Consider the following 72,089-nt stretch of genomic DNA (forward strand, 5'->3'; position numbering starts at 1 on the left):
TTTATAAATTAAAAAAATATATACATTAAGATTTTACAGATTTTAATACAGTCCTAATTTTAATTCAGGTTGTCTTTCATGTGTCAACATACAGAAGTATCATGGTAGACATCTGAGGTTTATCAAATGGGGTTACTAGACATAATCTGTATCCCAAAATTTTGGTTTATGGTCATCTGAGATCACAAATTATCACATAAAGTTACTAGAGAGCAACATTATCCCAAAATTTCAGCTTGTGGTCATCTGAGACCAACCAGTCACCGGCTCTTTGTTTGGGATATCTGCTGAGGTCACCAAATTAGCAGTTCATTTATAACAACAAGAATCTGTGCTGAGTATTGTACAAAGACATAAAGCAGAGTTACTGCTGAGGACTGTGTCAAACACATGATTATAAATCCACAATTTTTTTTTTATGCCATGGTTATTAATTTCAAAAATCACAGACATGTTCACTATCACTCCAGCTGCTCCCATCTATCATTTCCATTAGGCCATCCCTTCCAGTTATCCAGCACTATTTTAACACTGTATTTTCAACTGCAATATGATGTGAAATCAAATGCCTGATTTTTTTCCTAAAAAAAATGAGAGAAAGGGCAGGAAAAACAGAGAGGAATTAATACTTAGAATCTTAAGAAGAATTTGTTTTCCCAACCATCTACCTCCTTAGTTATGCTCTGTGTAACAAAATGTGCTTCCTAACCTACATTGTCTACTTTGCACTAAGAACACAAGACACTATGCAGGTGTCATAGGTGGTTGTATTCTAAGCAGGTGAAAACATGGCAGATATTTGCAATCTATGCAATACTATATACAGAGATTTTCTCCGTAGCACAGAATTCAAACCACATTTTTTCAACCATAAAAAAAGAAAGCCAAACCTTGTTGCGTTCAGACCTTCTTGTCTTTAGTGAGAGTTCAGCAGATACATTGGAGATTACTCAACTGCAATGAAACTGCACATGGATGCAGAGCAAACAGGAGTCCACTGCCTCAAGGCAGAAATGGATGCAGCAATGAGAATAAAGGTCTGTTCGGAAGGATAAAATTGTTTGATCAGATCAAAAATATTTTTCAGGAGAAAACTCAGAAACCAGGGAACAAAAATTAAAATTCCTTTTTAATCATCCAAAATGAACTGAGTGTGGCTTGGATTTTAAAAGAAATAAGTTAGTTGTCAACATTGCAACCAAGACACTAGGTATGATTCTTCCCACTTCAGTTAACTACAGCATGTTCATTTGTGTCAGTGTAAGAGATGGTCTGAAGTTTCCCTCATCTGCCTCATGACCATCACAAGAATACAGACTAAGACCCTGAAGACCCCAGGGGACTTTGTGCAGGGGTTCTGGCCTGGTGGAGGTGGATGCCTGCTAAGTGATTGTTTGAAGGTGTGCTCGACCTGACACCTTCTTCCCAAAGCAACGGGTCTCACCACAATAGTGATTGTTTGCAGGTGTGTTTGCTGTGCTGCCATGGTACATTGCCTTAATTCCTGCTGTTGAGCAGGGACTTGTGAAGAGTGGCGTGCTCTGTACCTTGCACCTGCTTCTCAGAGCAACAGATCACACCACAGTAGTCGATAAATCTCATCACCTTTTGGCCAACTGCCCCTCTCTCTGAAACAGACCATAAAAGTGACTTTTCTAAGTCACTTTCAGAGAGAGATCTCCCCATGGAAGATGACACCGCCGACCCTGTCTCGTCCATTGGTAGCTATAACTCCCCTTTTCTCACTCTTTACTTTGCGTCTCTCTCTCGCTCCCAGCCACCCCCCCCCTTTCTCTCCCTCTCATCTATTGCATAACCCATGATGCTGGCACTAAAATAAAGATACATTATTGCTGTTGTGATTTAAACTGAAATCCCTTGGCATCCTTTTTGCACTCTGAGATCAAACAAACCTCTCATGACTCCCACTTGTGTTAGTGGATCATGACACCCAGCTGAGACACAGATGGGCCTCCAGCCTAGAAACTACAAACCCAAATGGAACTGCTGCTTAAGCTAGTTTAGTGCTGAATTAATTAATTGCAGATGGTAAATAACTAATGAAATAATGTGATTATTTATATCACATTTAAAGTCACACCTGCAATCATATTGGGCAGATTGGAGTATACACCAATTCAGTGGTTCTGGATTTGTATCTTTGACATCCTCAGTCATTAGGATAACTGGACTCTTTAGATGATGATATACTCTACTTTCCAACCCACAGCCCTTCCAGTAAAATCTTGCTGCAGAGTGGCAAAATCTGACATCCCAGTGAGAACACAGCTGCTCACAGAAACAAGCTTTAACACTCATCCAATAAATAGATTCTACCTTCCACTTGCTCTGTTTCATTCACAAATTCCTTCTTTCTGCACTGTTCTCCAGCTTCTTTCCTTGGAAACCAAGCTCCTCCACTTCCTCTTCTACTTTGGGCCAGCACATTCCTGCAGTGGAGCAAGGAGTTATCTGCTGATGCTGTGCTAATTAAGGGCTATGGCTGATATAATTGTAATGCTTAAATAAAAGCAGAAAAGGCATGAAACCATGTACCATGGGGAACTGGGTTACTTTATAGAAATAAAGGAAGGGAGGAGATGAATAGCTGAGACATTCTCTCATCACCAGACATGACTTTACCTATAAGCCTTCTTCTTGCCTCATAGCAATGACACTGGCTTTCTTTCATATCAATTCATGCATTTCAAAGGGCCAATAGCATAAAAAGATTCTAAAAATAGGTTGAAGCCTGAAACCAGAAAGCAGCTGTTTCATTAGCAACAAGAGAAGCAGAAGGGGAAAAAATTGTAGGACAGAACTCCCTAAGTGTGCCAAATGATTTGCATTTCATATATTTTAAGCTATCTAGCAGACATTCTTCTAGAATCAGGACACATTTCAGATGTACAGTAACTGATACAGCTAGAACCTGCTGTGTGTGCTCTTTTCTCTTTACAGCAAATAGGATTATTGAGAATCAGAGTCCTGGAACATGACACCTATCAGCACTCCATATTATAGGACATCCTACAGGATCATCTTGCACTGGAACAGGAAACTTTCATCATTGCTATATTCTGCTATAACAGCTGGACACATATTCTGAACTTGTGCTTATAAAGTATCAGTGTCACAAGGTGGATTCTCTGCATCCCACACATCCTTGAACATCTTCACTTCTCCCCTAGAGAAGAAATCCTATCCATGAAGATCAATATTCACCCTTTATCCAAAGCCTCTGCAATTCATCACAGGCCAAGTTCATCATCTGTCTTGGAATGACAGCCTGGAAACAAAATGCAAATGGTGAGAAGAATGAAGAGTGATTCAGTGTCCTCAGTCCATCCAGGATTCACTGTGTTAGCTGGCAAGAGAGAATATGGAAACCCATACCATGTGCGTGAGTACACAGATATTCAATATTAGAACAGGTGCTGGATTCAGACTGAGTTTAGGGATGGCAGATTTTCAGAGCTCATGACATCATTAGATTGCTGGTATGCACGCTCGGAACTGAGATTAAAATAAATATCCAGGATTTGTACACCACTGACAACTAAATGGTGTGAAAAGGGACGAAACAAGTTGAAGATAAACCCTTCAGGTTGAAAAGCAAGGGCAGGAAGAGATGCATCAATATTCAAGCTACAAGTAAGGCTTGGAAATGAGAAATTCAATCCTAGTTCTATTAGACAGCTGAATTGATCACAAATGCCTCATTCCTCAGTCTCCATGTAACCCACCCCTAGGGAATACTCACTCTGAGACCGTCATAGCAGGCATCCCTCCTGTAAGAGCCTTCAGTGGTGGGACAGTTGATCTTGTGAGAATTTTTCCAGGCAGGGTGTGGGCAGCCATCAGACACTGATGGTTCATGGCCTCTGGTGTCCTCAAGGAGTGCAGCTCCTCGAGTACTAGAGGCTCAGAGTTGTACTACACATGAGATCTGTTCCCATGGAAAACATCATGAGCCCATGTCAGCTGTGGGAAAATGCTGTGGGAGATAAAACAGTCCCTCATCATTCTTGTACTTCATCCCTACTGACATGCTTTGCTACCTACACCTGGTCCCTGCACATGGACCGTGACTGGGGAATTCCCGCTCCTTTCATCAGCTTAGAAATGCTTGGTAGGACCCAGCCTTCCCTATTGCTGCCTGTTCCAATCCACAACAAGTTCTGGGTCCAATGTGGGAGGCAGAGGTGTATGGGTCACATGCAGGGATCTGTTATTCTAGGTTCCACAGTAGTGACTATTGATGTATAGCTTATATTCCTGCCTCGGTGTCAGGGAGCTTAGTTTCAGCAAAAGGTAAAGAAGTTGAGCAGCCTCAGCGGAGGTACAGCGAATTGCTAGGTCTGGCTGCATCAAGAAGGGGTCCAGACAGAAAGCCATATGGAAAAAGAGGGTAGGGACAGGGCAAGGGAGGGGAAGGAATTTGTCAATAAAACAGCAGATACTTGAGAGGGAAGGGAGCTAAAACTTCTTTTTCTGGCTAGATGGAGACCATACTGCTCCTAGACAAGGACCAATGATACTTTTGACAGTACAAAACAACCACAGCCAATTCAAGTGTTCAGGTGCAAGTCACACCTGAAAATATGGTGCTATCTGGGCAAAGAAAGGAAAAGTGCTTTCTGCACTGCCTCTCTCACTGTTTGACTCAGTTTTAGCCTTGGGAGATACTCAGTGCTTTAATGACCTAGGCAGATGGGGTAGAAATCATCCAAATAAATCAATTAAGAGGACCACATCTGAGCTACTTGGATTAGACTTTCTCCTGAATTGTTAATGGACATCATACAATTCATCATGCACTAAAATAGAGATCTAAAATAAGACAGGTGACTCATGCCTAAAAATAGATAATCACTTCCATTAACTAATAAGGGAAGCCTGGAGTGCTCAGTTCAGCTGCAAATGTAAATACATCACAGGTGTCTGAGGTAGAGAGAAGTGAATTCCATCCCAAGTTATTGTCAGTATCAGGAATGACTTCTTTTCCAACAATGCCTGCAGATCTACTGGGACAAACCCTTGTGCTGCGTTTTGCTGCCTTTCTCTGGCTGCCTCCCCCTGCTTGAGCGCAAAGGCCAGGAATATGACAGTCAAGGCTGAGATACACAGGACAACTCCTTTCTCTTTTAAGGTATGTTTGAGCTGTATGCCTCTTCTTGAGACCAGAGCTACTAAAACCGAGACTTTCAGCCTTTGCTCCACACTTACAACACTGCAGAAGAGCTAAGTGCCATGTGTCAGATGATGTGGCTGTGGAACACAGTGCTCCTGTTGCTCCTGTCAGTCCCCTCCTGCCCTAATTAAGGGTCAGTCCCTCAGTCAGCTCCCAAGGCTAACACTTCATTGTGGTCCTGTGAAGCAGGGGAGAGGAGCTGTGGGAATAGAGATGGTTGCCTTGTGATTGTCTTCAAGGTAGGATGCTATTTATTATAAATGTTCCCCGGCCTCTCTGTAGCCATGGTCCTCCCTGCTGCAGCTCAGAAAGTGGGAAAGATATTATAGCATGAACTAAAGGGACTAAAACGAGGTATTCCAGCTTTATTCTGGGGATTGAGTGGAGAAAGAGAAAGAAAATTGATAATGCGCTCTTTTTTGAAGTCAGGGAGAGGGGTGAGGGTTACAACCTTACAGCCAATAAGGAAAACTGGGAAGGAAGAGATAAGGGGGAGAAGCTAACATTCTGTATTTCAGGGGTACATTCTTGGGTCATACTGATAGTAAAAGGTTTTAAAATCATAGAAAATTCGGGGACTTAGAAAGAAAGTTAAGCTTGGAATGCCCTGGGAAAAGTAGGCCCTTGTGCTAAATGTTAGGCCTTGTGCTTGCTAAAGATCAAGTGAAACTGCACCTGTGTAATCAGTATATGATAAATAATACAATTGTTAGATGTGACTAGATGTAATTATTGTTTAAAGAACATGAGGAACAATGTTAGGGGTTTGAGGAGGGATCATGAGAAACCCATGCTTGGGTAAAAACAATGCATACAATAGAACAATGTAAGTTTAATAATTAATATGTAAGTTATATAACGATAGAGTATAAAAACATGTTCAACTCAAAACCAAGATGGGTCAGATTTGGGTATGGGTACCCCTGACACCCAGAGCTCTTCAATAAAGTACCTTCATATAATCATTCAATGATTATGTGTGTTCCTGAACATTAACAATACCATTTTTCTAAATGCATTACAACAGTAGGAGGGGAAGAAGAGAGAGAGTCTCAGCGTGCCAGGCCAGGTGGTTTAAGGACAAAACAGCCTGGTGACCAGGAGGGATCTTTACGGGCAGGAAAGTCACCTTTGGGGTTGAGAAGCAAATTGTGCTCTTGGAAAGAAATTCTCGTATAACAGACAAGACTTAACCTTGCAGGGCTTGAAAAAATCATTGGGAAGACTTGCATAAATTTGAAAGCTTCACTTATCCATGTCACCATGTCACCTCCAGAGAGGCTGTGGTGGGGGAACCAAGCTGCCAGAAAAGAATGGGAAAATGGTTTGGACTGCACAGCCTAATCCAAAAACTATTCCTGACTTCTGTGTCAATTCCAAAATTAGCAGGATTTCTACATCAAATCTTCCTACATCCCTCTAATATCACAGCATTTTTCTCATGATCACTCTTTCTCCATGACCACGTTGGTTCCTAAGATTTATTTTCACCATGGCAGACAAGGATTCCCCTGGTGAAGACAGTGAGTGCTATTGAAAAAGCCCTTGCTTCACTTCTGGGTTTGGCCAGCCAAAATCCAGGGAGGAGATACATTATATTCTCATTGTGTATCAAGATTTTTATCTGGAGCTACTATGAAGAATTAGCTTTCCTCCTCAGAATGCCTTAACAACAATTGTCAGAAAACATGTATGGCTACTGTGTGTCCTCTTTGCCCATGTGTCATTACCTTTAAGGTAGTTTTGGGAGCTAAGAAAGTTGAAACTGCTGGTGACTGATGGGAGTCTTTTCTCCTGACCAATTATTGGTCATTACTGGGAATTGACAGCAGTTTTGACCATTAAAAAGTTAAGTCAACCTGTGAACATCTCCTTAAGATGTAAAGTCAGAGCACTCTTGTTCTCTTGGTTTCCTGGCTGTGAAAGGCAACAGAGCTTTAGCTGACTTCTCGTCCACTGCCCAGCCCATGCGGCCCGGGCAGGGGCTGGGCTGGGCCTGCCGTGGCTCCTGGCTGGGAGATGGGGCCTGCGGGACTTGCCCTGGGCTCTGGCTGGGTCAGGCCGGTCTCTGGCTCGGCTGCAATTTTTGCTGTGACTGAATTCACCAGAGACTTCCGAGTAAAGAAAGGAAAAAAAGCTCTTGACCTGCGGCATGCTGAGACAGTGACCACACTCTCCAGAGCAGACATGAAGAATCTTCCATTGCAGACAACTCCAGCCGCTGCTCCGTCAGAGATCACAGAACCATCTACAAAGCCTGGGCAAGATTTTAACCTTTTCCTTACCCAGATGAGACTTGCAGATTAATCCATTTATCCAGCAAGAGAAAAAGAGAGTAATCAACATGTAAAGAGACTTTATAAACTATTAGAGATAGTAAAGAAAAGAACTAAGCTTCAGAAGAAGTAGAGAATAAGGAGATGCTTTAATTAAGCTGAAATATTTTTCTGTTAAAGCTATGGAGATGGACAATAGTGTTCTGGAAAAAACTCCTTTAATTCATGACAGAGTATATTTGGAGGAATGGAGTGTTCAAAGTGTGGATTTTGAGTAAAAAGTAGAGTAATTGTGATACAGTGAAGTGCTGGAACAGAGTGAAGCGAAGATTTGAAGCCTTGGGGGGCAATGAGAAAACTGTTTTCCAGCGAAGCTCACAGAGACAGATGAAGAGGACTTTTGCCTTTGAATAAATCATCCTTAAAATGACATCCCTAGATTCATGACCCATACACACCTCAGAGTGATGTGAAATGGGAGGAGTGAATTCTGATGACCGGATTTCCGGGCAACTGGCATCAGAAAAATAGAAAGCTATAATAGAAATAGTTTTCTTGTGAGAAACTCCATAGATTAGCAGAAAGAGACTTCTGTTTCTCTACTGATGAAGAAAGACTGATGAAAAGACTGTAGAAGGAATTGGGACTGTTTTAAACACCAAAGTTCCAAAGTTTTTGTCTCTATGTAGTCACATGTACAAGAGAATGGTTAAGTAGTGAGAGATAAAAGGGTTTTCTGGAAGTTTATTCTGGTGGGGGTTTTTTTTTGTTCTTGTAGTCTTGTTAATAAACTTTCTTTATTCCTTTTAAGTTTTAAGCCTGTTTTGCTCTTGTTCTAATCCATATCTCACAGCAAGAAATAAGTGATTTTTTAGTTACTGCTTTAAAACCACGACACCATGTTTCCCAGCTCCCAGCCAGTGGACCCTCCTATCACCCAAGATAACCAGTCCTTCACTGACAATGTCCCAGAGCAGTGCTGCACTCATCCTAGTAAATTCTGATGCTGGTCAGCAATCCTCTGCTACCATGCAGGAATGAGGGAACAACTGTTTAAAGTCACTGTTAATGTATCCAAAGGACCTGTGGGCATGATCACAGGTCCACTTTTAAGTACCTGCTTGTACAGCTACAGAATATAAAGAATTTAGTCAAAGATACTTTGGAGTCATCGATAACTTAACATTGCAAAAATGTAAGACTTTTGGGTGACTATCCCAATAAGTGCTGTGCAATTTCTTGGTAATTAGTCCTACAAACACCATCATTAAACTTTAAACTAATATAAAGAAAATGTGCAACTGAGCATGCTAATAATAACACAAAGCCAGTTTGTTATACTGAATGTCTCCATAAAGATATTCTTTATAACACCTTTGGCACAGCTGGGACCTTGCACAATTAAATTTGATTTCACTTTCTTACAACTCTAAGCATAACTGGAAACTTCTAATTAGTTACAATTATTCTTTTAGAAATGTGTTTCTATTTAGGATAATCTTGTATTCTTCTAGCCAAATGCCATATGTATTTATTATTATTGTCTCCTACTGATGGCTTTTTAACTGAGACACTTTGACCAAGATAAATAACTACATGCCTCCCAACTACAGTTCTTTGTGTGGCATTTTCTTTGGGCAGTAAAATAATTTACTAAGTAAAAAATAGCAGTTTATGGAGATAAGATAATTTTCCATTCTACTATTTTAGGTAGAGATAAAAATGCATGCTGATTATCTTCTAAATCTAACATTTCCACACCCCACCCCACCAACAGCTGCTAATAAAGTAGCCTCATTAATGAGACTTCCTCACCTAATTGTGTTTCCCTTCTGCCTAAAACAGCAGACAAGTAAGCTACAGTTTCCTCTCAATGTCTACAATGCCTGCCTAGCTGGCATGCCCAGGAGCACTCCTCATGTCGCTCAGTGGGAGATGCAGGACCAGGAACATCCATGCCCAAGAAACCCACCCCAGAACCAGTAAAATATGGTCTTGAAAAAGGACAGTCCCTACTGGTCTCTGTCAGTGCAATACAACCCATGATTGTGTGCTACCTGTGCTCTGAAGCCATGAGGTGCCAACTACAAGAGCAATTAAGCAAAAAATGCCTGTTTACTGCACAGTTGTGCCCCAAACTGAAAAAGCTCATATGTGTTCACTCACAGATTTCATTCAAGCAAGAGGGTGAGGTTGAATTATCAGCTAAAATGGAAACAGACAAAAAGTGATAAACTGGAGAACAAACCACTGGAACTTATTTACTTCTTGAGAAATTAATGAACCCCATGAGCTCAAACGTTGCAAAGCAAATTAAATACATGTCTTTCCCTTTTAAAATCTGGAGAATTACAGCAAGTGGAATTGACTTTATGCTTGTCTTCCTACTAATTCACTACAGGTAGCAATCTGGTGAAACCCAGAAGGGAAATGGCAAGACAAATCTATATCAAAATGAAAAGAACATTAAATGAAGGAGCTAGAGCAGGTGAAGGAATAATACATAACTTTAAACATTATATAAGTTATTTTGTCATACTTACCATTTCCTTACTTTAAAATCACAGATGTAGGCCACAGTGCACCTTAGGAGCTGATTCTATCATACAAGATTTTGAAAAGATCGACCAGCAAGTAAAAAGTAAGTAAAGTTAAAAGATTTGTACTTATACTGCAGGGTCTGAATGCTTTCTAGGTCAGTGCTCTATCTGACTTTATTTTCAGTTTTCTCATCACCAAGCATTCAGAAATTATATATATAATACATACATCATGTTACTAGAGTAAGTCATGAGTTCATTTTATTTACTTGTCTATTTTGATGCACACAGGTTGTCGCCTTTTTCTGGACAGGAGCCTTAGAAATTTACCTTGGGGGTAGGGGAGAAAGAAGCTAAAGTTTTGAGACTACAGTGTTTCAAGAAGCATACCAAGCTCTTTCTCCCAGCATTTTTAGGTTAATGATACAATTGTCACAACCAGCAAAAATTTGAATATTAACAATAAATGGGTTTTTGTAGACATAGTCTCTGACTCAATCTCTTTTCTCCAGAAACACACCTGACAACATTGTTTAAATAATTCAATTAGTGATAATTAGTGACTCTGGATGACCATGAGCCAAAATTATAAAGGTGATCTCTAGTAACTCCATCTATTAATTGGTGATCTCAAGTAACTCCCTGTGCTAATTAGCAACCACAGATGATGGCCATGTTCAAACTGTTGACTTCTGTGCCCAGACATGCATGCAGTGCATGTGATTTTGGGGTCACCACATTAACTCCTAGAGGTCAGTTCCAGATGCCCATGCACCAAATCTAACTCTGCAGATCAGTTCAGGCCCATCCTGTCCTGTATTTCTTTCTCAGAAGTCCCCTGAGATGTCCCTATGAGCCCACAGTGTCCCTTAAAGTTACCTGGGGACTAAATCTGCATCAGGACATCAATTGAGATCATCCTGACACCCAAAAATACATTTGGGCTCCCCTAGGGCTCAAGTATTAGGCCCCACCATCATTTGTCATCCCTCACTTGGCTTCTTGGGATCATTTGAGGTTACAGAAGTATCAGTTATATCCCTTGGGGTGACTCAAGGTCAGTTTCTGCTGAACTGTAACATCCTGGCTGCTTTCAGAGTCTCTCCAAATCCAGTGTCAGTTGGAAGGAGTTAGAGTGGAATGAACCCACTAGAAGATTTGCATTACATACTTGCCCTGAGTGCAGCTTTTAGGCAGTATCCTCTGAGAGGAGCACATGAAGTCACTAATAATGGTGACCCCAGTGCATCTCCCCCTCTACTTCCCCCAGCAGACAGCACTGTTTAACAAAAACATAATGTCAAAAATGGAGAATGAGGAGCAGCCCTGTTTTATCTCAAGAAGGAAGGGGAAGAGGCAGTTGCTTTTCCTTAGTAAACTGTTACAAAATTAATAGAAATTGTCTTCCATCTCTTTACATCATAGGGAGTTTTAGCAGAGTCTCGGCCCCAACAGGACTCTGCCATCATCCATCACCTCTCACCACAGTGCCCTCATTCTCTGGGCCTCTTGGAACTCATTGCCTGAGATCCTTTAGCTCCCCATTGTTCACTTCATGATTTTGGCTACTAAAACCAGTTAAAGGCATCTTACTTAGCAGTTGTCTTTTACGAAGAAACTACAAAGAGAATACACTTGATATTCATGCACATTTCTGGAGCAGCAGCAATATCTGCTTGGAGACTTTCTGCCCTGTGCAAACACATCAGCCCACAGTGGCAGACCCCTGCGAGCTCTTAAAAACTGGCTTCAGCTTTGCTTCAAGTATTTTGAGATAAATTGTCTCAGCTTTCATAAGGGGAAAAAAAATCAATTAAAAATCCCTACCAAAACAACGAAACAATCAAAATGCATGAAAAACAAAAACCAAACCAGTGTGGGGATTGGATGGGGAAAAAAGACCATAATCCAAATTATTCCAAGAATCACGATGCTATTGGCCTCACTGGAGCTCCAGGCTAGCTCTATGGTGCCACTCCAGCACGGGCAGTCACCAGGAGTGGGGAACTGCAGGGGAAAGGCAATCCCACTGCAGAACCTTCAGAGCGCCAATTCACACCAAGCTCTGCCAACTCAGTTGTCATGGGTGGTGGTAAAAGGATGGAGGAGACTCTCTTGGTAGGAGTTCCCAGGAACAGGTTTATTAAGGAGAGGGGAGGAACATGAGGGTCTGGGCTGCGAGAGTTCAGGACCAAAGAGAGCCCTGAGCCCCTCTGTACACTGGGTTTTATCCAAGAGGAGGGTACAGTCCAGGGTCCAATGGGAGCTCGCAGTAGGAGGGGTGAGGGGAGGAGGTTACAATCTCAGTGACCAATGAGAATACAAAGAAAGCGGGAATGTAACATATCAACAAATAAAGTACAGAAGAAGGGATGATATACATGGAAGGATCTGGAAGGAGCGGTGGGGTTTACAATGATGGATGGTGAGTTGGGGCAGGGTTAAGGTGATTGATGAGGAACAATCAAGAAAACTAGGTAGGGTTTATGTGATGGACAACTGGAACCTACCAAAGTAATCAATGGGGGAAAACCAGGAACATACCAACAGACAAAATACCAACAATTTCAACAGAATTAAATAAACATATTACAACACAAGAGAAGAGGGAGATTAGTTTATAGGGAGAAAATCAGACAATACAAAGTCCAAATGTGCAGTTCCAAATTCCCAGCACTAGCTGAAGCCAAAAAAGCTCTCTTTACATCTTTTCCCTCGTTTCCCTTTTGTAACCTACATCCTGATGGAGTTACTCAGAACATGGAGACAACAAAATGCAGAAGCCCAAGATGACCCAGTTTCTGTCCAGGTACCGATACATGTATAAAGATGCTTTCACTTGGCTTTAACCTGTTGAAAAACCTGAAGGAGACCATAAGCACCAGCAAACCCCCAGGAATTCCTAGGGGTTGTCTCACATGGCAAAGAACTGCGGCAGCACAGGACAGGAATGAGGCAAGGCACTATCCCACACCAACCATGCGGTAGAAGAGGCACAACCATGCTAAAGACAACAAATAGTGGTGCTGCATTTCTTTGAAGTCTCTTAGAGGATGAGTAAACTCATACTTCGTGCTGCCCTGAAACAGAATCCAGGGCAAAAGACCAGATCCTGCTTCCTTCAAATCAGTGCTAAAACAAATACCAAACCTACTGCAGTCAGTACAGACCATTTTATAAAACACCGTCAGCTCCCAGTTTCAGTCCCCACTCTGTGTTTAATGGATTTTTTTTTGTTCTGGTGTGACTGTCAAAATCAATGGTCAGAGCAGAGCTTCAGATGGTGTCCATGAAGTTTGAGTCTGCCAGAATGCCAGAAGGCAAAATACCAGGTCTTCAGGTAAACTCTGGGCAAGTTAGGTAATAGCAGTGGTGTTAGTCTGATTTAAAATGTTATTTGGGCCTTTATTTAATTGTTTTCTTTCAGAGCAGACTGATTTTCATTACCATTTTAAATAGATATTGCCACCATATATAATAACTTTCATGGTTTTTTTACCCTCCAACAACTTTATTATGTACTGGCATGACTTTTTTTTTTTTTTTTTTCCCCCCTTCTAGAACTCAGTAATAAAATACCCAAGAGAACCACGCACTTGCATTCACAGCAAAGCCTCCAGACAGATAAAATTCAAATGTGTAAGGAGTTTGCACTAGGTGGAAATACCCAAAATACTGCAGTTTCCTATTGGTTGAAGAACAAGCATCCATGAATAAATGCAATTTAGAATTGTCCCATTGACTCAGCAACACCACACAATAAAACAGTCCCTTTCCTTATGGGACTTAGGAGTGCTACCGTCTCCATGTTTGCAGAGATACCATATAAGCTGCAAATTAAATGAGACAAGAAATCACCTTAAACATACAATGTTCCCTACTGGTTTGTATTTATGCAATAGATAGAGCCAAGGAGAAGATGTGACCTATATACTCTGGTATGGATGCTAAATGCAAAAAGTAAGCAGGGAACAGAGCCTGTGCAAAACTAAGTCACACTAAGTCCCAGGCTTCTCAGTCTGGCCTGGGAAAGCATAAGAAAGAATCCAAACAGTCCTTGGTAAAGGACAACAATCTGCAAGTGTTGTTTAGTCAAAGGGTGGTGTTTCATTTATGGTGATATGTTGTTTTAATGGCCAATGAGAGTTTTACCTCTCAGACATTCTTGAACATGTGTATAAAAGATTAAGAATAATAAACTTTGCTCTTTTGGACAATGAAGCTAAGGGAGTTAGTGTCATGCTTATCACTGTTCCTAATATAGTGCGACACTCTGGTTATAGAACTATCATCTTTTAGAAATTTAATGTTTTGGTAATCCTAGGTACTCCTTTGGAACTCTGGCCTATGTCTGTGTTGATATCTCAGCCTGCAGGAGCTGAAGCCTAAAACAAGTTCCTCAAAGGAAAAGCCATAACATTGCCAAGCCAAAAGAAATAGCAGTGGTGGAAGATACATGGAAAAGCAAATTCAGTGGGTTACTTGTAGGGAAGTTGTAGCTACTCATCCATGTGAAAGAATATTCACTGAAGAAGTGGAGTGGAACTCTCTTCCATTTAAATGTATTGGTTGACTGAAGTGGGAATATTCAAAGCATCTTTTTCTCCTTTTACACAAGTACCAGCTACTTGAACAGAATGATTTGCAGAAGAGTGCATCCAACTGGTTCCTCCCCTTGCCATGCTCTCAGAGCACCTCAAAGGCTGCCCTAGGCTCTAATGTCTGGTAAAAGATCCCAGAGGATGAGAATTGGTGATTAAAACTCTAGCAACACAAACACCTATCTCCTCTCCTGCCTGGATATGACTTCAGAGGAATTTTCTTACGGGTGTGGGATGCCTTTCAGATATAACATTTCAATATATGGAAAATTCAGTCAAACCATGGTATCTTCAACATAAAAATAGCTGGTAGTTCTTCTCTTCCACTCCTGCATCAATAAAGATACTTTGGTGTTTATTCAAAGATCAGCCAAACTTATGGGGAACTAGGAATTACTTAATAATAACAGAATGAGTGTCTAAGTAAAAGGCATAAAAGAGAGCTCAGACACCTGAAAATACAATCAAAGAAAGAAGACTTGAAGCCACTCAATGATATAAAAAAACAGCGAAGGATTGGTTTTGGTGCAGAAAACCTTTCTGACAAAAATACCAGCGTAAGTTTACAAAAGCTGTTGTCTACACAAAATGCTGGAAGCATTGATGGATGTTGTTCCGATTGGGAACGGCTTTAAAGAACGACACTGACTCTCAGGGGAGTCACAACAGGAGAATTCCTTAGTTTATTGCTTCAGCTCTGTCTTATAGACAGATACGTGAAAAGTACAGAAAGGAAACTCTTATTGGTTAACAAAGTGCTACATCACCATCATTGGTCAGGGGGGCCCATCACCCCCCCGGCCTTCTCCTGCAAGAGAAAACAAGACTGCAAAACAACACCTGCAAGGCTGTTTAGTATCTCTGAGAATTGTTTTAGTTCCTTCTCATGAATTTCTCAGGCTAGCTCTCAGTCAGGCCTGAGAGCTATGTGGCCTGTAATAACTACAGGCACTCTGGTTCAGATTTAGCATCCATAATTCACCTTTTTCGCTTAGGAAAAAAAAAAAAAAAAATGTACCGTGTTTGTAATTTCCTGTTGGGCCCCTGCAGGAAAAGGAACAAACACAGCACAAGAGGTTTCTTTTACTAGAAATTAGAATGGATGCTGATTTAGAATTAATTTAGAATTTTGGTTTATGTTTTGGTATTTAGGATTTGTTCTCCTTGCAAGGACTTGATGGTTGAGTCTAATATTTCTAATTCAGTGAATTAATACACACACTATACAAAACACTATATACAACATTGTTAGTCTGTTCGAATTGACAGTCTAACTTGTCAATAGAGTAGTTTGAAAGAACACCAAAGTGATAAAAACAATGCACAATGCAATTTATGTTGCTTTGATCCCCTCTTCTTATCCCGCTTTTTTTTTTTTTTTTTTCTTTTTCAAATACAATTGAGGGATTTTTGAGGGATTTATAAAGTTTACATGGTTGCTGTTATTGTTCATTGGGTTTGAACAGTAGTTCATGAATCTCAGGAAGGTTCAAGGAACTCGAAGTTACCATCTCTTCGTGGCTGGTTGTCAGTTCTGTAAACATAAGATTAAAAAAGGTACAAGTGAGTTAGTTTGGGTCCCGCAGGGACTGCAGGACGCTGGCACGGCTCAGGCCGCTGGAGTTGACGGACTGGTTGAGGTATTTCTTTGGGTTGGTGCAGAAGGACCCGGCAGAGGGTCTGCCGCTGTCTTTCTTTCCCCCCGCCACCTTTATGGGTGCGGGGGGGCCGCTGCTAGAGTTCAGATCGGGAGCGCAGCACGACAAGCGCTCTCTCTCTCCCGCGCCTCCCCGCTGGAGCGCGGGGGGAGCGCAAGGGCAAGCCATCTCGCGCACGCGCGGGGCGAGCGAGGTTCGCCCCCCCCACCCTGCGCTTTCCCGCCGGTGCTTCGGACGCGTGGGGGGGGCGATGCCTGCCACGGGCCTGGCTCCGGCCCCAGATCCGGGCTTGAGCTCGGGTTTTTCGGGGTTCTCGCGGCCGGCGGCGGCGGGCAGGCGCAGGGGGAAGGCGAGGTTGCTGTTTCCCCTCCCCCCGCTGCTTCTCTGCCGGGGGCAGCCGCGCGCCCCGCCGCGTTGGTACACGGGGGGGTCTGCTTGGGCGGTTCCCCCCCCCTCCTCGGCGGTGGCAGCCCGCCGTGTTCTGGATTTGCGCTCGGACTCTTCGGCGGCAGCGGCCCGCACGCCAGGCGCGGGGGAGTTGAGCGCTGATTCTCTCCCCCTCCCCCGCCGCGCTGACGGGCCGCAGCGGGGATGTCTGCGTTTCTGTTCGTGGCACAGAAGGAAGAAGCTCAGACAGCGCGGAGGCGCTGGAGAAAGGAGGCTCTGCGGCGGCCGGCGGTGGCGCTTTTGGCGCCGGCGGAGGCTTTGCGGGTGGCACAGGCGGAGGCGGGCAGTCTCTGCTTGCCTGCCGCTTTCCCGTTGGCAAAGCCCGCGCGCCCAGCTCCACGGATGGCGGCTGCTCAAACCTCTCTGGAGAGGGAGATCTCTGGGCTGCAGATTGCTCTCGCTCGCCGCCAAAGTCCTCTGAGGGTCTGGGCAGAGCTAAAAGAGCACTATGCAGCTCATCCACGGTTTCATCTCCCGGTTCCTTATCTTGTACAACGGAGGAACTTTCGGCATCAAAGTTCTCATCCCGGTTTCACTGTCCTCAGACTGGCTCCGTTTCAGCACTTTAAAAAGCACTCCCCAGGTGGCTGCCAGGCTACAGACGCTGAAATCTCCGTTAATGAATTCTGACCATAAATGGTTCTCTATCGACAGCCAAAGTTCGAGATCAAAGGCATTGTCCATAGTTATATCAAAACCTTGCTCTTTCACCCACTGAAATAAAGCACGCATGGCATCTTCAGAAACACTGAGTCCCATGCGGGGCAGGGCATCCTGCCATGCAAGGTAGGCAAGCTGTTCATCAGCTGAAGTACAGTCCTTCATTATGAGGACTTTATCTTGGCGGCTCCGCGAATGCAATTATGCACATGCTAATGGCTCGGACCCGGGAATTTTGAGCTCTGCTTCGCCAAGATAGGCCGTTCCAAACCCACTCACAGGCAGGTTCCACTATCCCGTTGGTTTCCAGAACCAGATTCCTCTTGGAAAGCCCGGGAGAATTCCACTTACCCCTTTAGGGGGAAGGGCTGGCTTTTTCCCGCTCGCTGCTTACCCTCAGGGGATTAGCAGATCACGTCGGTTGCTTTCTGACCTCAGGGGTCGGCTGCACTTTATGTCGGGTTACCGGACCTCAGGGGTCAGCTGCACATCACGTCGGGCGGTCACCAGATGTCGTTCCGATTGGGAATGTCTTTAAAGAACGACACTGACTCTCAGGGGAGTCACAACAGGAGAATTCCTTAGTTTATTGCTTCAGCTCTGTCTTATAGACAGATACGTGGAAAGTAAGGAAACTCTTATTGGTTAACAAAGTGCTACATCACCATCATTGGTCAGGGGGGCCCATCACCCCCCCTGACCTTCTCCTGCAAGAGAAAACAAGACTGCAAAACAACACCTGCAAGGCTGTTTAGTATCTCTGAGAATTGTTTTAATTCCTTCTCATGAATTTCTCAGGCTAGCTCTCAGTCAGGCCTGAGAGCTATGTGGCCTGTAATAACTACAGGCACTCTGGTTCAGATTTAGCATCCATAGATGGAATAATCAAATTTATGGAATCACTAGAAATTCAGTGCAAGCCAGAAAAATTGTTCAGCCAAAGTCCTCTAAGAAGTGCATGCCATTTCTAATTTCTGTTAGTGCTGGGTGTTGGGGGACCTGGAGTTCTGAGCAAGATATAATTTAAAAGCTACACAAGCCTCAGAAGTTGTTCCTATTTCAGCTATTTCTAAGGGCATTTTTAATTGGCAATATTCAAATACAAACTCCTCCAGACATGAGTAATGACACAGTCTTCAACTCTCTCCTAAATTATTCCAAGTTTCTCAGTGAAAGATAATTTTAGAATGAGCTAGTTTTCTCCATTTAGAATAATAAGAGAGCAACTTGGGTAGATTCTGAGCTAAACCTTCTTGAGACTGTCTTATAATGAAAGAGAGAGAAAAGTAGCTCAATGAAAAAATCAGCAACAGAAAGACTTTCGTAAAGCTTCAATATGTTCAGAAGTCTCTAAACACTGTAAAATATGTATAAATACATATATTTATATCTTTATAAACACCTCAGAAGTTAATGAAGAACTTCTTGGGTTAATGGTCTGGCTGCAGTAACGCATTGCAGCCATGAGCAGAGAGCTGTTGTTTGTATTCCTCTCACATTTAAAACAGCACATTGTCCTGACTAGACATAATTTTTCAAGGATGTCTGACTCTATCACCAGTATCTATACTTAACCAAAATATACCATTATTTGATTAGTCACTAGCATCAAAAGGATAAGAAAACTTACAACAAATTCCTTATTTTCCAGAGACCATTTTTTAGGTAGTTCTTATTACTACTCAGGATGCACTGACTTTGAACAATGACTTTATCTTACTGTATATTTATGAAACATATTAATTACCTGATGTAAGTTAATAGATGTGGCTTGTAGGAAACACAAAACCTGTATCTGTATGTTACTATGTAACATGCCAGCAAAGCATTTATTTGATGCAGCTACAAAACATCCTGCAAGACATTTAATGTAAGATAAGGTAAGGAGGAGGGAAAAGAAGCCTGTCCCTAATCAGCTCAGGAAGTTTAACAACACTGAAATGTTGCAGACTCATGCCATGTACCATCTCACAGAGAGCTGCTCCAGAGGAAACAGTGTAAGGCTGGGTCATACTCTGCTAGAATTTAATTAACAAACTGCTTGATGTTTTCTAATTATCATAGAATCATAGACTATTTTGGAAGTTGAAGGCACCTTAAAGCTTATCTGTTTCCAATTCCACAGCCATGGGCAGAGACATATTCCACCAGAACAAATCACTCCAAGCCCCATCCCGCTTGGCCTTAAACAGTTCCAGCAATAAAACATCCACAGCTTCTCTTGGCAACCCATGCCTCACCACCCTCACTCACCCTAATGATCTCCGAAACAATCTCAACAGCATGCACTACTGAAGCTATTTGTGTTTTCTGCAGAAATCCAAATCTCTAACAGTTTGAAATAAAGGTGCCTCTTGTGGATTTATTGACAGCAAAAGAAGTTTTTGCACTTTCAAAGCAGGCTGTGAAATTTCTGACAGAGGAACGGGAGCTGGCAATGTTGCTGGAGCCATCTGGGAAAGCTGAGGGCCACACTTCTGCTGTGTTGTCCATCTTTCACCACAATAGGGTCACAGGGACCAAAATACAGTTAATTTCCCATAACTTGTTTTCCCTTTTACCGTGGGATAACACATCTTTCAAATGCCATTCGTTAAAAAAAAAAACTCAAACAAGCTGAAACTATCAACTGTGGAAATTTCATGCTATCCTAGTATAGTATTTATAATATAGTATTTGTGGAATTGGTGATATATCCTTCAAAAGGTAAAACAACCCAAGTATTATATGAAAATACAATCCTTGCTTTAGGTTTTGGCAGCATTTTAAGGAAGTCTCTGAAAATCTAAAGAACAATAATAAAAAAGAAATATTTTGAACAGTTTATTTCATATAGACTTTCAATTGTATGAGCTCCAGAGTAGTTCAGAAAGCATCTCTATGTATGGGCACGTGGAAGGTCACATCATCCCATGACTGACATGACTCTGCCTCCTTTTTCAGAGGAAGGCTTCAGAACTCGAGGAAACCCAGGCTGTCTTCCTAGTCTCTCCCAGTTTTCCCTTCCCCAAAGACTTCACTCTGCTCTTTGTTAACTGCCATAAATGGCTCCTACAAAAAGAATGAGAATTTGATTTGGATGGCAGAATTTGATGTGATGACACACCATCATTTGATGATTTGATGTGATTAGAATTTGATGTGATGACACAGGCTGTCGCTCTATTAGGAACGGCGAAAGAACGACACAGACTCTCTTGGGAGTTGATCAGAATATTCTCCTCAGTTTATTACCTCAGGTCTTTTTTATAGACTGATACGTGAAAAGTACAGAAATGAAAACTCTTATTGGTTAGTAAACTAACACATCACCATCACTGGTCAGTGGGGTTCACCACCCCTCGACTTTCTCTTGCAAGAAAACAAGGAACAGATAAACAGCACCTGCAAGGCTGTTCTCTATCTCTGAGGATTGTTTTAATTCCTCCTTATGAATTCCCAGGCCACTTTCCCAGGTAAGACTGAGAAAGCTATGTGGCCTGCAATTTCCACAGGCACTGTGCTCTCTATTTCAGAGTTAGCATCCATAACAGGCTAAGGAACATGAACCAGCATCATTCATCCTGTTGCAGCACAGCACCTCAAAATGAAAACACCACATGGGAAATCCGAAAAGTGACAGTCTAGATTAAATGGACTCGTGAAATTTCAAGGAAAATAAGGCCTTAAGTTCAGGTTTAAATAATTAGTCAATTATTACATGCAAATACTGTTTTCAGCTCTAGGCCTCAGTATCTCCAAAATATCCAAAGCTGTTATTTTGGCTAAGGTATGCTTCTAATAGCAATTTATACATTTTAAAGATTACAAAATAGCACGAGAAATAAGAACTTATAAAATAGGTGTCCATTCTCAGCATCCCTCTCAGTGTAATGAGGTATAATACTATATCAAGGTCAGTTCTTTAATTCAGTGGTGTCAAGTGCCTTCAAAGTGTTGCTAGTTAGACACATTTATCAATAAAAATAAGCCATTTGTTTTGAATCCTTTTTATAATGAGTAGCTCTGGTTGCCTGCAAAATAAGGTCAAAGTGAACAGAGGGACAATGATGTCAATGATTCCTGGCCTCCACTCATTTAAAAGCTGATCACATTTCTACTTCATTGTGTTTAAAATAGAAATGAATTTCACAAATTAGATTGAAATCCATGAGCAATTTAAAAAAAAAAAAATAAACCGTGAATCAAACGTTGTTTGACTCTGTTAGATAACTGGACTATCATTGCTTCTGTAATGCAGAAAAAATGGTCCCATAATTGACAGTGGACAGATAACTGGAAAGCAAAATAATGAAGTTGCCTGGGGTGAGTTTGAAGAAGTGAAGTCTTTTTAATAAAGGCAAAATAATTGGGAAGTTTTAGCTAAGAAATAATGGAGAAATGAACAAAACACTACCATAAAAAACACTTGTGTAAGCTTAGATAAAAAATAAAGCAATTGAGACAAAGACAGCATTGGCAGTGATTAGAAAAGACAGAAAATTAGAGAAAATGACAAAATGTTATGTATAGATATTGCCTTCTTTAAAGTCAGAGTTTTCTGCAAAGTTGTATGAAAAGTAGAAGTTGGTGTGAAGAAATGAGACCACATCATTGCAGAGGCAATCATCCTCTAATGAAGAGCAAATCACCTGTGGATTAATGGTTTCCTCTGGGGCAGGGATGCACAATGCACTCTGCACTGTTTCTCACCGATTTTTCTGCTGCATTAAAGGTATGGAAATTTGGCAGGAAATAAACCCTCTTGTGTCCCAGCTGGTCCTTAGTAATCTGAGGGGCTAGGTGTGGCTGCACTTAATTTCTGATTGTAGTCAGGCTGGTGGAATTCAATAAGAATTTGAGTGATTACAGATTAACAAATAGTGCATTATACCAGTCCAGTACTCTAGGTCTGGCTGAGTAAATGAGAGCTTTCACAAATCCAATGGTTTATTCAGGCAATGGGAAAGGAGATTTAGGATTACACAATTCAGATTCAGGTGAAAAATGCACTAACTTGCAGAGTGTTACTGTGTATTGAGACAGAAGTGACAGAGATATTAGTGATGCGTATATGTACATATATATAAATATAAATATTCAAAGGTCTGCTCCAATATGGGTGGAGGTGGAAAGTCCACCTAAAGGCATTCTGTCAGGACAGAAGGTGACACAGTCCCTCAGCAGACCCTGAGAAAGCAGAGGAGTTACTCCCTCTCTTTTTTTCTAATTCTCCTTTTTGTTTTCTTTATCTGTCAGAACTTGGATGGCATTGCAGGCACACACCACGGTGTGCCCAAGAGCTGTGCATGTGCATCACCAGTGTTAACAGGTCCCAGGCACTGGAATTAGCACCAAGGCAGAGACAGGCAGTTGGCCACAAATGTGCCAGTGAACACTTCAGTGTGCATATATTACAGCCAAAATCTGATGTTTTAGAGGTGCAGCTCACTGTCGTGTTGCACTAAAATGTTTACCCTAAATACTTCTTCCCTGTGCTCCCCTCTCAGTTTTGTGATGTTGGTTCCTTCCCCTCACCCCACCCCATCAGTCTTATCCCATTGGTCATAATTCTACTCTCCCCCACCCCTTGCCCCTCAGTATAAAAGTCCCCATCACTTCCAGCTCAGTCTCTTTTTTCCCTGGAGTCATTGTGGAATAAACTGGAGACACTGTCCCGGGAAGAGAGAGCCTCCTTGGTCTTTTACCTTTGTCCCTGCTGAACCCCCTCCCACCCCTGGTGGACTGCAGATAGTCGGAAGATTTTCTGGGGCTGGGAGGAAAGGGATTTTGGCAGTTTGGCATCCAACATGGGAGCTTGTCTTAAGGACAGAGACCCCATGAGCAGATGGAAATCCACATGTGGATTGTACAAGCTTTGGATTGTCAACTACCTTGGGACTGTGAGGTTTTTTTGCACAGCTGAGCATACAAGGGTGGAATCAGCAGCCCTCCTAAGCGCAGGAGGGTTGATTCCTAGGACATAAGGGACTTTCTACACAGCCCTGAGCCAGCTGAGAACCCAGGAAGGGGTGAGTGTATTCGCCGTGTGAGTTCAGCTGCGGAGGCGTGCAGGCGGACGCAGAGTGTGTTCGCCACAAAGTCGTGAGGTGCAGCAGCCGCGTGTTTTCCGGCTCTGCTGCTTTTTTTGGTATGCAGCTCAGCAGGCAGCACGGTTGCGGGTGGACCCATGGTTTTCTCAGGTGGCCATGTGGCATGCCCAGTGGCATGCAGTTTCTCGGCAGCGTCGCAAGAGCGGCGCGGGTGGACCCCAGCGCAAATGGGTTCAGGCAGCCAAGTGCACTCAGCTAGGTGCTGGGAACAGGAACGCCACTCCCACGTGGTTCTGGCCATATGGTTTTTGGCAGCTCGGCTCCGCGCAGAATGGGAGGGGCAGTGGTGGTCCCACGTGGCACTGGCCATGTGGCTTTTAGTGGCTCAGCTTGGGGGGGGTGGCACCTCAGCTACTGTGCAGCTGCCAGATGAGTTTAAAGAAACCATGGTTCTCTGCAAAGCAGTTTTGTCTCTTACTCCAGTGTGTGGAGGGAGAGTATCTGAGAAAAAGCTTTCCCAGGCTGGCTGTGTTGTTTTTGCTGTGAAGGAAGTTATACTGAAGTGTGCAAGTAACTTTTAACATCAAGGTGGGCTCACAGCTATCTGCACACCAAAGGAGTTTGTTTTCCTAAGTTTGGGTAATTTTAGAACATTGGGAATGTAAAGATTTCTAGAACTCAGTTGAAAAAATTTGTGTGTTGGCTTTCTGTCCCCTTTCCCCAGCTCACCCTGCTAGATGTGGATTCTGTCTCTTCCCGGTACAGAACTGGAAACTTGTTAAATCTTAAAGTAGAACAGGGAGAGAGAGTTGCTTCAAAATTTCTCCCGTTGTTCCTTTTAATTTGGAAAAAGCTGGTTAAAAGGGAAGTGAAGGGACAGTTACAGCAGATTCCCCCAGTTTCCCCTACCCCTCCTCCCAAACTGATTAGAACAGGGCTAGGAGACCTACTTCTCCTGTTTTAAAGCCTTTATTAGAATCAGCTTGGGATGGGGGCCCGACAGGTTGCACGCACACCGCCGTTGCTTCCCAGGAGCGACTCAGAGGAGGAGGAACGCGGCTCTACCTACTGGGGTGCAATGTAGGCAGAGCCGGGATCTCTGTCCTCACAGGTAAACCCAGAGTCCCTTTTTGTCTCGAAAGTCCAGGGATGTCATTCTTAGCAAGTCTCTTATCGGTCATGGCGAGGAGAGCAGAGTTGGTGGGTAGTGCCTCTCGATTCCGACTCTAGGGCGTTGCTCTTGGTTCTTCTATTTCGTGTTCCGACACTCCGTGGATCGGGTTTCTTGTCCGGGATGGTGTTTTTTGGTGTCTAATTTACATAAACCCCAGTTGCCATGTTGGGAAGTCTCTGGTCGCCATGTTGGGAAGTCTCCAGTCGCCATGTTGGGAAGTCTCTAACTCCGGCAGTGATAGGGCAGGGGTAACAAGGAACACTTTGACATGTAACTCAGAACCGGAACACTTCTAACTCAGAACCTGGAACAGAGGCTGTAAAGAACACTTTGCAAAAACCCCAATTTTAGGTAAGGCCTACTCATATCAAAACCCTCTGCCCCTGAGCTAAAGGGGATGAATGGAGCAGCCCAAGAAATGTAGGATCCCCGGTTCAGCCATTGCTGCCCTGGCTCCCTTTCAGCCCCCTGTCTCTCGTGGCTGTGCACAGACTAGCAGAGATCTCTCCCTGCACCCTTTTACCCCAGTTGTTACTCCTCAGTTACAGTGTTCTGTTAGTTCTAAAAGTGATGACCCCCCCCATCCCCACATGGCCAAGGTCCAAGATGGCACTGGCCATATGCTGGCTGGCCACATGGTGGAACCTCCATTTTACCTTCCTTCTCCTTCCCATAATCCCTTTCACCCACCTGTTCCCACCCACAACTCCTACCTACCCCCCCCCCCGCCCCACAACCCCTTCCTTCCCTCAGACATCCCTCCCCCCTCCACCATGTTCCCACCCTGCCTGACATCACCTTGCAAGCCTGCCCCCAGTGTTGTGATCCTGGTTCCCACAGTGACCCTACCCCTTTCCAGTCCCTGGTTTCCACACCCCCTCACCCTGTTCCTAGGATGGGGGCAGTGGGGTGGGTGGCTCCACACCCAGTTCCCACAGGGTGGGGGACGGGTCCTCACCCTGTTCCCACAGTGGGGAGGGTGGGTCAGCCCCCTGTTCCCAGGATGGAGGGGGGTGAACCCCTGCCTGGCTCTCATGGGGGTAGGCCTGGGTCCCTCTACAGAACCGGAGCGGGGGCTGGACCTCTGAGCCCCTGCAGGGGCAGGGGTGGGTGGGGGGACCCAGGCGATGGGACCCTGGGGATGATGAAGAAGCTATACCCTCAGCCACTCCTGTCATACATATTGGTAAAAGGATAAATAGACACTATCAGCCCTTCTCTTAACTAAATATAAAAGAAATCTTTAAAGCCAAAGAGAGTTTGGTAGAAACAGTGAAATCCTTTAGGGAATGGTGAGAGCTACTTTAATATCTAATGAGTTAGTTCCAGCTAATCTCAGAGACTTCTTCTGGTATTTCCATCCCCCTCAGAGTTCAATCTTTAGGAAAGCACATCCTTAAAAAGTCTCTTAGTTGAACTCAAGCAAAGCACCCAGGATGCAAAAGATGCAGATGATAATGATATAACATTTGAACATCTATGCGGCAGGGGGGATGTGGGCTAAACCTGAGGACCAGGCTCAGGTGCTAACAAAATCTATTTTAGGTAAGATCTGTGCTGTGGCAGAAAAGGTTTTTAACCAGTTGCCAGCAAGTTGAAACCCAAGGTGGCTATGTTAATATTAGGCAGTTTCCCTCAGAATTTTTTTTTTGCAGTTTGGCGACTGGCTATGAGCACAAATAGAGGCAAGTGGAAGGACCAGTGGCGCAGGCAGAGCTGATTAAGGAGATGGCTCAGAAGAATGCCAACAGGGCCTGCCGCAGGGTGATCCTGGGACTGCCCATTTATCCTCCACCTACCACAGAACAGATGATCGAGGCGTGTACCAAGAAAGCAGAGCTGTTTGGTGCACAAAACAGGAGGCTAGGACTGACAAAATGTAGCAGTGGTAACACCAGGAATGAAGAAGCCACAGATACCATCAGAGCAGCTCCAGCATATCATCTGCTTCCAGTGCAAAAGGCCAGGACACTTCACCAGAGGGTGTCCTCAAAGCCAGCACCAAAAGAAATACCAAAAGGAGACAGTAGCCAACCAACAAAAAAAATGAAATTAGAATGCAGCCCCGCCTATCGCAATGATATAAATGTAGCGGGCTCCAGAGTGGGGAAAGCCTCTCTCTTAATTGATAAGGGGGTGGAAGGGAAGCAGGGTGTGGGACTGCAGAAAAATAATTTTGGGGAACCTCTGCCTAACAAAATCTGGCAGCCTCACAAGTGATCCAGACCTGTAACTGCCAAAGCTTTTCTTTTCAAGTCTACTCTTTGGACAGTCATTGGAGTGAACCTGCTGGACAATTCACGTGATGTGACAGGACTGGATAGTGAGTATTTTGTTACTGGGGACACAGCACACACCCCCATGGAGATTAAGGTGGCTCCCATGACAATCAAGGGAGGCTTAACACACCTCACTCTCCTGGTGTGTTGACCTCATCCACCATTCTATTTGGCCAAGCTCTAAATCATCACCCAGGCCACTTCTGTTCCAGCAAAGGTCCCAGTAGATGACAAAAACACCTGGCATCTACTGGGCAGAAGTGGCTGGCGAGAATAAATCCATCATGGGATGCAACCTAACCCTTGGATCAGATCATCTCCATGTGGAAGGGTTGATTGACACAGGGGCAGATGTGACAATCATACCTGAAAGGGTGTGGCTGTCACATTGGGATTTGCAACCTGTGGCTGGCAAAATCCAAGGTGTTGGAGGAGTGAAATTGGAAAAAGTTTCTAAGAGCTTTGTTCAAATGGAGGGGCCGGAGGGAAAATTGGCCAGTGTTAGTCCATTTGTCAATGACTACAAGTGTCCCCTGTGGGGGAGAAACACCATGTCCCAGTAGGGAGTCAAACTAATTATCCCTGAGACTCCCTAGGATTTTTAGAAGTGGCCACTGTGGAGCACCCTACCCAAAAGTTAACAAGGCTGGATGATAATCCAGTCTCGGTAGGTCAGCGGCCACTCAGTAAGAAAAAGCTCGAGGCGCTCAAAGAGCTCGTGGAGGAACAATTAGCCAAAGGCCACATAGAAGAAACACCCAGCCCTTGGAATTCCCTGGTCTTTGTAATAAAGAAGCCAGGGACAGATAAGTGGTGCCTCCTTCAGGATCTCAGGAAAATAAAGTAATTGAGGACATGAGGTCACTCCAATCTGGGATTCCCTCCCTGACAATGCTCCCACAAAACTGGCAATTGGCGGTCCTAGACATCAAAGACTGTTTCTTCCAAATTCCCCTATACGCAGCAGATGCACCATGGTTTGCTTTCTTGGTTCCTATGATCAACCAGGAGGCCCCAGTGAAACGGTACCACTGGAGGGTTCTGCCTCAGGGAATGAAATGTAGTCCTTCAATCTGCCAGTGGTACTTGGCTTCTTTGCTGTCCCCAGTGCATGCCGACAAAAGAGAAGCCATCATCTTACACTACATGGATGATTATGGATGCTAACTCTGAAGCAGGGAGCAACGTGCCTGTGGAAATTGCAGGCCACATAGCTTTCTCAGTCTTGCCTGAGAAAGTGGCCTGGGAAATCATGGGGAGGAATTAAAACAATCCTCAGAGACAGAAAACAGCCTTGCAGGTGCTGTTTGTCTGTTCCTTGTTTTCTGGCAAGAGAAGGTCGAAGGGTGGTAAGCCCCACTGACCAATGATGGTGATGGTAACCAATAAAAGTTTCTTTTCTGTACTTTCATGTATCAGTCTATAAAAAAGACCTGAGGTAATAAACCAAGAGAAATTCTCCTGATCGACTCCCTAGAGAGTCTGTGTAATTCTCTTCGCCATTCCTAATAGAGCGACAGATGATATGCTTGTGTGCCGCCGCCAATGACACTATACTGCAACACACACTTGACCTAGTGGTTAAAGTTTTAACCTCTGCTGGATTCCAACTACAGGAAGATAAAGTTCAGAGGATGCCACCTTGAAAGTACCTGGGCTTAGAGATCACTGCAAGGACCGTTGTTCCGCAGAAATTGAAAGTTCTTAGTGATCCCAAAACCCTAGTGGATCTCCATTCCTTGTGCAGGTCCTTTAACTGGGTCAGACCCTGGCTAGATCTCACTAATGAGGACCTGGATCTTCCATTCAATTTATTGAAAGGGGAGAGAGAGCTGCTTTCTCCCAGGGAACTCACCCCAGAGGTGAAAACTGCTATTGAAAAAGCACAAAGGTCTCTGACAGAGAGAGAGGCTCATCACTATAAGTTTGAGCTGCCTTTCAAATTTATTGACCCGGGAAAACTACCACACTTACATGGGTTGATATTCCAATGGGCTGAAGGGCAGAGAGATTCACTCTTAATCATAGAGTGGGTCTTCCTCTCCGATCAATGACCCAAAACCATCACCATGCCATAAGAGCTGGTGGCTCAGCTGATCCAAAAGGCCAGGGTGAGGCTGCGGGAACTGGATGGTGGGGACTTTGTGTGTATTCACCTTCTGGTCAGACTTTCTGGGGAGGGAAAACACTCTCCAGAGAAATTGACCAAGATGTTTGAGCACCTGCTTCAGAGCTGTGCTAACCTCCAGTTAGCTCTGGACAGCTACAGTAGGCAAATATTGGTCCATGCACCATCGCACAAATTGTTTCATGAGGAATTCCACCTCATTCCTCGTGAGAAAAGGAGCCAGAGGCCACTCAAAGCTCTTAAAATGTTCACTGATGCATCTGGGAATGTCCCACAAGTCGATGATGACTTGGAGAGATCCCCAGACACAGCACTGGGAAGCTGATATTGAGTTTGTGGAGGGGTCACCCCAGATAGCTGAACTGGCTATGGCCATGAGAGCCTTTGAGAAGTTTTCATAGCCAATCAGTTTGGTTACTGACTCAGCCTACGTGGCGGGGGTAGTGTCCAAGGCACAGCAGGCAGTTCTCAAAGACATCAAGAACGAACATCTCCTTAGGTTGTTCTCAAAACTAATTTATTTAGTTTCAACTCGAGTGTATCCGTTCCATGTGATTCATGTGAGGTCACATACTGATTTGCCAGGCGAGATCACAGAACGGGACCATAAAGCAGATTCTCTTGCTTCCCCAGTCAAAAGGGTATGTCTTCCAGGTGTATTCCAGCAGGCCAAACCGAGCCACCAGCAATACCATCAAAATGTGCCAGGACCAATTCGTCAGTTCCAGCTGACATGGGGTCAGGCTAAGGCCATTGTAGCCACCTGTCCCAGTTGTCAGCTCCAGGCAGTGCCATTGCTGGGTATTGAGATTAACCCTCAAGGTCTTGGGAGCTGCAAAGTGTGGCAGACAGACATGAAACACATTCCCAGTTTTGGTCGCCTTAAGTATGTCCATGTGAATATTGACACGTACCCAGGTGCGGTTTATGCCTCTGCCCACATGCACAGGAGAAAAGACTGTGCATGCCAAACAGCACCTGGTACAGGCGTTTTCATTGCTGGGGAATCCCTAAAACTGATAATGGCCCACCATATAAATCCAAGATGTTCCTAGGGTTTTTTCAGCAGTGGGGAGTGGAACATAAAACTGGCATCCCCCATTCCCTCACAGGTCAAGCTGTGATTGAGCACACCCACCAGACACTCAAACAAGTCCTGGCCAGGCAGGACAGTGGGAGAGTGTGGATGTCACCACAACAAAAGCTCTGCAAAGCTATGTTTACTATCAATTTCCTGAATTGTTCATTTGATGACTCCCCCGGTGGTTCGGCATTTTAACAGTGCTGATTAATTTAAGTTGTCACAGCGTCCACTGGTCTTAATCAGGGACCCAGGAACCTGGCAGACCAAGGGCCCCTATGAACTTGTTACCTGGGGGTGTGGCTACATGTGTGTCCAACCTCACAGACCCATGTTGGATACCCCAAAGGTGGGTAAAACCATTCGCTCACAAAATCCCATCTTCAGCAGAAGGGGATGAAAGACAAGTAGCAGTCGCTTCCAAAAGAAGAAGCTGCTGGAAAGAGAGAGAAGAAACCTAAATGACATCTGGTTACTCTCTGGCAGACACACATACTGAGTGTTAATATGCTTTAAAAATCTTTGTTTTTCCTTTCAAGTGAACACCTACCTCCCACTCAGCCTCGTGATGAGCCCTATCCCAGTTGTCATCCTGTTCGTGTGGACTGGTTCAGTGAATTGGTTAAAGGCTGGGGACTCACAGGGTGGTGGACTTCAATAGTTAAACCCTTCTTTTAACTTTATTTACTTAAAAAGGGGGAGATGTCATGTTGCACTAAAATGTTTACCTTAATGGTTCTTCCCTGTGCTCCCCTCTCAGTTTTGTGATGTTGATTCCTTCCCCTCACCCCACCCCTTCAGTCTCATCCCATTGGTTGTAATTCTACTCTACTCTCTCCCACCCCCTTCCCCTCAGTATAAAAGTCCTCACCACTGCCCGCTCCATCTCTTTTTTCCCTGGAGTTCACTTGGAATAAACTGAGGGACAGTGTCCTGGGAAGAGAGAGCCTCCTTTGTCTTTTGCCTTTGTCCTTGCTGAACCCCCTCCCAACCCCGGTGGATTGGAGCTAGGCAGAAGATTTCCCTGAGAGCTAAGGGATTTTGGCAGCTCACCTGGGTTCAGGTGACAGTATTTCCCTGCAATCCTCAATTGAAAAGACTGTGTCAAGTTGCTCATCATTCAGAAAAAAAGGGTACATCACTAATTTAGTGTTTGCCTTTTTTTTTTTCCCCCCCAGAAAAATTTCTGGGATCTGTAGGTTTTAGTCACTCTCTCATCACCACTGTTTTGCTCCTCACATATCTGTCTTCAACCAGCTAAATAATTGAAACAAATTGGGTAAGAGAAACAGAATCATGTAAGCAAAATATTGTTCTGTACTATGTAACCATCTTGCAAATAGATCACACTGATGAAAATACCAAACATCAGTTTCATCTAGCATGACCTGAGTGGGATGTAAAGCTGATTTATTCTACTCTATAAACATTCCTTTTTCAAGAGTAAACCATCATCTGTTGTGACAATAAACAGCTTCAGAAATTCCCTGTTCTTTGCTTCCTGAGGTGCCATTCATCTTGGTGGGAAGATGCACACTCCTGTTTCTGGGTACCTTCACCAGTAAGGATGGCTGTTGTAATGCATTAGGAAAAATGGTATGACCCAAAGAATGTACCCCCAAAAATGTAGAATTGTAGAAATGTAGAATTCCCTTATCTCTTTCTCCCCAGTTCCCCTTATTGGTTGTGTGAAAGTAATCCGCCCTCTTCCCCCTGCCTTCAAAAAGAGGCGCTTATCAACATTATTCCTCTTTTGCTCCTGCTCTTCTTCTCCGCGGGACCCCAAGAAATAAAGCTGCACTCCCATCTCAGCAAAGGGAAAGGGCCTTGTTTTTAGTTCTTCTGTTCCATGCTATACTATTTTTCCTGTTCCCCTGGCTGCAGCTGGGCAGACAGTGGTAACAGAGAAACAGGAAACATAGAAATTATAGCAGTTGGTGCCCAATGTGGGGCTCTGAGAGACCCCCAAAAGCAGCTGGAAACACACGTGTGTTTCGCAAGCCTGGACATGTCAACTACCTTTAAAAGCTAAAATGCAAATATAGCCTACAAGGGAGAAAACGGTAGTCTTCTCAAGCCCAGAGAAAGTCGATTTCACAAAGAAGAAGATTTACTGCTCGACAACGTGAAAGTGGTGAGTCATACCGGCCGACGGTGGCCCGGAATGCGAAAACGGGGTGGAGCGGGTCCCAGACACAACAACCTACACAGCACCATGCATGAGCCAAGCCAGGAGATCAGCTAGGAGCGCACCCGAGCTGGCAGCTGTGACAATTGCAAGCTGCACGGGCGCCAGGGGTGTCCCTGTGGGTGGCGGGGGGCAGCTGGTGTAGCAACAGTTGTGTGGAGCTTGGCGGCGGCAGCGGGAGGTGTCCCAAGGCTGTGCAAGCCGTGGGCTCAGCGCAGAGCCTGTCGCAGCACATTACACGTGACAGCCGTGCAGCGCGGGACTCGGCAGCCGTGGCGTGGGGAATGAGCGGCAGTGTTTTGCCCCCCATGGCTTCAGCCACGTGGTTTTATAAGCCCAGAAAAGTAACTGTGACTGAGCTTGACAGTTTATATCTTACCCCAGTGTGTGTGTGGGGGGGGGGGGGGGGCAAGCTGAGAAAAGAAGCTCCTTGCTTAGTTGCTTTTGCAGTAAAACAAGGCAAAAAGGAGTTGTGCTAACACACTGTTAATAGCAAAAATGTGGTCCAAACTGTCTATACCCCAACCACATTTAGAATCCAAATTGCAAGAATTTTTGAGTACTATAAATGTTAAAATTTCTAGAAAAATTTAAAACACTTCATTTCATGGCCATCTCATAACATTTCAACCTTGATTTGTCAGAAGTAAATTCTATCTCAGCATGGGGTCAAATTAGAAATTTTTTAACACTGAAAGTAGAAAACGGTGACAAAAATGCTTCAAAATATCTCCCAGTCTTTCTTATAATTTGAAAAGAATTAATGGAGAAAAAGACATAAAAAACAGCCACTGCAGTATCCATCAGTTTCCCCTACTCCTTCCCCTAAAACCTTTGCCTCTGAGCTGAAAAAGATACATGGAACAGATCCAGAAAGTCAGGAATTGCATGGTAATTATGCCATTCCTGGATCCATGTGTCTCATTCAGCCCCCCATCTCTGACAGCATCTCACAAGCTGTCAGAGACCTTCCCCTGCACCCCCACATCCCAACTATTCAAACCTCTTACCTCCACGTGGCTGAGATCCAAGATGGAGCTGGCCATGTACCAGATAACCATGTGGAGAAATCTCCTTCGTATCTCCCTCCCCCTTCCCATGACTCTTTCCACCCACCTGTCTCCGCCCAGTTCTCCTATTCCTCTAGTAACCCCTCCCCTCCCTCATACATTTCCCTTACTCTTACCATACCCTGCTCAGGCATGAGATCACCTTGCAACCCCACCTCCAAATGTTGCAACCCTGTTCCCCACACCCCCGCCCCCTGTCCCCACAGGGATGGGGGGAGTGAGAGGAGGGGCCCTACCGTCTGCTCCCGTTGGGGGCAAGGGAAGGGGTGTCCTGACCCTGCTTCCTGGGGAGGGGAGATGTGTCCCTGCCCAACCCCTGTTGGGAGTGTGGGTAGGTCCCTCTACCCATCCAGGGGTGAGGCAGGGCCCCCTGGGCCTGCTGGGGGTGCAGTAAGTCCCTCCACCCATCTGGGAGTGAGGTGAGGCCCCCTGGATGTGCTGGGGACAGGGCTGAGTCCCCTCATCAATCTGGTGTGGAAGCAGGGCCTCCAGGGACTGGTGGGCGTGGGGCTGGGTGGGGAAACCCCGGAGATGCAGGCTCTGGGGAAGATAAGGATACGCCTACAGCTGCACCTGTGATATTTACTGGTAAAAAAAGAACTAATAGACAATATCAGCCTTTCTCTTACCATCATACCAGATATGCAAAATACAATGTGAATTTGGCAAAAATAGTGAAATACTAAAAAGAATAATTAAAGCTACTTTAAAATCTCAGGAGTTAGTTCCTGGGGAAATTACCACACCTACATGGGTTGATATTTCAGTGGGCCGGAGGGCAGAGAGATTCACTCTTAATCATAGAATGGGTCTTCCTCTCCCATCAATGACCCAAAACTATCACCAGGCCACAAGAGCTGATGGTTCAGCTGATCCAAAAGGCCAGGGTAAGGCTGCGGGAACTGGCAGGTTGTGACTTTATGTGTATTCACCTCCCAGTCAGGCTCTCTGGGGAAAGAAAGCAGTCTTCCTGAGAAACTGACCGAAGAGATGTTTGAGCACCTTCTGCAGAGCAATGTTAACCTCCAGTTAGCTCTGGACATCTATAGTGAGCAAATATTGGTCCATGCACCATTGCACAAATTGTTTCATGAGGAATTCCACCTCTTTCCTCATGAGAAAAGGAGACAGAGGCCACTCAAAGCTCTTAAAATGTTCACTGATGCATCTGGGAATGTCCCACAAGTCGGTGATGACTTGGAGAGATCCCCAGATTCAGCACTGGGAAGCTGATGTTGAATTTGTGGAAGGATCACCCCAGATAGCTGAACTGGCTGCAGCCGTAAGAGCTTTTGAGAAGTTTTCAGAACCGATTAATCTGGTTATTGATTCAGCCTACGAGGCAGGGGTGGTGTCCAGAGCAGAGCAGGCAATTCTCAAAAACATTGAGAATGAACATCTCTTTAGATTGCTCTCAAAACTTATTTATTTGGTTTCAACTCAAGTGCATCCTTTCTATGTGATGAACATAAGATCTCACACCTTGTTACCAGGTGAAATTGCTGAGGGGAACCATAAAGCTGATTCCCTTGCTGCCCCAGCCGAAAAGGTACGTCTCCCTGATGTGTTTCAACAGGCTATGTTAAGTCACCAGCAGTACCATCAAAATGTGCCAGGACTGATCCGTCAGTTCCAGCTGACATGGGATCAGTCTAAAGCCATTGTGGCCACCTGTCCCAGTTGCCAGCTCCAGGCAGTGCCATCATTAGGCATTGGGGTTAATCCCTGAGGCCTTGGAGGCTGTGAGGTGTAGCAAACAGACATCACTCACATACCCAGTTTTGGTCACCTTAAGTATGTACACATGAGTATTGATACATACTCAGGGGCAGTGTATGCCTCTGCTCATAGGAGAAAAATCTGTGCATGCCAAACAACATTTAGTACAGGCCTTTTCAGTGCTGGGAATCGCTAGGGAAATTAAAACAGATAATGGCCCAGCATATAAATCCAAGGAGTTCCTAGAATTTGTCCAGCAGTTAGGAGTGGACCACAAAACTGGCATTCCCCCACTCCCCCACAGGTCAAACTTTGATTGAGCTCAAAACAGTCCTAGCCAGGCAAGGTAGTGAGACAGTGTGGATGTCTCCACAACAAAATCTTTGCAAAGTTGTGTTTACCATCAATTTCCTGAACTGTTCATTTGAAAACATGAATCCTCCAGTGACTTGGCATTTTAACAGTGGTGATCAGTTTAAATTGTCACAGCGCCCACCGGTTTTAATCAGGGACCCTGAAACTTGACAAACCAAGGGCCCCTGTGAACTTGTCACCTGGGGGCATGGTTACACATGTGTATCCACCCCTTCAGGCCCCCGATGGATCCCTCAGAAATGGGTAAAGCCCTTTGTTCCCAAAAACCCTGCCCCAGCAGAAGAAGAAGAAGAGAGACAAGTGGCTGTTGCTTCCAAAAGAAGATGCTGCTGGGAAAAACAAGAAGAAACCTTCCTAACTTCTGGTTACTCTCTGACCTCTACACATTGACCGTGAATATGCTTTAAAAATGTTTGTTTCTTTTCTTTTAGAAAACATCTACCTCACACTCAAACCCATGATGAGCCCTACCCCTGCTGTCATCCTGCTCATGCTGAGCAGCCTGGCAGCTGTCTGGATCATCCCTCAGCCATGACAGAACATCTGGGTGACCTTGGCGCACACACTTCAACAAGACTATAACTGCCTGTCCACTGCAACAGCAAAAGACCCTATGTCCACCTGTCTGGTAGGAATCCCACTGCAGGCTGAAGATTTTACAGCCAGCTTTAGTGATCCCAAGTCCAATACAATTCCCAAAACACACAGTGACCAGGCACATGAAAACCATAAACGGCGGGCTGTGTCAGTGAAAAATCCTATAGAAAAGTGGTTACCACTGCCCTGAGCTAATAAAGAGCCCCAAGAATTAGAGCTATTAGGTTCCTCCCCTGCACCTTTTTGTGTTCACTTCATTTACAATTCACTGCCAGATACAAAACTATACAATCACATAATCCAGTACCAGAAAAAAATACGAAGCAAAACAATGGTGTGGTACGCTAAGTCTTAGCAGAAGATCCTCACCGCTCACATCCAAGAATCCTCCCTAAAGGTATATTTCTAATTTGTGGAGATAAAGCATGGGCAGGAGTCCCATCTCGCCTTGGAGGGGGGCCTTGCACTTTTGGACGGCTGTCCCTGTTAGCACCCAACCAAACCAAAATTATTAGAGGGACTCAGAAAGACAATTCGACCCATGAAATCCACAAAAGAGGCATTGATATTTTAGACTCAAATTGAGATTGAGATATATTTCATTAGGCAAAATCAAAAAGAGTTGATGCATCCGTATTTCTTCCATGGGTTGCAGCTGCCAAGGCATTAGATGAATTAGGACAGCTCGAGTGCTGGGTGATTAAACAGGCCAACTTAACATCAGCTGCCCTCAGCTCCCTCCTCAAAGAAAAAGATATTACCAGACAGGCCACACTCCAAAATCGGGCTGCCATAGGTTTTCTTCTGCTGCTGCATGGACACAAATACCAGGAATTTGAAGGACTTTGCTGCCTAAACCTGTCCTCAAAAGCTCCCAACATCCACAGAGCCCTCTGAGAGATGAAAAACTTGATTGGACAGGTGAAGCAAGAAGCTGAGGACTGGTTTAGCGAGCTGTTTTAAGGCTGGGGACTCACAGGGTGGTGAACCTCAATAATCAAAACAATCCTGTTGGTTTTGTTGCTCTGTTTCTAATCGTGCTAGCATTCAGGATTGTCCATTGTTTAGTTTTAAAAGCTCTCAAGAATTTAGTCTCTGCCTCAAAGATCAACCACATAGAACTAGTGGACCAGAAGAAATCTAACCAGCCCACCAATCACAAGTGGTGGACAAACTTGTGACCTGTATTAAGATAATCTCATAACCCTTCAAAATTTTTTATATGATAAGAAAGGGTGAGATGTTGTAATGCATTAGGAAAAATGGTATGACCCAAAGAATGTACCCCCAAAAATGTAGAATTGTAAGCTTCTATCCCTTATCTCTTTCTCCCCAGTTCCCCTTATTGGTTGTGTGAAAGTAATCCGCCCTCTTCCCCCTGCCTTCAAAAAAAGACGCTTATTAATATTCTTCCTCTTTTGCTCCTGCTCTTCTTCTCTGCAGGACCCCAAGAAATAAAGTTGCACTTCCATCACAGCAAAGGGAAAGGGCCTTGTTTTTAGTTCTTCTGTTCCATGCTATACTATTTTTCCTGTTCCCCTGGCTGCAACTGGGCGGAGAGTGGTAACAGAGAAACAGGGAACATAGAAATTATAGCAAATGGCCTGGTGCTGTTCTTCTGTGATAGATCCCTTACACTCCCCCAGGAAAGGTGCCCTCTCCCAGTTTCATTCTTGCAGTCCTCCTAGAATGCCTGGGATGCCTATGCAGGGGAAAACATCAGGGCCTGACACCAGAGGAGAAAGTAGGTGAAGTTCCACAGACTGCTTGTTTATCATCAGGGAAGGAATAACCCACTCTGCTGTTCTGTTCCATGTGCTCCTTCACAAAGGTACTCTATAAACTGGAAGTTTAAAGGGCAGCTTTTAGAAGAATGTAATAGTGTTGGTGCATTATGATTCTATGAGAAACAGCACACTTAATACCCTCATATGATACAGTTATGCCGCAGCAGGGTGGATGACAGGGGTGCCGCGACTACCCTGAAGAAGCCGTCCTGAAAAGGACTGCCCAGGGGCGCAGGCACATCCTCTGCCCAGCGAGTGATCTCAGCTCAGCAGCAGCGTGCAGGCGACGCGGAGAGAGAGACTAGAATGCTGTATGGCATTCCACCGAGAAATAGCCTTTATTATAGCAGGGCCCTCAGTGAAAGGACACAGTAAACAGCAGCTGTCCCAGCTGCAGAAAAACCAGGGCATTTATAGGAAAGGAGAGGGGCGGGGAAAACTTGGATACATGTATCAGGGTGGATTGATAAGGAGGGAAACCAATAGGGTGTAACAAATTAACATGTTCAACTCTAGGGCCTCTGGGAGTGACACTTTTTCTCTGCATGACAAAAAATTGTCTCGCCTAGGGAGAAGCTTTCCAGGGGAGAGTCAGGCTTTCTGAACTGGCCGGTTCCCTGGCCTCCACGCAGTTACAGCAGTAATATTTTTTTAATCAGTGAATCCAAATTTCTTTGGTTCCAATTTTCTTCATGTTGTCCAGACTGTATATTTTTCCTTTGCTTCATATTTATTTTCTATTTTTGGAGATGAGTTTTTCATCAATATATGCTGTTAACTCACAACTAAAACATTTTTAGGGGCAATATATAATTTCTAATAGAGGATCCTTTCATGAAATATACATTTAAAACCATCAGCAATGCCCAATAAATAAATACCCAATTAATACCCAATATATACCAAATAAATATAAAATATGCATATATATTAGAAATATCCTTTCCTACACAATTTAGGAAAGATCTCAAAAGATTCTAAATCTTTAGCTTGGTAATATGCATATCTATTAGCATCTTACACTATTTGTTCATTCAACACTAAGATTGATTTAAGGTGGTTTCTAGTAAAAACATCATTTGCTCCTCCCTCTGCCCTTCACTCTTTTAAACACCATTTAAATCTTAAACCTAAGATTTTTCCTTTTCTGCTTCTCTCCCAAGGTTAAAGCTTTTTATTTCTGTGCAATAGCTGAAAGTGGACTTTTGAAATAAGCAGAGTGGTTACAAGGATTGCAGCAAGGTTGGATGTACAATTAAGATAATGGTGGCACTATCCATCTGAGTAATAATTTGGATAATGATTACCGTATTGGAACATTTTATGAGAATAAAAGTAAAATCAAAAAGAATTCCTTTTGAATAAATATTTAGCATAGCTGAGTACTACAACAGCATATCTGAATGATAAAAGATGCTCACTAAGCCAAAGCTGTATTCTCTGCTAGAAAAGGGGAGCATTTAATTTGTTGCCTTTTTCCCCCTCCAGAGTTATAGTTTAAATGCAAAGTGTTGCTTTCGTGAAGCCTCAGTTATTTCTTGAAAGGATATGCTCTGAAAGAAAAACTAAATTAAATTAGATTTACAAAAAATCTTTTTAACCCTTGTTGTGCCAGGGAATAGAGTAGAAATAAGCTGTTTAAAAAGAGGATGTTCTGCACAAACATCCAGAGCAAACCTTTGGGCGGATTCTCCCCAAGGTAACAAGAAGTGTCTTGAGGTAGAATCTATTGTGTTTGATTACTTGGCTGTCTGGGCATGTGGACTTCCAGGACAGGTCTATACTATTGCCATGCTATTGTATTCCCTGATTTTAAATTGTCAATCCAGTAGATTTATTTTCTCTGAGAAGTAGGACTCCAAACACATTAACTACACCTTTTCTTAATGAGTGTCTTGGTTTGAAAAGACAGGTGTCTGCTAAGGAAGGCAGAAACCTCCCCTGAAATGGAAAAATGTAAATCACTCCACCACCCCTTCCAAATTATTATAATCTTAAGGCTTTCAGGCAAAGATATGGAAATAGGAATAACAGCTCTTTACTAGGAAAATTAAAAATGCAATAGTACAAAAATAGAAAACAAATAAAAAACAACAACCCACTGATAGAGTCAGAAGACAATGTGACACCCTATTTGTCAGGTGTTGGTAGCAGTCTGATTCAATGGTGGCTGCTGTTCTGGAGTGACAGAAATGGTTCTGTTGAAGTAATGATCCCACAGAAGGGCATACTTTCCCTCTGCAGGTCCAGTGGTGTAGATGGGTCCAGTCTCTCTCCTCTGGGAATTCAATGGAGAAAGGCTGCTGTGGTGTTCTGAGTTTTTAAAGATATACAGGTTTAGATGCTTGGCTCCTCCCCCTGGATGGAGTATCTCACAATGGGATGATGTAATTTTATCAGTCATATAACGAGACTCAATGGCCTATTAACAGAAGATATCCCCCTGGAGGGAGGATGGGTTGTGGAAGAGACAAAGAACACTGCCCCACCTGGTTTTAACAGCTGGCCCATCAACAGAAGATATTCCCCAGTTATGAGGGATGGGCCATGAAAGAGATAAAGAAAACTGCCCCATCTGGTTTCAACAGATAGTAATAGAATTTGGATGTTGAAAGCAGGCAGGGAGCACAGAGCCTCTGTGAAACTCAGTCACACAAAGTTCTCACTCTGGCCTGAGAAAGCATAGGGAGGAATCCAAACAGTCCTTGGAGAAAGACAACAACCTTTGCAGGTGTTGTTTAGATCCTTGTTGTTTACTTGCAAGAAACAGTCAAGGGGTGGTTTTCCAATTGTACAATGATGGTGATGTGTTGGTTTAATGACCAATGAGAGTTTTACTTCTCAGACCTTCTCAGAACTATCTATCAAAGAAGATATGGAATAATAAAACTTGCTCTCTTGGGCAATGTTGGGGGTTAGGTGTCCTTTTTTCTGTTGTTCTGGCTTGCCCATGGAATTTTTACCCATTAGTTGTGGGGAAAACCAAACTGTGGGTACTTAGTGGGTGCTTGAGAAAAGACAAAGAGTTCGGCCAGGCCCAGGGGGGGAAGGGGGGCAGGAAAAAGGAGGGTGAGAACAGTTTGGCGGGCTTTTCTTCACCTTCAGAGAAAGACATTTTTGGGCGCGGAGCTGTTGCGGTGGGGAGAAGGGAATTTCACCATCACCCAGACGGAGCTGCTGCTTCTTCTCCTTCTTCCCTCTTTGTTGGTGGCCTCGCACCCCCTGTCCTGCCGGGACGTGTGGCAGTGCCAGCCACCGCCACGGAGCTGCTGATACACCTCAGCCACTGGCCCAGGATCTCAGCTCATCTCTGCTGTTCCAGCCGGCTGTTCCTCAGAGCCCTGCAGGAGCACCGGCACTGACTGCCCGAGGGGGTTTGTGAAGCAAAGCCTCTCCTCCATCTCGTCTTAGACAAGAAAGCTGTCACGGGGCCCCTGGTTCTGTTTTCTTGTTAATGCTGTAGTTATTGTTGTTTGTTTGCCTGGCTATACTAGTAAAGAGCTGTTATTCCTACCCCCAGATCTCTGCCTAAAAGCCCCTTGATTTCAAAATTATAATAATTCGGAGGGAGGGGGTCTACATTCTTTCATTCCAAGGGAGGCTCCTGCCCTCCCTAGCAGACACCTGTCTTCTAGAACCGAGACAGCAACATAGCTTAGAGTCTGTGTCGTACTGCTTCGCAATTCCTAGTGTAGTACAACAATAGAATACATACTTCTGCTTACATCTTGCATTGCAACCCAAAACAGGGAGCCAGGTCATAACCTTTCAATTACAGCTGCTGTGAGTCACCCAAGTGTCACAGTCAGAAATGAACTGGGATCCTTAAGTGTTTATTACCATAGCACCATCTTTTGCAACCCAACACTTTTCTCAGTTACATTCTTAGATTTTTATCACTCTGAATCAGTTTTGATCTTGTTTATTGAACTCATCTTAATTTCTTGGTTGGTTTGTTGAGGTATTTTTGTAAGAGTTACTAATCAAACTTCAGGAAGATCTTTGTTAATACAGTGGGTTCAACTTACAGTTTAAAGATCTGCTATTTTGGACCAAAAGGTAAAACTGTTTTCCTTCAGTGTCCAGGAGAACCAGCCCTCCTCATTTCACTAGGCTTAATGAGGTAGCAGTCTATCCCCAAAGCCCAAAGGACATTTTTTTTAAATAGTTCAGGCAAGAATGTATTGCATGTGTATCCCCTTGCAATATAGTTGCTAAAAGAAGTAGATATTTCAAATTACCTTTGCCAGGCCCTGTGTTTACCAGGGGAATTAATTAAACTTCCATGAAAAAGTCCTCAAGGATTACATTAGAACCAGGTACAACATCCCTGGCCTATTTTGGTGACACTGCTCTTGGTCACACCAGAGCTCTGGGCTAGCTCTACGGTACCACTCCAGCATGGGCAGTCGCCAGGAGTGTGGAACTGCAGGGGAAAGGCAATCCCATTGCAGAACCTTCAGAGCACCGAATCCTGCCGGGCTCTACCTAATCAGGCGTCGTGGGTGATAGCAAAAGGGAGGAGACTCACTCGGCTGTACTTCCCAGGAACAGGTTTATTCAGGAGAGGGGATGAGCACAAGGGCCTGGGCTGGGAGAATTCAGGACCCAAGAGAGCCCAGAGCACCTCTGTGTACTGGGTTTTACCTCAGGGGCGGGCACAGTCCAGGGTCCAATGGGAGCTCATGGAGGGAGGGGTAAGGGGAGAAGGTTACAATGTCAGGGACCAATGGGGATACAAAGAAGGTGGGAACAATAACAACCTATTGGTGTGTGGAGGAAGGGATGATATACATAGAAGGAGCTGGAAGGAGAGGTGGGGTTTATGATGATGGATGGGGAGATGGGGCAGGGTAAAGGTAATTGACGGGAACATTCAGGAAAACTGGGAGGGGTTTACATAACAGACAAATGGAACCAACCAAGGCAGTAAATGGGGGAGACCCAGGAACATACCAAACAGACAAAATAATAACAATTTTAACAGAACTGAATAAACATACTACAACATTTTGGGTGTCATTTAATCAACAGTAGAACCTACTTGTGACCCCTTGTGACTTGTGATCTCTTTCATTAGTCAATCTAAACACTCCAGACAGAATTATAGATCTCTAGCTTTGCAGTAACAATTTTCCATTTTGCTCAACATGATGCAAACCATCAGATGCTCTGAAGGTGCTTGGATATCTGCAATGGCTGGCTGATACTGTGTTTCTGATGGTCCTAAGAAGGATCAAAAGAAAAATCATTGTGTCAAATGATCCAATTGTCAAGACTGATTTTTCAACAGCTGCATAAATACTGTCATTGGCACTTGTTTATAATCTTATCATTTTGGATTAGACATATAAGCCTTACATACCTGAAAATATACAAGCATTTTGGTTCTGGGAGGTGCATTCACCTATTCTACAAAGCACTAATTTAACATATAAGCTCAACATAAAAAGTGTGTGATGTCTGTCACCAGCAGAGTCTTAAATTAGTCCTGTCTTTGGGAGCATCTTGCTTGCATCCCATGGCAGACTTGCCTTGCTGGACTTTGCAGAACCAGTTCTGGAAGAACCAAGGTTGATTTTGTGAAAAGTTAAAATTAATAATTATGATTTCTATTTAATTTTGCAGTCCCAATACAGTTGTAAATCACAACAGACAGGAATACATAGAAGCTGAATTCTTCATTTAATACATTAATCCAATGTTTTACATTTTTATTTGAAAAGGAGTGTCAAAGCCCACTAAAACTGGATATAGAGAAAAGTGAGGGTGAAAACAAAAGTTTACATAAGATTAGATAAGCTACTCCAAGATATGAAAAAAATGCAAGCATCTTGCAAACACATTTGAAAGAAGCATACTAGAGAATTTAAATGACTAACTGAATCTAATTTCTTTTGTTATCACTCTCAGTAAGCAGAGAGATTGTTTTGTTTGTTTTCCTCTCCCTTCATGTCTTTATGGAATACACTTTGTGGCAATTTAAAGACACTTTGACATTCTTCTGAGAAGTTGGAATCTCTGGTCTCTACATTTATCCAGTTTACAAAATAAAGGAAAATTGAATAAGTCCTCCACAGTAGAGAAAAAAGGAATTTTATCCTAAAATAATGCCTTGTTGAATCTTATTGAAATGAAATCATGATCAGACCATAGCAGACAGGAGATATATGTGTATAGGGACCCACATTCTACATAAACACAACTATAACTCACTATATTTTATTTTATCACAAGTCTACTAAAAATGTTCTCCTAGATGACAGCTTGAATGCAATAAGACAACTGGGGATAAGTGCTAAAGTCTTGTCAAAGCTATATAGTTTCTTTTTCAAGAAGACGTCTGGTTTAATTGCTCAATGCCAACTGAATCCTTATAACCAAAGGCAATAATTGCTTGCTGCTGAATTATATCAATGAATAATTGAAGGACTTGGCTTTCTCTATCCTTTCTTTGGCTCCTGGGATTGGAGGAATCCAGGCTTTGCACTTCTAAAATAGATACAATATTGTTTTTATTTAATTTCCGTTTTTATTTTATGTTCTTTGTTCTCACTTATGTTAAAATTCTTCCCCTATTGTTGCACACGGTGTAACAGCACCAAAACACAAAGGATGAAACACAAAGACATGAAAGCATGTCTTGTTTGCTTCTTGCCTTTAAAAAACAGAGCTTGGTGGGTGTTGGGGGTTTAGGTGTCTTTTCTTTTGTTTCTTCTTACCTATAGAATTTTCCCCATTAGTTGTGGGGAAACCTGACTGATGGTACTTAGTGGGTGTTTGTGAAGACAAAGAGTTTGGCTGGGCCCAGGGGGGAAGGGGGGCAGGTAAAAAGGGAGGGTGGGGGCAGCGGCTAGCTGGCTCTCTTCTTCCGACTTCAGAGCGGCACACACTTGGAGCTGTTGCCTGGGGAAAGGAATTCGTCATAACCCAGGCAGAGCTGCTGCTTCTTCTTTTTCTTCTTGTTTTCTTGATCTTCTTGTTCTTCTTGTTCTTCTTGTTCTTCTTGGTCTTGTTCTTCGTTCTTCATTCTTCATGTTGTTGTTGTTATTGTTCTTGTTGTTGTTGTTGTTGTTCTTCTTCTTCGTCTTCATCTTCGTCTTCGTCTTTGTCTTTGTCTTTGTCTTCGAGCCTCACATCCCCTGTCCTGCCCAGTGCCAGGCACCACAGTGGAGCTGCTGATACACCACGGCCACCGGCCTGGGAACTGAGCTCATTCCTGCCTTTCCAGCTGAGTGTTCCTCAGAGCCCTGCAGGAGCACCGGGACTGTCTGCCCGAGGGGTTTGTGAAGCAAAGCCTCTCCTCCATCCCTTCCCATCTCAGCCGAGAAGGCTGTCATGGGTACCCTGGATCTGTTTTGTTGTCAACACAGTTACTGTTGTTTGTTTGCCTTGTTATACATACTAGTAAAGAAATGTTATTCCTATCCCCAGATCTCTGCCTGAGAGCTCCTTGATTTCAAAATCATAATAATTTGGAGGGAGGGGATCTACATTTTCATTCCAAGGGAGGCTTTTGTCTTCCCTAGCAGACACCTGTCTTTCAAACCAACACAGTGGGTTTTTCAGGGGAACCATGTCTGCAATGTCTATAGAAGAGCTCTTCAAATGACAAAAAAGCATTTACAACAAATCACACTCATTAGAAGGGTTTTCTTCTAAATGAAGAAAGTCTTCATAACAAGCCCTGGTGTTATATCTCACAGTACTTTTTTATGCCAAGAAAGTGTAATTAGGATGATAAATTAAGCTTCCTTTTCTTTATCCAGTCTTAGAATATGCTACAAGCTAGCAAACTGCTGTATTCCCTACGTTTATTAAATCCAGTGGTCAAAGAGATATGTTTATTTTTGAGAGACACCCTTATCAAAACATCTGCGTGGGAATTTTATAAGAGCATTTTACGGTATCTGTTGAGCAACACAGTCATTTTCATATTCAAGATTATAAAAGTGAGTGAAGATAATTTTATTTACACATACTCACATGCACACATATATTTATATGCAAAATATAGGAATGTTTTCCTTTCTAACTGCTTAAGTTCAGACAAGGGTTGTTAACAGGTAATCTTCGTGGCATTGACTAGACAGACCAACTATGAATGTCAACAGTGGGCTGAATTTCAGTCTTTTTTTAAGCACACAGTACTAAACAGTTGACTACTTACCTGAGGCTTGCTCCTGCTTCCATTTAACTTGGAGTCAAAAGAGCCAAGAGGAGTAGTAGATTCATTATATGGAAAATGCTGCATTTCTGCTTTTTCCCACTGCTAAATGCAATTTAATTGGCTCAATGAATGCAGCATGCAATATTTATATGTCCTTATAGTTCCTTAAGAATATGCTATACATTTTTTCCAGAGACTTTGTTAGACTTTGTTACAGTTTGCTAGCCATTTATGAAGGATTAATTATCTGTGACTAGAAAATAGCTGAATATGCCAACATGCTTGTTCGTTACTTTTAAACAGTAATTTAGGAGAAGTTTTCCACCTTAATTAAAACCTTAGTGTATTTTTGCACATATTCAGCACTCCCTTAGAAATACAGGAAAGAAAAGCTCTAACAGCAATTGCCAACTCATCCCTTTTTTTAATCTATAAATTCTCAGTTCTACAAGCAAGAAAGAGATGTACAATTCCTAGTAAAAGAGGGATTAAAGAAGCACTTGAGATTTTTTATCTGTTTGCAAACAATTTGCAGGTGAAAACAAGAGTTACTTCACTGGCTCTGGAAGTTGTTGTGAGCTTCCAGCGGCTACTTGGTTTAATACTCAAGAGAGTAATTTCAAAAAGAGATGCTCAAAAGGACCTCTGCTCAAGATCATATGTAATGTCACAGTTGAGATATTCACTTTAAGTATTGGTCTACTTGGTTCCCATCTCTGCTCCTGACCAGGTAAGAAAGGGATATCAAAAGATCAGATAAGTACTGTGCCATGTGGGTGGAGGAGTAACACTGACTGGCTCCTCCACTCCAATCTCATTTATTAGGAGGGATAGGAGCCAATGATACACCTAACTGTGTTCAGGAGAGGACTCTAAGACAGTAAAATGGCACAGGCAAAGAAATAACTATGGTGGGATACAGAAAAATTAAATGTTCATATCCCTGATCAGAATGGCATGAAAAAGAAATAAACTACCTTGCATTCATCAACTTTATCATAGGGAAAGAGCATGCACATAGAAGTTAATCACAAAAGCAGCTGCTTTAGTACATCAGCAGCAAGTTACCTCCCAATAATTCCTTCTACCTCAAAGCACTCCTTACTTTCCTGGGTAGGATTTAAACTGCAACGTCTCTTTAAGATCTTTAGGGGCTCTCAGATATCTCTGCTCAATGAAATTTGGGTTTTTATCATGTGCATTGGTCTGGCAAGTACCATTCTTGTTGTCAATAGGAGAGTCCATGTCCCTTACACAGAGGTGTGCAGCCATCAGTGCCTCCTGTGCTTCTAGAGTATTGCACAGAGGTGCTGAAAGCTTAATCTGTCACACAAAAATCAAACAGTCTAATCTCATTCTTCCCAGCATGCCTAAAAAGGACGTTCAGGAGCTGCTTTTAAAATGCTGAGTGTCAATGCATTATTTTAACAAAAGTGGAAAACAATATTTTTGATGGAACTTATTTTGATCTAGTTTACTGCCTTGTCTTGAAGCCTGTTGATAAGAACAGACTGTCGTTGGGCTTAAAACTGGAGACATGATGTTTTTGTTAATCTTGTTAATCTCATTAGATATCTGTCCAGAAGTTACTTTACAACAAAATGAGTCAGAGTAGAATGGTTATGGATTTTTGTTAACTTCTGAGAGATTTTCCCTGGCTTTGGAGCATCCATAGCTACCAAAATGAAACAGTTTATACTCTGTCGAACCCTGTCAGGCCAGCATAGCTCACAATGTAAAGCAATTCAAACTGATTCAATAATGTGAAGGCTACCTTTAATTTGTTTGAATTGTATGGTGCATAGAGTGTTTTCTATACAGGAATAGCTTGACAGTTTAGGTTATTTAAATGGACTGTTCACATTCAACTCAGTTGTCACCATAAGTTCCACCTTACCACTATAAATGCAAGCAAGCATTTTTCATGGTTTCAGCTTGGGTACATTCCTTACCCTTCACAGTGCAAACCATCCATCTGTTTTCTGGTGGAGAATGTAGACACGAACTGGGAAAAATTTCCTCTTCTGACACTACATATTCTTTGAGAAGATTATGAAGATTTTAGATTATAATATGGTGGTTTTGATGAAGACCAGATAAAGTACAAAGTGTTTAAATGATGTTTGAGAGCACCAGTCCCCTTCCACATTCCCCCTTATGTTCCTGGCTCTATCTACACATGTGTCTGCTATATCACGAAATATATGATATAATAAAATATATGAATATATGAGGAAAAAAGTATAATGCAAAAGTATCAAAGGGGATACTGTGATATATTCTCCTTGCCTTTTTTATTAGAAAATTTAAAAAGGGGAATGTGTAGTCTCTCACTATGTTGAGATTCAAAAGAACGTTCATTTTCTTTCTGGGATTATGACCACTAAAATAATGAATTTCAAAGCATCAGTCCAAGTAGATGTCAGCCCTTTCATACCAAGAAAATTGTTGTATGGCAGAATCAGAATCTGTGCACATTGGTACACTTGCTTTTCTAAAGGACCTCTCTTGGAGTCTGAAACACAGAGTGTGTGTTCTTGCTTCTGATGCTTAGCTCTGAGATCCAAGAGAACACTGAATTTCATACAAAATTAAATTTATGGGCATGTTTTCATGGTGTTACATGAAAACAACTGTTAAAGTTAGATAGAAAATCTAAAAGTGTGAGTGTGTAAATTAGAGAGTTTTCTTAAATCACTGGGTGAAAAAATTAGTTTAGAGTTTGAAATAGTTTAGAAAGCAGAACACAAGATGGAGGATTTAAACTCATTTCTTTTCCTTCTTTCTTCTTCATGTTCTTATTCTAGAGGTTTTTGGGTAATAGTAACTGATTGGATAGAAAATGCCACAGTGACCCAGGTGATGGGTCATTGGGTCATTAAGAAAAATAATATACGTGTCTACTGTTAATTGCATAAGAATAAGTATAAAGATAAAAGAACTGCGTAGTTCGGGGCCATTTTGTGCCTTCAAAGCCCAAAGTGAGCCACAAGGCCATTTTGTACCATCTGAACAAAATGTGCCAGGTTGTGATGCATTAAACATGTGCAGAAAGTCTGGAGAGACCTGACAAGTTTTGTGATAACATCCTAATAAACACGAGAAACAAGATCCTAACAGGCTTTGGAGTTTTTGTCCTGACCGGGAGAACTGAAATAAGCGGGACTCCCCATAAGGGAATATCCCCAAGGAGCTCAGCTCAGAGAAGCTGACAGATCCAAGAGTGAAGAGAAGAAGAAGAACAAGCACAGCAGCAGAATCAGAAAAAGAAAAAGAAACAGAAATTTTTAAAAAAGTTATAGACCACCTTTTTAAGTACACAAAATGAGCTGTCATAAAGAAACATGATAGTATTTCCCCTGTTTGTAATTTTTTTTCTTTTCATTGCCTGTGCATAGTATTAACTTCTAGCTGACTCTGCTTGCCAAAGGCAGCCTTACAGAATGATAGGTATGGGTCACACTGTACTTCCATTTACTGAACTGTCAATATTCCATTGTTAATTAGTCGCTAATTATGCAATTTGCCCTGACAATATTTCAGCAACAAAAATTCTTCTGTCTAAACATCCTTGACAATCTTATTTTCTTGAATACCAGAACAATGAAGTCTCTTATTATTTCTGTCTATTTCTTCACCCAAAGATTTCCCTTTGAGACAGTGAGGTGATGGGTAGTTAGAGACAAAGCATCTCATCTGTAGGACTCTAGCTTCAACTCAAAGACTGATGCTGGTAACCAGAAACTTGTGATCTTCCATTACTGGATTTTAGTGTGTCTTGCAACACCGAGACATTTCCAGTAGAATATCTATCACAAAATTCCACCACTGCAATTGTTGTCCACCCTAGGCAGCCTTCCTATCTAGGCTACAGAATTCACTGCCTTGCCAGACTTCTGTTCTCTGAGGACACTCCAAACCCAGAGCTAAGCAGAAGTGGGCCATGCCTGCATTCTGTGACTGCATTCTCCATCTTAAATAGAAGAAAATCAGGTCTTAGGCTACAGTGACAGCTCTGCCTTTTTAGAGGAGGTGACACCCCAGTTCTCACAATCATCAAGATACAAAACTTAAGCATGAATACTTGTGTTCACCACCATGTCCTAAGTAGTTTTATCTTGTATTTCCTCTCCAACCTCTAATTCATATTGGAAATATTTTTCTATGTTTCCTACTATGACCTGTTGTATAACTAAAAATTTTTGAGACACCAGTTAGAATTTTAACAAGGGAGGACTAAAGCAATCATCTCAGTGTCTTGATCCATGTCAAAGAGTTAGGCACAGCTTCACCACACCTAACCCTAAGCGCCCTGCTATTATCCACACCATAATCTTCTTGATACAAGTGTTAAAATTGTATTAATCGAGAGATGCTTGCAGTCTCAATTATCTAAACCCTTGGCAGGGAAGCCTTAAGAGATGGGCTTAAGTTTCACTTTCTAAGAAGAAAAGGGCTGCAGGAAAGCTTTGATAGCAGAAATGGTAAGAAGTTTATCTCAGACTGTAGAAGCACATGCTCCCAGAAACAAACTCCTGCTTTAAACAAACAATAGGAGTATTTGAAGCTCAGTTTCTCATCCTCTGAGTGGAACCCATAAACACCAGGTTCCAAGAAAAAAATAAGGAAAATGCACAACACATTTTTTCTTCTTTTCCCCTGTGTTCAGGGGAAAAGCATGAGCTCTTGTGAAATCTTACCTGTCTTTCTCTTATAAGTGTATTCATTTGACCTGTCTCTTCAGGTATTATGGGAAAGGAAAAGTTTGATTTCTTAATCCTGCTGAAGATTATACACCATGCTGCTCAATAAGAAAAGACTTCTGTATTGGCTCAGTGGACAGCTACTGAGGTATCTTAGTTAGTGGACAAGTAGGTATCTGCAGGCTTACTTAGTCACTGGGAAGGCTGTTGGGAACATATATTTTGGATTTAGCAATTTAAATTAAAAAAAAATTGGTTGAGCTTTGTGCATTTGCTGGTTAAAAAAGTATTCTCCAGGCACAGTTACAGGCAGTGGTTGCTGCAGTGCTTCACTTTCCTTTGCCTGTGGACACCAAAAGGAGTCATCAGGGATTAACATAGCAAGGTGTCTGTCTGTCTGTCCCTGAGCTACACATTTCCCCATCAGAGTTTCCTCCATAGTTTTCCTTTCCTGATTTCCTCTTATGTTTTGATAAATATATGATATATGTTGGATATAAATTGTTATATTAAATAATATAACATCTACCCCAATATTATGGTAATAGGTGCTTTAGAACAGTCACTGTATGTAGTTATAGTAGTCTAGATTGCACATATCCTGATGGAAAGGGATCAAAGAAATTACTTGCTAGTGTTTTTTTCAATAATTTTGTCATGTTAGCTGGTTTCACCCTAGTACCACAAAGTACTTCACAGAAACTCTTCCCTGAACTAGCTCTAAACAATTATCTTTCTCGCTATTCTTTACAACTTCATTCTGGAAAGAGGTTGAGGAATTTTCACATAGCAATTCAAATAGCCCCACTGGCATGCTCATGCTCAGGAAAAATAAAGTGGTTTTGGTTTTTTTTTGGTTTTGTTTTGTTTTGTTGGGGTTTTTTTTGTGTTGTTTTTGTTTTGTTTTGTTTCAAAAGTTTAAAAGTTAAAAAAAGAGATCTTTTCATGAGCAAAATATGACTGAATGAAAATTTCCAAGCCAAAATTAAGGATCTTCAGTTGCTAAAGATGAAGTGATAGGTGCAAGAAATTAACTCTTTTCCCTTGAAATTTTCCTTCTTTAACCATACAAACACTGTGAAGAGAAATTCAGATTTTTATTCATGTAGATCTGCCACCAAGGACTGATAACTTTCCAAAGAGTCCACAAACACTGACGTTTCTTGGATACTTATATATAATAGTATAGTCATACATAAGAAGAGAAAAGAAGCTTTAAGATTTTTGGTGACATCATTTTTACCTGCTACAACTTTTTTTTCTTTTGGCCTGTCCAGAGTCTGCACTTTCCACATTTTAATTGCTCTTTTTTTACTTAAGAATTCCATGTCTTTTTCTGGTTGTTGACACTTTGCAGTCTTCCAGATTTCAAATCGTTATCCCCTCCTTTACCTGTAATTTATGGGCTTGATTACTTTTTAAAGTAGTGGAATTAAAGCATTTTATACAATCTAAGGTATTCTGACTAAATTAAAGAGTGCTGTGCCTTATTCTACCTTATCAGATGGTATTTTAATTCTTATTTTTTATTTTGACTCCAGATATCATTCTATACAGTCCTTAACCGTAATTCTAAAGTTGTTTGCATTTTAAAATCAAAATCCAATGCTATTCACTTGGGGAGAAAAGGCCAGGTTTTAGGATAAGGATTAGTTTAGTACTGCTTACAACTCCATTATGGGGCAGTCAAAAAAGACGTAACTTTTAAAGGGCAAAATGGTACTATTTTTTTTTTTACTCCCTCATGGAAGGCCTGAGCATATAGTTTTGTGTAGTAGGACTCAGGGTCATTTCAAGATCAGAATTTAATGAATTGCCATTAGTTAAGGAAAAATCCCAACTACTACTAAACCTACCTCAAACTTTAAGGTTCAGCCTCTTTCTCATTTTCCATGTGAATAGCCTTCACTTCCTTGTGAAATGGACAGTCTGAATTTTCTCTTGGTTTAGTCATTCACCATATGATCCTTTCTAGAAGAGAAACCAATACATACCTGGTGGGTCTGACTGTGACACCTTTAGTTGAAAGTAATCGTTTGAGAAAAAATAAATAAATATATATACACACATATATATATATAAATAAATGTATACACACACAAGCCTGAGATATATCCGTGAGGCAATAAAGCTAAATATAAATTTATGAAGTTAGATTTTTAAAAATGCATGCATAGCATCAATGAACAGTAATTGCAATATGTAACTACATGCACAAACACAATTAGACACAGAGACTTCAATGTGTAAATATTCTACTTGTTTATTCAGGAAGGGTTGCTCTAAATGAACAGCAAATAATAGCACATTTGTTTTGCAAGTGCAATTGATGTTATGAATTTTGCCTCTGATTCATTAGACAGGCTTTGTTCAATGTTACAAATCAAATTACATTCATATATATATATATTCTTGGTCTAATGCTGAACATAATATTAACTGAGAAATTTTAAAATTCAGCCTTTGCTTTTATATTTTTATCCTCTTTTTTGGACAAACTGTTATGTGAGAAAACTTGACAATCCATGTGTTGGGTTAGGTGATGGAGAATGTCCAGAGAAGGGCAACAGAGGTGGGGAAGGGGTGGAACACGAGTTGAGGCTGAGGGAGCTGTGGGAGATCAGGCTGGAGAAAAGAAGGGTCAGGGGGGCTTTCTCTCTCCCTATAAATTCCCTGATAGGTGGGAGTTGGCCTTCTTCTTCCAAGTAATAAGTGGTAGGTTGAGAAAAAATGGCCTCAAGTTGTGCCAAGAAAGGTTTAGATTGGTTATTAAAAAAATTCCTTATTGGAAGAGGGATCAGGTACTGTAACAGGGATGCCCAAAGAACTGATAGAATCACCATCCCTGGAAGTGTTCAACAATGCATGGTTGTGGCAACTGGGCACGTGGTTTAGTGCTGAACATTGGTGGTGGTGGATTGTTGCATTCTTGGGTTGCAGGATGACGTCCAGTGAGGCTACAGTTTCCATTGACTGACATGGGACTCCAGCAAGACGGGCTTCTGCTCAGGAAACCATTTATTCACCACAGGAACAAACTCAGCTTAGATCCAGAGACAGAGAACACTGAACTGAGGCAGGATGAAGGCTTTTGTGGGACAGAACCAAGGTGGAGTTTAAGATCAGGGATTAATATGAACACAGCAATGGAGAAATCCCAGGGGCTCAAACCCAATCAAAACACCCTGGGCTGCCACCCCAAGAGGGGTCTGGGGTGGAGCAATTCTTCCTGGGCTCAAAGGTCACATTCCCCTTGGCAAAGGAATGGAATCCACTCTTGCTGGGTTTTAAAGCCATGCCTCTCACTTTAACAATGCTTATCTGAAATGGAATCTTTGCCTTCCTTGGTTGGGGGCACCTCACAGTGGGTTAACGGTAGGACTTGATGATCTTAGATGTCTTTTTCAACCTCCTTCTCTGATTCTGCATACCAGAGGACACATAATTCTGATCTGGTTATGGACTAGAAAAAAGCAGGTGTTCTTGTGGAGTCCCAGGGGATAAACCTGTTCGACACAGTGGAGCAAATGTACACCATTTTCTTAAGTCCAAAAATTCTCTGTACCTACAGAAGTGAGATCAAGAGGTCAGGCTTTGCAGTGCTCTCTGTCAGTGACTGCAATGTGCATAACGCACAATGTTTTATTGTGCCAAATGGGGGAACATCTCTTTTTTTTTTTTTTCTGCTGTGGTCCTGATGAAAAAGTGAAAGCCACTGTCTGTGAAGTATTGCATTAAATTCAGCTGAGCTAGTGTCATAACCCCATAATTATGGGCATGCAGCCATCATGTAGAAAATATCAACAATTATATATCAAGTTCAGTTAATGAGAAAGAGGGAGAAAAGTACTGATTAGTTTTACAAGATAATTAGAAATCAAATTAGCTGCCTGGATACAACTCTATTTTGCAGGCAGAGGAAATACACCATCCAAATGAATCAGATAAGGAGTACATTCCCAGAAAGAGTAACTCCAACAAAGCACCTGTACCTCATTCTTCTTACATGTATAATTCAATGAATTGTGAAAACCTCTACATCCTACAGCATGATAATCTCAGAAAGTTCAAGAATCTTATTCAGACTGGATTCAAGCCCCAAGTTTAGGAGCATGACAAATTTACTGAACTAATCTCTCTTGCCAGTGCTGTGAAACTAGCATTTTGCTGCCTTCAGTCACAGACTTAAATTGAAAGCCTAAGGAGAATAAAGAAGTCTGAAAAGGGGGCCAGATACAATGGTGAATCCAGTTTAACAAACTGAGAACATCACAAAGGCAACAGCTTACTTTTGCTCCCTCCCTTCTCCTAGAATGTTTTTAAAAAGAGAATGGCTGGATGAGTTTTAGTAGCTTTTTGACCTTGAAAAACTGTGTCCTGGATGTCACCTGGGAAAAAGAAAGGTAATTTTGCTTAGTTCAAAAAGCCCCTTGTGTGCTAGGCAGGTTCAAGCACCCTACAGACCTGCTGGCTTGGGTTTTCATTGTCAGTCTTTATTCCTAGGAACTATGCATTCCTGTACATTTTTTCAATATTTTAGTAGTGACAGGGCTGAGCTGCAAAGCCAGAAATGTGAGTAAGACCTGAAATGCATATCATATGCAGTTAAAATAGGAGTCTTACCACTGTTGTGTTGCAATCCTACTCCCCGATGGGACCGCTCTGTCCCACCCCCCGTGGTGCAAGCCTGCTCGTCCCTGGGCACGGGCGGTGGATGGGGTCCTGGAGTGGATAGAACACAGACTCAAAGTATCTAGACACAGGAGGCTCAAACTTGCTGGAATAATCCCGGGTTTATTGTCTGTCGTCCATCCGGGGCAAGAGAGAGAACGAAATGCTCTGGGTCTTATCTCTTATACCAGGGGGCAGGGGTGATTAGGGGATGCAGGGAGGTCACAGCCAATGGGAAGGGGGGGGGGAGGGAAAGAAGGTTTTCAGGTAGGAACTAACATTACACAAACCAGAGGTGAGTTTTACCCTTGGGGGGTACCAAGATTTTTTGATGCACTACAACACCTCACCCTTTTCTGTTATACAAAAATGAGAAACATGGATTTGAGTAAGAGGTAGGTTATTTCAAAAAAAAAGGAAACAGAAATTTTTTTTTAAAACATATTCACAGCCAAAGTATGCAGGTCAAAGGCTAGAGAGGTTTCTTCTTGCTCTCTTCAGCGGCGTCTTCTCTTGGAAGCAACAGCCACTTGCTTCTCTTCTCTTCTTGCTGGTGCTGGATTCTTTGGAACAAAAGGTTTTACCCACTTCTCAGGGATCCATTGGGGGCCTGAAGGGGTGGATACACACGCGTAACCTCGCCCCCAAGTGACAAGTTCATAAGGACCCTTGGTTTGCCAAGTTTCAGGGTCTCTGATTAACACCGGTGGATGCTGTGACAATTTAAACTGATCACCACTGTTAAAATGGCGAGTTACAGGAGGATTCATGTTTTCAAATGAACAGTTCAGGAAATTAATAGTAAACAGAGCTTTACAGAGTTTCTGTTGGGGAGACATCCACACTGCTTCGCTACCTTGCCTGGCTAGGACTTGTTTGAGCGTCTGGTGTGTACGCTTGATTACAGCCTGACCTGTGGGGGAGTGGGGGATGCCAGTTTTATGTTCCACTCCCCACTGCTGGACAAATTCCAGGAACTCCTTGGATTTATATGCTGGGCCATTATCTGTTTTAATTTCCCTAGCGATTCCCAGCACTGAAAAGGCCTGTACTAAATGTTGTTTAGCATGCACAGACTTTTCTCCTGCATGAGCAGAGGCATACACTGCTCCTGAGTATGTATCAATACTCACATGTACATACTTAAGGCGACCAAAACTGGGAATGTGAGTGATATCTGTTTGCCACACCTCACAGCTCTTAAGGCCTCTGGGATTAACCCCGATGCCTAATGATGGCACTGCCTGGAGCTGACAACTGGGACAGGTAGCCACGATGGCTTTGGCCTGATTCCGTGTCAGCTGGAACTGACGAATCAGTCCTGGCACATTTTGATGATATTGCTGGTGACTTATTTTTGCCTGCTGAAACACATCAGGGAGACATACCTTTTCAGCTGAGGCAGCAAGGGAATCAGCCTTCCGGTTCCCCTCAGCAATTTCACCTGGCAATGGGGTGTGCGATCTTATATGCATCACATAGAAAGGTTGTTCTCTATTCGAGACCAAGTAAATCAGTTTTGAAAGCAATCTAAAGAGATGTTCATTCTCAATGTCTTTGAGAACTGCCTGTTCCGCTCTGGACACCACTCCTGCTACGTAGGCTGAGTCAGTAACTAAATTAATTGGTTCTGAAAATTTTTCAAAGGCTCTCACGACCGCAGCTAGTTCAGCTATCTGGGGTGACCCCTCTACAAACTCAACATCAGCTTCCCAAAGCTGAATCTGCGGATTTCTCCAAGTCATCACCAACTCGTGGGACATCCCAGATGCATCAGTGAACACTGTGAGAGTCTTGAGTGGCCTCCAGCTCCTTTTCTCACGAGGAATGAGATGGAATTCCTCATGAAACAATTTGTGTGATGGTGCATGAACTGAAATTTGCCCACTATAATTGTCCAGAGCTAACTGGAGGTTAGCATTGCTCTGCAGCAGATGCTCAAACATCTCTTTGGTCAGTCTCTCAGGGGAGTTCTTCCCTTCTCCAGAGAGCCTGACTGGGAGGTGAATACACATAAAGTCACAACCTGCCAGTTCCCGCAGCCTTACCCTGGCCTTTTGAATCAGCTGAGCCATCAGCTCTTGTGGCTTGGTGATAGTCTTGGGTCTTTGATGGGAGAGGAAAACCCATTCTATTATTAAGAGTGGGTCCCTCTGCCCTTCAGCCCATTGGAATAATAACCCATGTAGGTGTGGCAATTTCCCCAGGACAATAAATTTGAAAGGCAGCTCAGGTTTGAAGCGGTGTGCCTGTCTTTCTGTCAAGGCCTTTTGTGCCTTTTCAATTACAGTTTTTGCTTCTGGAGTTAGCACTCTGGGAGACAGTAACTCTCTCTCCCCTTTTAATAAATTGAGTAGGGGGCTCAGGTCCTCATTGGTGAGGCCTAGCCAGGGTCTGACCCAGTTTAGTGACCCGCATAGAGAATGAAGACCTGCTAGAGTTTTAGGATTACCAATAATTTCCAATTTTTGTCGAACAACAGTCCATGCTGTAATTTGCAGGCCCAGATATTTCCAAGGTGGCATCCTTTGAACTTTGTCTTCCTGCAATTGGAATCCAGCAGAGGTTAAAACTTTAACCACTAGGTCAAGGGTATCTTTCAGTATGTTGTTATTGAGACAGCATATTAAAATGTCGTCCATATAATGCAAAATGATAGCCTCTCTCTTTTCAGCACGCACTGAGGACAGCAATGACCCCACATACCACTGGCAGATGAAGGGGCTGGCTTTCATCCCCTGAGGTAATACTGTCCAGTGGTACCGTTTCATTGGAGCTTCCCTGTTAATGGTAGGAATGGAAAAGGCAAACCTTGGTGCATCCTCTGGATGCAGGGGAATTTGAAAAAAGCAATCTTTAATATCCAGTACTGCTAGTAGCCAATCTTGTGGTAGCATGGTTGGGGAGGGCATTCCTGGTTGGAGAGATCCCATGTTTTGTATTTTTTTGTTTATTTCTCTTAAATCTTGAAGGAGACGCCATTTATCTTTCCCTGGCTTTTTTATTACAAACACCGGGGAATTCCAAGGGCTGGTTGTTTCTACTATGTGTCCCTTAGCCAATTCTTCTTCCACTAATTTTTCTAGCGCCCCAAGTTTTTGTTTGCTGAGAGGCCACTGATTCACCCAAATTGGATCATTATCTAGCCAAGATAATTTTTGGACAGGACGCTCTACAGTGGTCTCCATCAAAAATCCTGAGGTGTCTCAGGAATAGTGAGTTTTACCCCCCACTGCAACATGGTATCTCTCCCCCACAAGGGGCACTTGTAGTCAATTACAAAAGGTCGGACACTAGCTATCCTACCATCCGGACCTTCGATCTGGACGATATTTCTAGCAATTTTTGCCAGTTTCATCCCTCCAACACCCTGTATTTTTCCTGCCACTGGTTGTAGTTCCCAGTGTGAGGGCCACACCTTTTCCGGTATGATGGTCACATCTGCCCCAGTGTCAATTAACCCTTCTACATGGAGATGTTCTGATTTATGTGTTAAATTGCATCCCATAATTGGCTTGTTTTCACCCACTACTTCTGCCCAGTAAACTCCCGGTGCTTTGTCATCTACTGGGACTTCTGTTGGAACAGGGATTACCTGGGCTATTACCTGCCCTTTGTCTATATAGAAAGGTGGTTGGGGGCACCTAGCTAAGAGAGTGAGGTGTGTTAGGTCTCCCGTGATTGTCATGGGAGCCACCTCAATCTCTATTGGTGTGTGTGCTGTGTCTCCAATAACAAAATACCTACTATCCAGTCCAGCCAGGTCTTGTGAATTATCCTGCAAATCTACTCCCATGACAGTCCAGCGGTCAGATCTGAAACAAAAAGCTTTAGAAGTTACAAGTCTGAATCGCTTTTGCGGTTGCCAGACCTTATTAGGCAAGCGTTTTTCACAATTATATTTTTGCAGTTTTTCATCCCCCTTCTCCCTTTTTATTAAAGGACAGAGATTCGTTTCCATTTCATTTATGTCTGCGCGCTGAATGGATAAGCGCTGTGATGTAAGTTTTTTGGCAAGCTGGTATCCATGTGTTTCTGTTGTTTTAAAGGACAGTTTTTAGCAAAGTGTCCCGGTTTTCTGCAATAAAAACAAATTCGCTGCTGCTGGTCAGACGTCATCTGTTCGTTCCTTGTCTCAGATGAAACTGCAGCAACAGGTCTTGGGGTGGTCCAGGGAGGTCTCTTTTCCTGCGAAAACATCTCTGCTTTCCTTGCACAGGCTGCTGACATCTGTGCCAGGGTCGGAGGGGGATCCACAGGCAAACCTAAAATAATTCTACGGCAAGATTCATTAGCATTTCTCTGAGCAAGTTCCTTGACTAACTCTGTCTGTACCACAGGGTCTTCTACTTGACGGGAGACTTGTTCTCTTAATCGGTCTAAGAATTGCAGGAATCCTTCTGAGGGTATTTGTCTTACATTAATATAACTGCCCTTAGTGTCAGCTGTAGGTAGCTGTGTGAAAGCCTTTTCTGCAGCTGTAGTGATTTTATCTATCACAGCTTTTGGCAATGCCCTAGTTTGGTCCTCAGGTTTTTCCCATACTCCTTCACCACATAAATGCTCTAAAGTAATAGGATTATTTAATAAATCTACATATTGGTGATTAGTTTTTAATAATTCCACCAGTATGTTTTTTAGAAATCGCTTCCATGTGTTTTCCCATAATTCAAATTCAGATGGTGTAAGCAAACACCTAAAAAGATCTTTAATATCTGTAGGAACTAAATCATTTGAGGTTAATGTTGTTTTAACAATGCTTTTAAATATTTCACTATTACGGCCAAATTCTCTTTGTACTTTGCAAATTTCTTTTTTGTCTTGGTATGAAAACAGTTTGTAATTACAATTCTGTGGTCTTGTTCCAGTAAAAGTCACCGGAGCAGCAGTAGGGAAAAAGGCTGAGTCAAAACCATTTTGTTTTCCATTCCCAGGAGTTGTATTGAACTGGGAGAGGGGAGAGGCTTGTCCTGCCCGGACATCGGGGAAGCTCGCATTCCCCCATCCCCCAGGGGCACCATGTGGCTCCACACTGGGAGCAGGCTGTGAGGTTCCACCCTTCCATCCCCCGGGGCCATCAGGGCAATTTGCAGCAGTGCAACCACACCTGCCTTTGGAATGTGGTGAGGCAACCTCACCTCCCTGCTCGGTCTCGGCCCCGCCCCCCGGACCGTGGGAACTGGGAGGGGCTCCGCCCCTCACCCCCCACTCGGCCCAGCCCCCAGCCTCGCCCCTGGCTTCCGCCCCATCTCCGCCCCCAGCCCCGCCCCCGCAGGAGCCGGGCGGGGGGGCGCTCCCCCCCACGCCGGGTCCTGGGGTCCTCCTGCACACCCCCACGCCAGGCCCCGGGGTTCCACCCCCCCCCCATGCCGGGTCCCAGGGTCCCGCACGCCCCCACGCCGGGCCCGGGAGGTTCGCAGCCCCCCACGCCTGGCCTTGGGGTCCCACACACCCCCACGCCGGGTCCCGGGGGTTTCACTCCCTCATCGGGTCTGTGGAGAGACTCAGTCTCACCCCTGCAGGAGCTAGGAGAGAGCCCACAACCCCCCATGCCGTGCCCGGGAGGCTGGCACCCCCCCATCGGGGGGCAGGGCCGGGACACCCCTCTCCCTGCCTCTCTGCAGGAGCAAGGGGTGTAACTCTCTCCCTCCCCACCCCTCCTCCCCACGGGACAGGGGCCGGAGGAACAGGCAATAGGGTTACAGCCTCGGGGGGCAGGGTCATAGGGTGGGGCCAGGCAGGGCTGGGGGGTGGACCAGGGTGGAATGTCATGGGGAACAAAGGGGCTGTGATAAGAGTTATGGGTGGAAACCAGTGGGTGGGAGGGATTATGGGTAGGAGAAAGGGGTTTACACATGGGGATTCACCATGTGGCTGGGTAACACGTGTCCCTCAGCCATGGGGGGATAGGAAGATACATTTTCTGTAACACTGACAGGGTATAGGGAGGGAGCCTTGATGGCTTGTGAGGCAGGACTGGGTGACTGAGAGAGACACACCAGACTAGAACTTGTATTGTTTGTCTCTGGTATCTTTTCTATTGGGGGAACAGAGGTTTTGGGGGAAAAGTTAGGAAAGTTAGGTGGATACTGTGGTGCTTGTTTGTCTTCCGTTTTTATTTCTCTGTTAACTAATTATTTTCGAATTAAAAGAAAAACTGGGAGGAATTTCAGGGCCGATTTGTCTCCTCCTTCTATTTTTAAGGTTAATAAATTTCCAATTTCATCCCATGCAGTTACTGAATCTAATTTCAACAATTCGATTTGTTTACTTTGCTGAGTCAAATATGATACAAACTGTTTTATCTTATGTTTTGAAATTTTTACATTTGTGGTTTTTAAAAAATTCTGTATTTGTTGTGTATGACTCCTTTCTTGTGTGCATAGCCGGGATCCCATTTTGGAGGACGCAGCAGCTCTGCACACAATCTGTCTATTTTCCCTACCACAGAAAACAAGGTTGCACCAAAAGGATTACAATTAAACTCACACTGTACCGGCAGCAGGGAGAATTCCCTCTCCCACCCCTGCTCCGTCTCTGCCCACGGCTGGGGGAACCCCACATGCTTGGGTCTGCTGCCGCTGGGAAGGAGTTACATGGAACACAGTCCCCCAGAGTCTGTTTCACTCTCCACCCCTCCCAGCCTGGTGTCGGAGTTCAATCTTACCTTTTTCTGTCGTTTTCTGGCGGTGGAAGGATACTTGTTGCCCTGGAATCAGTCCTCTGGTGCTGGAGGATTTTCGACTCCTTTTCGGAAACCTTTTTTGCTGTATTTTTTTTAACTGCATCCAAAGTCTCCAAACAACGGCTCACCCTGGCTCCGATAAGCCTTTGAACGTGGGCTTGTTCAGCCCCTACGGTCGGGCGCCACTCTGTCGCTATCCAGCTCCCCGATGGGACCCCTCTGTCCCACCCCCTGTGGTGCGAGCCTGCTCGTCCCTGGGCACGGGCGGTGGAGGGGGTCCTGGAGTGGATACAACATGGACTCGAAGTATCTAGACACAGGAGGCTCAAACTTGCTGGAATAATCCCGGGTTTATTGTCCGTCATCCATCCGGGGCAAGAGAGAGAGCGAAATGCTCTGGGTCTTATCTCTTATACCAGGGGGCAGGGGTGATTAGGGGATGCAGGGAGGTCACAGCCAATGGGAAGGGGGGGGGGAGGGAAAGAAGGTTTTCAGGTAGGAACTAACATTACACAAACCAGAGGTGAGTTTTACCCTTGGGAGATACCAAGATTTTTTGATGCACTACAACAATGTTGGAATCCAAACTAAAAGCCTCTCTGAGCTCCTCAGAGAGAGAAAAGAATTAAAATATATTAAACCATAGATACAGAGTAAAAGTGTAAGTTTTAGTTCTAAGTATGCAAAAATATAGCTTAAGTGCCCTAAGAGTCTGTGTTAGCTAGTGAAAAGCCTTATTACCAGTTTAAAGTTCAGTGATAACACCCTTCACAGATTCAACTTAGCTCTAAACAAATGAAAATATAGCTTGCATTCTTAGATAAAACGGATAGGATTATTCACATAAACATTACCTATATGCAAGATTTAGGTAAAGAGAACATTGCTTTCACATGTTAGAATTAAGCTTGGATTGGTGTAAAAAGTATTGTTTTAGAAGCGTGTTTTTAGCTGATTGGATGATTTATGAATTTAATCCCCTATGTTGGGGATTGGAGAAGAACAACCAACAGACGGAAAAAAAAACATCCGTAGAAGAACAGCAGCACCATCATCATCACCAACTGCTTTTGCAGCCCAAGACAACAGAAGGCCATGCCAAGAAGCTGCTACCCTGAACATTGGGACCTTATACCAGAGAGCTGCTGCTCAGAACTCGGGACTTTATGCCAAAAGCTTTTTTAGCAAACACTTTAACTCTCTGAACTCTTTGCCTTTAAAACTGATGCTTTTATACAATAAAAACCTTTTTAGCAAACATCAACTGCTCATGTCTCTTTGAGACCTGGAAATATTATCAGAATCCCCGTTGAAACTCAATAACCACTGAATTCCGAATTATCAAATTTATATTAAATTATTGAAAGGCAAATCAGCACCAAATGTGGCCTTATCTTGACAGAGTATATATGCACAGTCAGCAACTGAGCCACTGTGCTTCCCAGTTCTATCAGTTCTTCATTATTTTCTTGGTCTAGTCTTTTTCAAAGACAAGTACAAAACAATTTTCTTTCTTTCCTTTTTATTTCTGCCCTTTTTGCAAGGGCAAAACACTGAGTCAATTTAAAACCATACCGCCAAATCCTGCCAGTAGAGGAAATCACACTGCTTTTCTTGTGAATGCCTTTAAATCTGTGCTGTCAAAAAATAGGCAGCAGAGCTTGCTTTGAAACAGTATTTCCTCCTCCCTCTGCTTCCAGTAAGAATAACTTACGGTGATAGAGGTACTTACAGTACCTTTTGGGGGAAGGAAAACCATGACATTTTGCACTTCTGTTTGATAGATACAAGGAACACCCATATGAAGAGATTAGGCAGTTGGATTTACTCCTTCAGAGTGATGGAAATGATAATTATTTTGTATATAGCAACTTGATGTGACTGAATTGTGTGGTGAAGCAATATATTGTGAAATGCAAACATCTTCCTCCACTGTACTTTGGAGGAGAGAGGACCTCAGTGCCTCTCTACAACAATGCTGAGCACTACAAGAATACTCACTGCATTTTGAGAGCATTTTTTCAGATTCAGCTCTGCAGGAAAACACAGAACGTATGTAAGAAACTTTGAGATCTGTTTTAGAAAACCCAGAAGAGTAATCACAGAGTTCCTGTGTTTCACAGACATGTTTAAGTTGTACGGTGCTACAATCAGTTGCTATCCTAGAGTCTGCTGCACGGCTGTTGAAAAAAAACTGGGTTAGAAATACAGCCCATATAGAAATACAGCCTTGCTCTGCCAAAGGTCAGGCAGAATAATGAGGTAGGAAAATGAAGACTCAGAGCAGGCCTTAATCTACTGACTGTGCTCTTCCCAGATTGGTTTTCAGTCAGTTTTTGTCATCTTCTGTGATAGTTTGAAGGAGAAAAAAATGAAAAGGAAAAGGAAAAGGAAAAGGAAAAGGAAAAGGAAAAGGAAAAGGAAAAGGAAAAGGAAAAGGAAAAGGAAAAGGAAAAGGAAAAGGAAAAGGAAAAGGAAAAGGAAAAGGCCTTTCCAACAAAATCCATGCATTTACATTGCCCTAAAAATTGCATAAGGAAACTGCTATTTAATAAATTATTAGAAAGATCTGTCAGGTTCAATCAAGTGTGATATGGCCTAGTACAAAGACATGTACTCTTTGAAAGACCACAAGACCACAAGATTGAGATAAATCCAAAAAGCAGCCAAAGAAGCAAAGGTTCCATGGGAGGCTACTATTGCTACAAACTGTTCTTGGTTTATAAGCCCTGCAGCACTCATGTTCTTTGGCAGCCCCCAGCATACTGGATGCAACAATTAGAGCTGATCAGAAAACAAGCAGGAAGGAACAGCACACACAATGCCAAGCCCAGCATTTTAGCCTGCACAGTGCTGAGTTGGCATGCAAGAAAAATCTGTGGAAGTGCAGCAGAGCAGAAGCTCTCAAGAACCTGTTGTCACTCAAGGTTTTATCTGAGACATACTGATTTTAATTTCAGCTTTCCATTGCTATTTTTTAACTTTACAACAACTACTGTGATAGTGTTGGAGCTGGGGAGGTTCCCAATAATGAGATTCATTTAATTTAATTTCATTTTGGATGTTCCCACTTTTAGCCATTCACATTTTTGCTAGCCAAGTAAACTCACATGAGAGCCAGTAGAGAGAAATGAGAATTTCTCTAGCAGTTCTCGGCTGGTATTTATATATTGACTCCAAGAATAAATTAATTTTGTTCCATAAGCAGCTTTTTTTTCCTTAGAATACAAAAGTAGACAATTAGTTCAGATGCTGATAACAAGGACATATCATGATATATATAAATGATATAACATTATTTAAAAGCAGTTTATTTTCACACCTTTTCACTAGTAGGTCACTTTCTCCTTCCCTTCCTAGACTACTCCAGAAGGCTTTTCCTGTTAAGTATTCAGGCACTATAAGGGACTGTACCCGTGGGAAAAAGACTGGGGATATAATGAAAGAAAAGTGGAAAGTTATAGACACAGTTATAACAGTATGGAAAATGTAGGGGAAATGTGGCTGCTACTCCCTGGATGGAATGCAGTCAGCATGCTCAACTTCCCCCACACAGTAAATTCTAGAGGGGAATAAAGGGAGGATAGAGCAGAGTGGAAAAAGAGCCAGGCTCTCCCAAAACCACTGCAGAGATGGAAACTCAGTGGTACTTTTAGCTGATAACAGTGCAGCAACTGAAAACCAAGGGCCATAAAAGAGGACATCTTGCTGTTGAGCCAGCAACCATGGTGAAATTCCTGTCCTCAGGTGTAATACTGACATATATCTCATCCCTAGCTTACCTCAGAGGTAATACTAACTCCAAGGCACGACAACCCCTCACAGAGCACGATGTATGACTAAAGTCACTCAAGCTCCACCTAAATGTAAAGAAATAGTATAAAAGTGAGTGAAGAATAGGGAGAAGTCAGGGAACACTCCATTGTAACTTCTGGGATCAGTCAACAGGCTACACCTGTCTTCTCCCCAATAAGGATGCATTGGATAAGAATTGTGCTGAATGATTGTCTCAGGCTAACTTTGAATTATTGCTTTGAATAAGTTTTTGCAGTCAGATACTATCACAGGCAATCCTTGAACCTTAACCTGTCACAATTTTATTAATAATGTTATAAACTGTTAGTATGAGTCTTGCAAGGGTGCTGGCAGCTGTTGGCAGCAGGTAACACATTCACAGAAAGGTGTGGAGACACAGGAGGAGGTGCCTCTGTTGGTGTGTGACCCTGCACAAGTCAGGCAAACTGCCCTCTGAATCCAGCAGGGCTGCTCAGTAAAGGGTTCCCAAAATGGCACACTGGACAGATTGGTTGGCTACAAGGGTCTCAGCTCTCCTGGGTGCTGACAGACTAATCAAACACTAAGGGCTTGAGGAAATCTTCCCTTTCCATGTGACAGCACCACTTGATTTCCCCATCACACATATTTTCCCAGCTCTGCTGCTTCTATCCACTTTCCACATACCCTTGCACTCTCATCTCTTTCTAAAAAAAATATTTTGACTAGCAAAGCTCAAAACGCAGGATTTTATATAATCCAGAACTATCCTCACCTGTGGTCACTGCTGTACTTCCTTTACATTTCATAAGTATCTCCAGAATGAAACAGTATTGGTTAGTGTCTTTTGATTGTAGATAATGATAACAACCAGTGCATAAGATTAATGTATATTCATGAGCAGAATTATAGCTATGCATGAAAGCACTACATTAGTGCTTGGTAATCAACATCTGCTTTACTTTTTTTTAAATTTTAAAGTTAGCACAGTTGCTAATCAAAGATAATTACACCATTGCCATTTGAAATATTCATCACAAGTTCTGTAGTTGGAAGAACAAGAAGTACAGATTTTGTGTACAGTTGCATGCAGTACTAACTAAAGCAGGGCCAATAACACTGTGCGTAGCTTTGCAAAGCTTCTGTGTAGAGTTTTGACATGGAAATAGTAATTGTAAAGAAGTAATATTTTTTAATCTGGATACAACCTGCTACTTAAGGATCACAACTTCATAGTAAATATTAATAAACTATCTGCAGTAGGAAGTACAGAATCACTGAATCCCCTCATAACTGTAAAACTAAGGCATAAAATGGAGTAAGCTTCTGAAGAAGTGACAAATCAAGGACAGCATTCAAATCCTCTTGCTCTCACTCCTCAGATTTAAGCAACCTTCTGAAAATAAGAATGAAAAGGAAGGATCATTTCCATTCTTTTCAAACCACAGAAGGATATGAATAATGTTTTCATTGTGGATGATTACATATTAATTATATAAGAAGGATAAGTAAGACACCACCATAACAACAGTTCATTTAAAGCTACAAAACACAAATTCATACACAAAATACTAATGGAGTGTCATGGGGTAGCTTTACCTTTAAGACAGCTTAGAAAGAGCGGAAGTTGAAGCTGCTGGTGGCTGATGGGAGTTTTTCCTCCTGACCAATTATCAGTCATTTCCAAGAATTGACAGCAGATCTGAACATTAAAAAGTGAATTCAACTTGTAAACACCCCCTTAAGAAGTACAGACAGAATTCTCTTGCTCTCTTTGGTTTCTGGCTTCTGTCAAGGTAACAAGGGTCTGTCTTGGCTTCCTCCCCCCCACCCCTCCAGGCCGACAAAGCCGCAGGGTGGAGAGGTGGGGAAGCAGAGCCGGTCAGCCGAGCTTGGTTTTCAGTTTTTGCTGCTGGACTGAAACCTGACACCATGAACTCTTGTAGCTTTCTGAAGTTTTTAATTCTTTTACTACCTGGATAAATGTAAAGATTACTCTTTTTTTCCCAGAAAGACAGAGAAAAGGAGAGAGACAATCAACCTGAGGAAGACATCATAGAACCACCAAAACAATGAGGAAAAGAGTTAAGTTATAAATAAGAGAGAGAGAATAAGAAGATGCTTGACAGCTGAAATATCTTTCTGTTAAAGCTATGGAGATGGACAATAATAGTATAAAAGGACTCCTTTAATTCATGAATAGAGTATTGGGAGGAATAAAGTATTCAAAGTGTAGGTTTTGAGCAAAAGAGAGAGAGTACTTGTGATACTGTGAGTTGCTGAAATTGAGTAGAGTGAAGATTTTGAAGCTTTGGGGGGAAAAGAGAAAACTGTTTTCCAGGAAGGCTCACAGAGACAGATGAAGAAGACTTCTGCCTTTGAATAACTCATCCTTAAAAATAAAATCCCTAAGCTCAGTGACCCATGCACACCTCGGAGAGATGTGAAATAGGAGGAGAAGATCTAATGACAGATTTCCGGGCAGCTGGCATTAGAGAAATAGAAAACTAGGACAAAAAATAGTTTTCTTGTGAGAAACTCCATAGGTTAACAGAAAGAGACTTCTGTTTCTCTGCAAAGACTGATGAAAAGACTGTAGCAAGAATTGAGACTGTTTTTAACGACCAAAGTTCTAAAGTTATTTGTGTCTATGTTGTCATGTGTACAAAGAAATAGTCAAGATGTGGAAGATAAAGGGGTTTTTTGAAAGTTTATTCTGGTGTTCTTATTCTTGTAGTTTGTTAATAAACTGTCTTTATTCCTTTTAAGTTTTAAGCCTGTTTTGCTCTTGTTCTAATCCATATCTCACAACAAGAAATAAGTAATTTTTTTAGTTACTGGTTTAAAACCACGACATGGAGGAAAGTTTCTAACATCCTAAATTTGGATTTGAATTAGATAACATTTATTTCTGTTCAGATTAGATGGGTAGTTTCTTTACAAAGAAAGAACAGACCAAGTGACTTCAACCTCTCCTAAGGCTTCTCCTCCAGACCCTTCACCATCCTTGTGGCCCCCCTTTCGATGCTCTATGTATTGTAAAGGTGTATATATGTTTGCTCATGTATGTAAATTATTTAATTTGGCTTTAAAAATTATCCAAATATTAGTTATTTCTTATTTTAGGTTTTCTTTTAGCTTTTTTAAACTGGATGCAATACTTTTCCATTTGTGTAAATCATTGAATGGGAATAATAGGTGAAAATTATAAACTCTTAATATTGTCTATTGTTCCAGGAAACCTTAAACTTCTACCAGCACTGAGACAGGACACGCTGCTTTTAAAGAGTCCCATGCCATCAGCACCAAAATGATTTGATCCCATTAAAACCATCAGGTCGAGAGTTAGTCACTAGAGGCGTACAATACTGCAGAGTGTCATTATGTCATTGTGGCTTTAATGGCACAGCCCTGAGGCTTGCATCACCTGGGCCCCTGCAAAATTCTGCTTCAAGTCCTGGCAGTCCTGACTCTTCCCTGTGGCTTTCTGGAGCAGTAAAATCAGTTCCATGCAATTTACTCAGGAAGGGTCGTTCAGGAAGGATCCTAAACCCAAGATGCTATCAACAATCTGTGAACGTAATGATCTTCTGGCACTTTTCAGATCAGTTCTGTTTGGACATCTAGCCATAAAATTAATCTGTGGGAACTGTGCTCCACCTCCGGTGCCTTACTTCACTTCCCATTTGTGATTCTCCTTTTAATAGCAATTCAAATTCCAATAAATCCCCAATGAAAGCCACAGCATGAAGTTTTGTCTAAAATGTGATGGGCTGTGTAGGTGTCTGTTCACAGTTCTCAGTGTCAGACCGTAGCTCTTTTCATGCTGACCATTAACAAGGCAGAGCAATTTAACACATCACCTTGGAAATCAATGACTACATACAGCAAAACTCAGGGTCTGTTCATGGGCACAACATGCTCCATGATCTGCCCAACAGCCTTCCGGATGGGTGCCTGTGAGCAGCCTGCACTCTTTTGTTCCAATAGCAGAGTCAAGTGGCTGCCACAGATGTCAGGGGCATGGACCTCATGCTGCCATCCACGAAGAATCTCCGTACCAGAGGGTCTCTGCTTTAGAGGGTCCCTGCTTCTCCAGACAGCAGTTTGACTAAGGGACAGCCCTCAAAACTCAAGGTTAAGCATCTTTCTGAATAAAGGTTTTAAGGCAAATTTTTACTGTGGTAGTGCAGAATGAAAGAGGAGTCTACATCCTACTCTAGCATGGACTAAGAGGCATCTGTGTATCAACCAGTTGCCATATTTTGGCAGTGGAGCCAGGTGTGGCTCTTCTACCAATGCCAGTAGAGAGATCTCTGCCACAAAAAGCCTCCTGCAGACAACAATTGCAGCAATTACAAAGTCCTGCACATTCAGGGTGAGCACAGAGTTCATATTGGCTCAGAAGTGGCTAATACTTACTGGGAAATTAAAATGGATGATGCATCAAACAGGCAGGAAACCAGGGAAGGGTTACAGTGCCCCACTGCATTGTTTTTTAGGATTAGTATCTTCTCCATCTTTTTATGAGAACACTTAAAGCTCTCAGGTAGTCAGGAATACAACTGTACTATTTCCCAAAGACAGCAATTAAAACATAATCAGCAATCACTGTTTGAAACAGAATAATCCTTAAAAATGCTTCCTTTGGAACAAAAATCCACACAACTCTCATCTTAAAGCCTGAAATATTGTTGCTGCTTGAAGAATTATTAACAGAGAAAGTTTGTTTCTCAAAATACCTTTGTTTGAAGGCATCAGCTTCTTCAGGTCTTAGAGCTGCTTTGCTTGTAGCTATTGAAGTGGTAATGAACACTGGCAAAAAGAGATAAGAAATAGTCCTGAACTCCACTGCAGAGTAATAAACACATGAACATGCCACTTATAAGCAGAAATTACTGCAATCTCAGTGCTTGAAAATTAATGATGGGGGGAGGTGACACATGCACAGCCACTGAAAGCAGAGCAAGATTTTTATTGGCAGTATCCACTCATGCTGCACATTCACATTTTTCACATGCTTAAGAATTAGAGTCCATTAAGTGGGAGGGGGACAGAAGAAGAATAATTTTCATTAATTGTCACAACACATTGGGGAAGGTGAAGAAGAGGAATACACCACTTTTTTGTTTTCCATAGAACAAACCCTCCTATTTCCATGAAAATGTGCTTAATTTAAAAAAGCCAGAAAACTGTGTCTTCAGAATCACACTAGTTGGGATTTAATAATACAGCTGCTCTGTGGATCTTCATGGCTCCAAAAAGGCTACAGCGGCTGCCTGTAAAAACTGGATTGGGAATAACCCACAGATATGAATTTACCATTGGTAGCCTCTGACTAGGCTGGAGAGCCTCATAGAGAGCCTTGAGGCAGTGGCAGACCATAGATAACTGTATTTTGTGGCACTGGTTAACCTCAGAGTGATGTGTAAAGCTACAGGAGGTCCTGTGAGGCATCCTGTTGGGAAGGGAGGGGGGCAGAATGGCACACAGCATTTCAGGAAGACTGGACTAAGAAACAACAGGTCTTGGTTTCTAGATACACTTGAACTTGATTAAGTCAATGCCTCAGTTTGTCCAGTTTCATATCATGATTAGGAAAAATAACGACTTTAAGTGATTTATTACACAGCTAATTGTGTTACTTAATGCTGCACTATACATTGAAAATATCCTCCAAACGATGTGAAGTGGTATAGAATAACCTCTGGATCCCAGCCATGACCCTTCCTGGTTACTGCAAAAGTTAATCCTGTTCTGGCTGAAATCTGGACAATTATTCAGGGCAGAAAAACTTTTGCATCTACTCATCTGTCTAGATAGACTGAAGTGAATTTGATAGGCTGGAGGAATCTCTGATCAACTGTGCAAATTACCTCACAACACCTTGCATATATAGTTAAATCTGACTTAAAAATATGATATTTTGGTCCAATCAGTGTGGAATTTATTTTTAAAAACAGCCTGGAAGTGCAGGATCTCATGCAAAAAACTAGAAGCAGTTTTGAATCAGGGACGCAGTACATGCAGAATCAGTACATTTTACTTAAAACTGAAATGCTTTTTTGCCAGATCTAATATGACATTTATGATGACACATCATTTATGATGATACAAGCCACATGTATGAATTACTGCTAGTTTTATGCACTGTCCAGAATAATTTGGGTTGCACTGTTATCAAGAATTTCAAAGTTTCCCCAGTCTCCTAGAAGTTACACTCCCTGATGAAAGTTGTGGTTGTCCTGCTTGGAAAAGAGAAGGTTGTGTGGGCACCTCA

The 72,089-nt window shown here is 42.8% G+C and overlaps 3 long non-coding RNA genes across 3 annotated transcripts; 2 read left to right on the plus strand and 1 right to left on the minus strand.

The window, feature by feature from the left end:
• The first annotated feature begins 5,158 nt into the window (after positions 1-5,158).
• Positions 5,159-10,491, plus strand: LOC111930673 (uncharacterized). The gene is made up of 3 exons (XR_002865260.1): positions 5,159-5,433; positions 10,038-10,111; positions 10,302-10,491. It is a non-coding gene; the product is annotated as an uncharacterized LOC111930673 (long non-coding RNA).
• A 14,292-nt stretch (positions 10,492-24,783) lies between these two features.
• On the plus strand, positions 24,784-28,330 carry LOC147652440 (uncharacterized). Its single transcript, XR_015288377.1, has 2 exons — positions 24,784-24,933; positions 26,238-28,330. It is a non-coding gene; the product is annotated as an uncharacterized LOC147652440 (long non-coding RNA).
• Positions 28,331-29,492: 1,162 nt separating this feature from the next.
• On the minus strand, positions 29,493-30,506 carry LOC147652441 (uncharacterized). The gene is made up of 2 exons (XR_015288378.1): positions 30,362-30,506; positions 29,493-29,821 (listed from the first exon to the last, which is right to left on the minus strand). It is a non-coding gene; the product is annotated as an uncharacterized LOC147652441 (long non-coding RNA).
• Positions 30,507-72,089: the final 41,583 nt, after the last annotated feature.

The sequence above is a fragment of the Cyanistes caeruleus genome, chromosome 6 (genome assembly GCF_971803275.1).
Source record: "Cyanistes caeruleus chromosome 6, bCyaCae1.hap1.1, whole genome shotgun sequence".
Taxonomy (NCBI): Eukaryota; Metazoa; Chordata; class Aves; order Passeriformes; family Paridae; genus Cyanistes; species Cyanistes caeruleus.